Consider the following 72,089-nt stretch of genomic DNA (forward strand, 5'->3'; position numbering starts at 1 on the left):
ATTGGCTATCACTTGTCGATAATCTAACGCAATTCTTTTTTAAAAGGAGCTTGTATATTTTCTTTATTTTTTTTAAAGATTCTTTATCTTCTTCTGTATAAATGTTGTAAAAATTCAAAGCACCCAATCTAACAATTCAAATTTGCTAACATTTTTAAGAAATCGAAACTAGTTAAAATGATTTTAGGAAGTGGGTCTTATATGGGAGCTGTGACTGGTTATGGACCGATCGCAATAAAATTTGATGACATGACTTTTCTACGAGTATATCGAGCCCTTAGCGCCAAATTATCGTAAGCGACAAAACACAAATTTTACAGGAGAAGGTTTTTTCGATTATTTTGAAATTTATACATAGAATTAAAAATATTATGATGCGATATATTATAATTTCGTTCAAGCTATTTGTCTATTTTTAAAAAATATTTATAACTTTTGACAATTAAAAATTCATGGAATACTTTATTGAAAAATATGACAAAAAAAAAATTTTATTGAATTTTTGCATAGATACTAATTTTTCGAATTGAAATAAAATTTTTATTTATGAATAGTTTTTAATGAAATTTCACAGTTATGTAAAATTTTCTATTCAAAATGGAAAAATGAAAACGAATTTTGAAATTTATTATCAGCAATCCCGCAATTCTCAAAAAAGTGTTGAAAAATCCCAAAAATGGAAATTTTTAGTTTTTTGGCTATAATATCCATACCAGGGTCGGAGTTATCGGAATCCTTTACAAAATAATTAAAAGCATATTGGGCCATCTAAAATCGGTTACTATATTTTGATATCGAGTATGCGATTTGAGAATTTTTACCCTAAAGTTTAATTTTACATAAAAATAGGTGTTTTTTGAATGGACCTAGTCCCTTCGGTAACAACAACTTTTATCTTTTTTTTCATTTAAAATATTTTATGAAAACTTAGCTTTCAGAAACTATAAATTCCTTGTACATCCTCTTAGACATTTTTTGTGATAACTTAAAAAGAAAAACAGTTCTTTTTTCCGAAAAAATTAGCGAAAATCGGCTTTTTAAAATTTTTTAAATTCAAATGTATATAACTTTGGACTTAGTCATTATTTTTAAACAGTTCTTTTTTATTTGACACATACATATGTTGTTAGTCCAACGAAGGAAAACTGCAGAAAATCGGAAAATATTTGGATATGCTGTTATCAAAAACCTGGAGTAGGTTGGGTAAAAATATTGAAAATTTAATTTTCAAATGCGAATATCTCCTAAGCTATAAGAGGTAATTGGTGGCTACGACTAGGTCTTTTATAGCACTCGATGAAAAGATTTTATATGTGTAATTTTTTTGAAATCGGAACACAAACAAAGAAATAGGATCGTTTTAAAAATGTAACATACCCGAGGTGTCCTACTTTGAAGACCCTAGGTCGTGCCCCAGGTGGGCCCATGAGGTCCACATTCAGAAGTTAAACTCGACAGCACTTCTTCTTTGCGTATGTGAAATTTCATTCAAACCAATCTAACCATTTAGAAGTAACAGATTTATTTCCTTCTTTTTTTTCTATACCACTATGTGTCGCTTACGATAAAATTCGTTTACTGTAAAATGTAAACATTGACTTACGATAAAATCTTACCCCCTATAATTTTGAAGTTATTAACAGTTTTGATATTCTGAAAACGCTAAAACATCAGTCGGTCCATAAAATTTTAATTTTTGAAATAAAAAAAAAAAATTAGAAAATGTCGCTTACGATAATTTGGCGCTAAGGGCTCGATATAATTTATTTCTATTGAATTTTTTTTAAATACCAACATTTTTAAGATATTCATGCTAGTTAAAGTGATTTCCAGAAGAGAACCTTATATGAGAATTGTTGAAGTTCAGTGTTTTTCTTAGACTTAAACAAACACAAATAACACACTATTATGAAATTTGAATTTTATCCAAGGTCTATAAAACAAAATTGGTATGGAAATATTTTTTATAAACATTTGATAAAATAACAATTCCTTAATGAATAACAGCTTAGGATTATATCTTATTGCTTGCCTCAAAATTAAAAATATTTATATAATAGATACATATAGCGTAAAACTAGTCATGACATGGTGCGAAATTATGAAAGGATTAAATAAGGCAAATTCGAAAACAAATTTTGTTGTGACATTTATCATGGATTCTCCCTAAAAATTGTATTATAAATTTAATATGTTGTTCATTCACGTTATAATTGTTAAAATAACAATGTATATAATAATTTATAGAACTATTGTTATACCCTACACCACCATAGTGGAGAGGGTATATTGGGTTAATGCTAATGTTTGTAACGAACAAAAAAATCTGCTTTCAGGATCACTTTCTGAGTCGATTAATTTGAATTTACGATTGTCCTATACGATTGTCTTATATAAAAATATATAAGCTCTCATAAATATCTTAGTTAAATAGATATCCAAACCAAATTCAGCACAAATAAGTTTTATATAAGCCAAAGCTACCAAATTGTATGACGATAGGTGCATAATTAGTCATAGCTCCCATATAAGGCTCACTTCTGAAAATCATTTTAACTAGTTTTAACTAGATTCGGTTTATAATCATCTTCTGGGTGTTGGGTAAATCTCTAAAAATGTTGGTAACATAAGTACATAAAATTTAATAAAAATAAATTATATACTCGTATATAAACATAAATATCATAAAATTTTATTACAATCGACCCATAACCAGCCACAGCTCCCATATAAGCCCCACTTCCTAAAATCATTTTAACTAGTTTTAACTAGATTCGGTTTATAATCATCTTCTGGGTGTTGGGTATCATATGGTCGTGCCTGAACGACTATACTTTCTTACTTGTTATACCCTACACCACCATAGTGGAAAGGGTATATTGAGTGTGTGCAGATTTTTGTAAGGTGAAAAATAATTGTCCAAACACCCACCTTAAAGAATACCGATCGAATCACTTTCTGAATCGATTAAACTTTATCGGTCGTAAATGTTAAATTTATATAGGTATCTACACAAGTTTTACTCCAAATATGTTCTATATATACGGAATTAATGTCACCTAATTTTATGATGATTGGTCCATAATTAGTCATAGCTCCCATATAAGGCCGGCTTGGCCAATTGCTATACACATAAAATTCCACAAAAATAACTTTCATATAGACATAAATCACACAACCTAATTTCATGGCGATCGGTCCATAATTAGTCATAGCTCCCATATAAGGCCCTCTTCGGAAAATCACTCAAGAAAATAAATTACTGAAATTTTAAAAATATTTTTAAATATTTACATATTGTAAGGTATTACATGGTCGGGCTTGACCGACCATACTTTATTACTTGTTTTTATTTTTAAAACCACATCACATGTCTGGCCCCTCCTCTGTGAACAATGTGTTTACACTGGATATTGCTAGCGTATGTTAAATGTTGATTTTTTGACATTTAATTTACAAATTGTTTAGAACAATTAATAGGTTCAGAATAATAAAATGCAATATTAAAATGTGTCTATGAGAACCAACTTACACATAAAAAAAAACTGTTTTTAGTATACAGACATTTTGCAGCAACAATTAATTGGCAAATTATTAAACCGCATTTATCGGCTTTATAATTTACAATAAATATACAATTTTAGTGCAAAAAGAAATATTGATGGCATAGAAAACAAAGGTGCTAAGTTAACTTTTCATGAAAATTGAGTTTTGAAAACAAAAATAACAAAAACTTAATTAATTGTAATTCACACTTAGTTAGGACTATTCTCTAAAATATGTAAAAATAAACTTAGCAGTTTTATACCCTAAGCTATTGTATATACAAAATATTTATTTATTTAAAAATTTAATTATGTGACTATTATTAATTAATTACAAATTATAGAAAAATTGATCATTGCAAGGAGGTGGCAATAAATAGCATGGAAATATAATTTAACCGATTCTCGGACGTTGTGCCAATTTGGGAACACTTAATTATTATGGCTATATAAAGAAATTGTTTGCACTGGTTAATTTAATTTTGCATTATTAAGTAGTGGAAAGTGCTCTGATTAAATATTAACTCAAGGAAGATAAGCCGCTGGAGTTCAAAAAAACACTCTTAATTGACAAAACTTGTTTAGCAAAATTACAGTCAGAAGTGGCCATTGTGCCAATTTTTGTACACCCCTCTAATGTCCTCATTTTAAATTTTATTTTACTATTCTGTTTTTTGTAATGTTGAAAATAAATATACATTGAAATTTCAAAAATTTTCCCTGTTGTTTTTGTTTGGATGTAAATGGGTTAAATTATTTTAAATACTTAAAAAAAATTATATACTAGAATAAAATTGACAAAACTAATTAACATTTTTCACTAAACATATTTATACACCACAAAACATGTTTAAACAAAATTTATTAAGAGAATATACATATTTATAATTGGAGGTAATAACTCCTTTTCGAAACGTATAAAAAGAACTGATTTTATAAATAAATTTTTCCTTGTTTTTCATTGATAAATATTACAAAAAACTTTGTAACAAACATTCAAAAATAAATATTAAAAAGAGATTGAAATCATCCAAAACTAACCTGCGTATATAGTTTAATGAAGCTATATTACAAAATTTGGGAATTTCTTTAAAAAATAATGAAAGCCTATACATTACTCTGTAGGCACAAAACGAAAAATTTCAATATCAAATATTAATTTTGAATCCTTAACTCTTCTGAATATACCCTCCATATTCAGAGGGTATTGAAATTGTGTTTTAAACCATTACTAGCATATCCCGGTGCACTTCGCTACCCCTATTCTAGTAAAATTAAGAAATTTCTGATGCAACCTAACTACGTACAATGATATGAAAATAACACATGCAAAATATTGAGAATCTCTCAATTACAGTTTACTTGATATTCAAACAATAACTAATGTAAAAAATATCAAGCTTCACTTAAACTTTCCTTTTTATGGGAGGGATCATTCCTACTAATCCGATCACGTTTAGCTAAACTTTGTAAAAAGGATCAGGAATAAATTCGTTTTTAGCTACACTCCGTAGAATGGTAATAAATTGATTGATACACTTTTAAAATACTTTTAGAATTATAGTTCTCCAGATATTCGAAATTAATTATTTACTTTGTATGGGAATTGCCACGACCACTAATGAAATCCCGACCATTTTCATCCAATCTCTGTAAAATGGTAATAGATCTATGCGGACAAAGTTTGCAGAATCTTGTAATTATTACTTTGTATGGGAGGTGACTCACCTCCTTTACCGACCATCCATTTTGGTTCTCCAGACTTTCGAAATAAATACTTTGTATAGGGTGTGCCACGACCACTATTCCAATCCCGAAAATTTTCAGCGAAACTATGCAAAATGATAAAAGATAATTTTGGAATTATAGCTCACAAAATATTTAAAAATAACTATTTACTTTGTATGGGAGGTGACTCGCCACCTGTTCCTATCCGTCCCATTTTTGCTTAAACTTCATGCAGTGATAAGAAATTGATTCGTATAAAGTTTAAAGACCGTCACAATTATAGTTCTGCAGATATTATACAATAACTATTTACTTACTATTTACATATTGAGAAAATAAAAAAAAAGACCTGCAAAATATTTCTTTCAAGCGACTTTAAATTATTAAAATCTTCTTCTTCATTGTTTTCTATAACAACTCTCACTTAAAACAGAGCGAAATCAATCAACTGTTTAATTGTTTCTCTTTTTTATTTACAACAACAAATTGGACAAACACGCATTGCTTTGTTTACTTTTTAGCTTAAGGTTCACATGTACACGTTTTTGCATATGTGTTAGTAACATCTTTAAACGATTATAACTCCTAAAAAACTGAACCGATTTCAATAAAATATGTATTCTGCACTTCTGTGAATAAATCCCTTTAAAATGGTATATTTCTTGCCCAAATTGAATGTATAATGTGAGCATAAAAGGGGTCTAAAGAAATCGACTTGCCTATTAATATTATGATGATGATGATCTAGAAGTCGGATTTTATGGATTTGTTAAGCAATACGAAGGTAAATATATCATTATTATATCGACCCCTTTGCGCGAAGTTATCGTATGTTACAAAAACCAAATTTTACAATTTTAAATTTCTTCTTTTATTAACAAATTTTAAATGCGATACAATAACAGATTTAGTAAATTAAATTCCACATACGATAAAATTAATTTAGTAATATTTAGTATTATAAAGCGTTTGTGCAGATGTTTGTAACGTCCTAAAATATTAGTATAACACCTACCTTAAAGTATACCGATCGACCTATAATCACTGAGTCGAGTAAACGATGTCCGTCCGTCTGGTTGGTTGTCCACTTAAACCTTGTGCGCAAAGTCCTCCCGAAATTGGACTTTATCGGTCATAAATGTTTATTTTATATATGCCCGCTCCAAATAAGTTTTATATATATTCGAAATTCATATCACCCAATTTTGTTACGATCGGTTCATAACTATTCATAGCTCCCATATAAGACCCGCTTCCGAAAATCACTTTAACGTTCATAAATCTCTTAAAAATGTTGGTATACACACAAAATTCAACGTAAATAAGTTTGATGTAGACATAATTCAAACGACCTAATTTCATGGTGATCGGTCCATAATTCGTCATAATTTAAATATGTATAAGGCCCACTTCCGAATATCACTCACGAATATAAATTACACTGTGCAGCAAGAAAAACCAGCCTCAACAATTGCAATGAGAAATGAAAGTAGACCATTAAGTTAACAGTTCTGCCAAAGGATTCTGAAAAGTTAGCTCGAATTTACTTTTTATGGACTCTTGAAATTGAGCCATTTTTTATAATTTTTTACAGTATGAGTCAGGCGAACAAGGTGAACGCAACCACCAAATTGCTATACCATTTGAAATAAGGTAGAATTATTTATTTATATTGATGACATACATATATTTGAGAAACAAATTACAGATACCGAGGGAAAAAGTGGCGAGACTTCGTTCTAGCGGAAATTTGTTGGTGGAGTAAAAACTTATTTATAGACCCTGAAGAAATAAATGAAGATGATAATGGAGCTAATTTAGAGAGTGAAGCAGAAATGGATTCGGCCTCGAAAGATGAGAGTGGCGATATCCAGAATTTACAGCTTCCTTCAATATCAAAAAGACTTCGAACCATATAGTTTAAAATATTTATATTGGTTCCAGTGAACAAAATGGCAAACACATTTTTTTAATAAAACAAAAAAATTTTAAAAAATTATTCTTTTTCAAAATATTCAGATCACATTCTGAAAATAAATTGTAGTATTCAATAGAATCAGATTGATTTGATCTAGAATAGTTTTAAATTTTTCTAAAAAAAATTATCAAAAATGGCCCAACTTCAAGAGGCCTTAAAATAGAAATTCGAGCTAACTTTTTTAAACCCTTTGGCAGTTTTGTTAAGACAATGGTGAACTTTCATTTCCCATTGGAGTTGTTGAGGCTGGCGGCGATGACCCGAAATTTGTTGCATAGTATTATTGATATTTAAAAAGAAAAATGTTTTTGCTCATTTAGTTACTGTCGGGGTTGAGCGATCTCAACATTAGGTTCTATTATTAAAGTAATAATGTACACAACTTTAAATTTACTCTGAAAATTAAAGTTATTGCGATTTATATAAAACTAATTTTATAAAAATATTCGAAATATTGGGAAATTGTTACTAAATGTTTATTATTTCGAGATCCCCTCATGAACCAACTCGGGTATATCAAAAATTAAAAGTGATGCCAAATTTTTGTTTGCGATCCGATTTGAAAGATTTTTATATATATGGAATGTACTAGATGAGATCTACAAAAAACATTGCTTTAGCCATATATTATCTCTTATAGTTTACGAGTTATTCGCATTTGAAAAGTAAAATTTTATTTTTTTGCCTACCTTGGTCTGCCATTTTGCTAATAACGGCTAAATATCTTTTTTAAATTAACAACAAATTTATTAATAATCTTAAGAAAGAATTGTTAAAAAATATCTACTGAGTCAAAAGTTATGTGCATTCAAACTTAAAAAAAATAAAAAAATTGTTTTTTCGACATTTTTTTTTTCGAAAAAAGTACCTACATTAATTTTAAATTATACAGAAAATGGGAAAAAAATTAATAATGTGTTTATATTTTTCTGAAAGATAACATTTCGGGAAATATTATAAAAGCAAAATAATATCAAAATTCGTATTATTGCGTGGTCCAGAGCCTTCCGAAGTAGACCTATTTTTTATGTAAATTTCAACTTTAGACAACATATTCTAAAATCGCATAACTGCTTTCAAAAAACTAAGACCAGTTTTGTATGTCCCAATCTGTTCTTCAATATCATGCAAAGGGATTTCATAGCCATAGAGCTTGGTACCTTCAATAGAACCAAAAATCAAAAAAATCCCAATTTTTGAAAGTTTTTTGTGAATTGTGGGATTCTCAATAACAAATCTAAATCCAAATTTTCACTTTTGCATTCCGACAAAAAATGTCTATATAATTGTAAAATTTAATTAAAAAATATTCATAAACCAAAAAGTTATAGCAGTTTAAAAATTTAAATTTTCAACAAAAAATAAATTATCTTTTTTTTTTGCAAAAACTTTTCTATGAAGTTTTTAATTTTCAATATATTTAAACATTTTTGAGAAGAAGATGCAATTTCCAAAATATTGATGTATAATATGTCTACCTTATTTTGTCCACGTGTCACAGTAATACTTAACAACTTCAATGTTAGGTACTTATATAATACATAAGTACAAACATTAAGCGATTGCAACTCTTTTTTAACAATGAATCCCAGGTATAATATGAAATACCTGGGATATCCCTAAAACATATTTTACATAATACTATTTTTTTACTACAGGTAATAGAACAGGTAGATTTCATAGCATACATTTCAGTGAAAATTTGGATTTAGATTTGTTATTGAGAATCCCACAATTCACAAAAAACTTTTCAAAAATCCCAAAATTGGGATTTTTTTTATTTTTGGATCTATTGAAGGTACCAAGCTCGGGGCTATGAAATCCCTTTGCATGATATTGAAGAACAGATTGGGACATACAAAACTTGTCTTAGTTTTTTGAAAGCAGCTATGCGATTTTAGAATATGTTGTCTAAAGTTGAAATTTGGCATCATTTTTAATTTTTGATATACCCGAGGTGCCCCACTTTGGGGCATTGTGGCTCGGCCCCCCTTGGTTGTTTAAGCCCAAATTCAAAACTTAAACTTATCGACACCTCCTCTATAGCCATTTATTAAAATCGGGCTATTCGTTTAGAAGTTACAGATTTATTTCCACTTTTTTTTTCAGATCCCCCACTGTGATGTCGTTCTCGGATAGTGCAAAATATTTGGGCAGGAAATTATCCTGGAGACTCAACATTGCTGCAAGAGCATCTAAGGCACCAGATGAGGTATTAATCCCTGGAAAGAGAACTGGCTAGTGGAAACGGTTACTCTGTCTGGTGGTGGAAGGCAATGGATAGATAACCTAACCGTATACTCTTTGAAAGGCTATGTCAATCCAGATAACAGGGACATTACATATTACAGCGACAAAGCGACTACTGAACAGGTTACCAGCATAATTAATGGCCAAGAAGTTGAACACAGCATTTAGGCTCAATGCCTGTTACGCATGGAATTAAAGATCCTGCGTTATATCAAGTATTCAAAATCTTCATGATCATACTGATTACTGCAATCATTGAACCTTTTTCCTGAGGAAATTCATATTTAAACTTTTTTAAATATTTGCATTTATTATACTAATGACCATAATTAAGTATGTATATGTATTATTAAGTATTATTTGCAATACTAATGTATTGTATATAATTTATTTTTTCTCAAATTAATAACGTGAGTAAAATTATTTCGTTTATTACTCGTATTATTATTTATTTTTTGCTTGCGATGTCATTAAATGAAATTTTATATTTTAATAACTAAATTGCATGTGTACAAGATGTAATGATTATACGTATTTTAGTTTCAGTTTATAACTGTGAAATAAACATTAGGGTATAACCAAATTTTAATACAAATAGATTTTTAAAGTTTTATAAACATTTTTGCAGCATAAAACTTAAATTCTCAAATTAGCGCTGTTGCAACATTTGCAATTTGATTGTAAAAGTAAAGTATAAATTTAATACGTTCTGTATAATGATATAAAACATAACCTCCCTTATAAATAAATGTACGTATTATACATATATTTTTCAATTTTATTATTATGTTAATGATTATGGTAGATCAATAATTTAAAATAGTAATCATTATGATTTTATGTTTATAAAATTATTTATTTAAATGACTTTACAGTAACTAATAAAAGTAATTGAAGATTTGGGAAATTTTGTATGTACTTTAATATGTCCTTAAATCATACAAATCATTATGAAATGGTCCTTATATGGGAGCTATATTATGAAAATAGGCCCATAATTGGGACATATTTTCATAATATTCAGTACATTGATTTCTATTTATATGAGTCGAATTTTAGCATGATGAAGATATTTATAAGAGATTTGTGAGTACTTAACTGATTTTAGGAAGTGGATATTATATGGGAGCTATGGTCAAATATGAACCGATATTCACAAAATCCTGTAGTATGATTTCTAAATATAAATTTCTAAATCTGTGTACAATTTTGGTTTGATATTTATGCCGGTTAATGTATTGGTCCTTATATGAAAGCTATAAACAATTATCATCCGATCTTCATAAAATTCGACTTTTGTGTATATGTATTTGGATTATTTATGTCAAATTTCAACTCAATAGCGATATTTATAAGTGATTTTAAGGGTTAATTTCCATTTTTGTGCTGTTATTGTAAATACTAGACTTCATTTTATATTTTTCTTAAGTTTCATTAAAATCGGCCCAAAAATATGTAATATTTCGCTATCTTTCCATTAGAAATTCCAAATATTGAAAAATTCCAAATATTGAAAAATTTGACATTTGACCTTCACGTTTCAAGGTTAACGTCTTCCGATTTTAGGAAAACTTTCAGACCATATTTGGAATTACCAGATTTTACTTGGGCTCATTCGCCAAAAAAAGACCAACAAATTTGTCATACGGAAAACCTATAGGAGGTATTGACATACTTTTTTCAAATGTTTATTTCCTATTATGTTGTCAATAAATCCCCATGTGATGATCAAAAAATTCTGAAATTTGTTTAACAAAATTTTTAAAAATATTAATTGGAGTTTTGAAACTGCCGTTAAAAAAATATTTTATTTGGTTTTACCTTCGAATAGGTTAACTGTATCCTATGAAGATAAAAACTCATATACAAGTAAATATGGATCAGATTTAAGTAAGAATAAACCTTTGTTTTAATATTACTCAAAATATGTTAATTTTGTTCCTACATTTCTTGTTCTAGTAGCCTGAGATACGTTAATGGTCTGGCGATTTTTTAATAACTTTAACATGTTTTAACCAATTTTTGTCTTATTAGAACGACAATTATGTACACATTTCGATTGTTTTAAAAAAGTAATTATTTAATGGCAAAAATTAAAAAAAAAAAAAAAACTGAAAAAAATCATTTCTTCCCCTTTTAAATGCACCTCAAAACTAAATAGAAAGTCGGCAGTGGTGGCTCTTCTTAGAACAAGCTAAAAATTTGTATAGTGGTATTTTAGGTCATAACGAAAGTTAATTCTAAGGGACACTCAATCGACTTAGAATTTCATAAGGATCAATAATCATCTAAGAACTTGTTGGGTCTTAGCTGATTATTTATCAATGTTACAAAAGGTACGACAAACTTATATATATCCTCATTTACTACTTATGGTGGTGGAGGGTATAAAAATAAACAAGTAAGCGTACTATATTCGGCCGTGCCGAATCTTAAATACCCTCCACCTAAATATGATGGTATAACAACTGAAATAATATAACAATTGTTAGAAACACTAGTTTATGCAAAAGATATTTTATTTCAAATGTACAAAAAATTGTATCTAAATCAGGAATTTATAATTTAAATTCCTATTAGAACGTATTAAATTTAACAATTTATATATATAATAATTAGTTAGTTAGGAGCTATGACCTATTATGATTTGATTGTCATAAAATATTTTAACGTGATTTGTATGGACTTATATGGGTGCTGTGGCCAATTGTGTACCGATATTCACAAAATTCAGTATTATGATTTTTGAATACAAATTACTGATCTGTGTACTATTTTGGTTCAATATATGGAAGCTATGACCTATTATAGTCCTAAGTATTTGAGGGCTATTTTTGTAGAATTTCGTATAAACAACGCTATTAACAAAATTGGACCTTATATGGGAGCTATGCCGAATTATGGAGGAATATTTAAAAAATCTTGTAGCTCGATTCTTGGATACAAATTACTGATCGGTGTAAAATTTTCGTTCAGTACAGATTTTTTTGGATATTTCTGCAGGTTAATGAGTTTTCCTGAAGTGGTTTTTATATGGAGGCTATGACCAATAATGGGCCTACCATCATAAAATTTTGTACATCGATTTTTGTATATATTGTATAAATTTGTTTCGAATTCCAACCTGATAACTATATTTGTAACAAATTTATGAAGATTTTAGTGATTCTCGGGAGTGGACCTTATATGGGAGCTATGGCTAAATATGGACCGATATTCAAAAAATTCAGAAGTATGATTACTTACAAATTACTGACCTGTGCGCTATTTCATTTTGATATCGATATGTTTTAAATAGTTTTTAAGGTTAATATCTTTTTCGGAAATGGGCCTTATAGGGGAGCTATGACCAATTATCGGCCAATCTGCGTAAAATTTAGTACAGTGATTTCTATGTATATGAGTATTATTTTTGTCGAATTTTAGCATGATAAAGATATTTATAAAAGATTTATGAGTACTTAACTGATTTTCGGAAGTGGACCTTATATGGGAGCTATAGTCAAATATGGACCGATATTCACAACATCCTGTAGTATGATTTCTAAGTATAAATTATGGATCTATGTAAAATTTTGTTTTGATATTGATAATTTTTAGATATTTATGTAGGTTATTGTGTTTTTCGGAAGTGGTCCTTATATGGGAGCTATAACCAATTATCGGCCGATCTTCATAGAATTAGGTACACCGATTTTGGTATATATGGGGACTGTTTATGATGAATTTCAACTTAAAGCGATATTTATAAGACATTTATGCTTATTTAAGTGATTTTCGGAAATGAACTTTATATGGGGGCTACGGTCAAATATGGGCCGATCCACAAAAAATTTGGGGTTGTAATTTTTTTAAGCACGAAACTTATATCTCCTGAATTTTGTGTGGATACTGCAATTTTGTAGGCATTTACAGACCTAATAACCATATTTCGGGAAGAAATTTGTATGGGGGCTAGGAGAAATCATGGACCGATTCTTATAATTTTCGCCAGACTTAGTCCCTTTAACATAAAAATAACGTGTATGCAATTTTATGGTATTATCTGCAATATATTTGCACAAATAAGGAAAACAATTTTAATATTATCATGTTTTTTTAGGTTGTCTCACATTTTGGTTCATAACTCTGGTTTCACTGAACGGATTTAGCTGATTTTCAATACCAAACTGCTTAGGAGAACAATAAACAGTTTTCTTGCAAGTTTACCAATTTTGTTAGTCTATTTTGGACGTGAGCGTGTTTTACACAGACAGACAGATGGACATAGCTCAATCGACTTAGAATTTCATAAGGATCAATAATATATATACTTTGTTGGGTCTCAGATGAATATTTCTCAATGTTACCCACGGAATGACAAACTTATATATACCCTCATTTACCACTTATGGTGGTGGAAGGTATAAAAAGAAATTGTGATTTGTAAAACCCAAATTGTTCGTTTAAAAATTCGTCAATTGTATAAATTTATTCCCGAAAAACTTCCAAACATAACAATAGTATTAAGAATTAGTGTACTATTTTAGTAGGAATCAAATGTCAAACAATAACTAATAAAAAAAAAGAAATATTTTCTCTTTTAGTAAAAAATATTATGCAAACGCACAAACTTTATAATTTTATTTTATAAGTATTTATCTTACTTATCCCTGTATCGTACTTGATTGTAAACAATAATGGTCAGACATTTAAATAATCATAAATATATTCGCATGCATAGAAAAAAGATGACAACAACAGGTAAGATAAATTGTGGGTCAAAGCTGAACATATGATACCTTAAACCAGAACTTTTTGAAATTTTTTCAAAATAAACTAGTCAGAATAATATATTTAACTATGAGAACATATTGGAACGAAATGAAAAAATTCGATCCAAAAAATAATTTGTTTTATATTTACCCTTCTGATTTGAATAATATTTGGGATACATGTTTTCCATGGCCATAAAAAAAATTTGAAGTTCTCCAGAATTTCGATATTAAGTTTGGTTTGGTTTTAATATAGGCTCGAAGTTCATATTATAAAACTGTAAATAATTTTAGAACTGGTAGTAAGCTTAGACAATTTTCGATTTATGTGTCGTTTTTATAATACAAGCGAGTACTTTGAGTGGAAATTTTACATGTATTTTGTTTTCGTTACAATAACAAAACACATGTAAAATTTCCACTCAATTTAATCACATGTAATATAAAAACAGCACACATTTTGTGATGAATATCGTTTCATTTCACTTAATTCCAAGTCAAATGAAGTACCGCATATGCCTTTACTTTTATTATATACATGCGAAAATTAGTACATTTTAAATTTAAAAATAATAAATTTTAATGTTTCAATGCAAAATTTTTAAAAAAAAAACCTATCATGCAATTATTTATGAAAACATTAAAATAATTCTATTGTTAAATATTTAACAAATATTAAATAGCAGCTGAAATTTTTGCACAATAGTGAAAATTAATAATTATGATAATTTTCGTTTATAACAATGAATACTTATAAATGCCTACGCATATTGGTTGCATATATGTATATAAATGCATTGAATAGAAAATTAATAAATACAATAAAATAATTATCAATTAAATTTTAAAATTTTCCAACATATAAAAAAACAAATAAAGAATGCACGTTTCAATTACGCTACAAGTGATAGCCAATGTGCAAATAATCGATTATAATGTTTTACAATCTATAGCACAAAAGAGGTGGAGAAGGTGTTATATTTTACTGCTAATATTTTCCTTGATATCAAATAATGAACAAGGAAATAGAATCCCATTCTTATTGTTTTAAAGATGTCTGTCCGTCTGTCTGTCTGCCTATAAACCTTCAGTGTAACTAAGCACTCGCCAAGGGGTTACCAACCTCCACTTTTTTTAAACATGACCATAAACTATCTGCTCAGGAATTCCTTGAATTACAAAACTGTCGCCTATGAGGATTATTAAACTGGGCATAATATCAAAACGAAAGGAGATGGCAAAACCGAAATTGTACAAGAATCCTATTTTCTCGCTACACCGATTAATGGCCATTGAACTGACGCTATCGGACAGCGCAAAAGACTTGGACATAATTCTAGACAGAAGACTGTCTTGGAAGTTCAACACTGTGGCAAGAACACCAAAGACTATGCCAGCTATGCATGTCTATAAGAAGGCCATAGCTACGAGATGGAGTATTAGACCCATTCTCGTGAACTGGCTGGTTGATACGGTTACTAAACCGATATTATTCGACGGGTTTTTCAATTCTGGTCAGTATGGAATTAGAAGAGGGTCTTTCCACTTACACATATGGCTGCAAAAAGGGATGGAGTTGGCGGAGAGATCTATATACATAAACCCAAATGGTTGTAGTATCCGACTAACTGGCTTAGCCTTTCTTTCAAAAAAAAAACATTTCTAAACTGTGCGCTGGTGAATCATCGGAACTTATTTCTTCAAAAATTAAGCCAGAGCTTGCGTTTCTGTCAATTGAGATCGTTACCGCACCATGATCAATGATTTTTTGTTTGAAAATATGGATGACATTGGTCCGTAGTTTCAACAGGATGGTCCTAATTGCCATGCGGCGACCGCAACCATCGATTTATTGAAATCTAAATTTGGCGATAACTTGATTTAGAGAAATGGACCTGTCAAGGTCGTGCGACTAGAAACTGTGCTAGCAAGTAAGCACCATGACTTATCGTGACTGACTTCGGTGAGCACGCAGTATCATTGGTTTAAAACCAAAAGCGTGTAGAAGATCGCTGGTTAAATGATTGATGTTTGTCCTATTGGCCAACTTCGGGCAATCAAATTCACCTTACAAAGTGCTATTGCTGACTCAACAGAGTCATTTATTAATAGTGATGGCAGTTGGCTGAGCTTGAGAAATGTATTGGAGTGGGCTGGGCCCTCAGTCGTGGTAGGATACCACATCTATATCGGCTTGGAGGTTATAGGCCGCTGACCACATGCTGGATTAGTTTACCAGCATGCGATTTTATAATTCTGTTGAGCTTTCCTGATTGAATATGCTAGGATGGCAGATTCAGCAAGCTTGTACGTAGATTTTCCAATTGTGTGTTACTTGCAAGTTCACACAATGGCGGTTATACACGCTCTTTTTTATATCAGGTCCCGATAATCTTGAACAAAGCTGACCGCGTTGTACTAATTCTATAAGCAAAATCTGTAAGCATAAAATGATTGATATATTAGATGTTTGGTTTATCTATCATATGTTAAAATTTAATCAAGTAGTAGAAAACAATATTGCACAATTTTAAATTCTTATAGGAAAACTTAATAAAAATTTTTTTACTCTAACTATTCTGAGTCTTTCAGATAATAAAAAAAATGTTAAGTGTTAATAAATATGTTGTACATGTTTTTCACTTACAATTGTAAGTATTTTTGTCTGAGTATGCAAATATATGCATTCGAATACGTATTTGTATGCATACATACACAATACTTTAACACATATTTATATGATAACTAGGGTTGTTAAAATTTGTAAGAAAAATATTTAAAAAAAAAAACTAAACAATTGTTGGCAAATAAATGGAAAATAAGAAATAAAAATATTTAAAAAATGCAAAATACGTAAAAACAATAAACACAGAACACGTACAATACACAAATAGAAAAATACAAACATTTATTGTTAGAAATATTCATACACAAAAATACATTCATATGTACTAGGGCATTCAAATTATTCGATTTTTCTCTTGTTCGAATAAAACGAATAATTCGAATATGAGATTTTAACTTGTTCGAATAATTCGATCACACGTTTAAAATTAATCGAATTATTCGAATAATTTATTTTTTTTTTTAAAAAGTAAAGAATGCAGTTTTGATGTTGGTTTTTTAATATTTTATTGTAATAAAAAATACGTTAAAGTTAACAATTCAAATATTGTTAACGTTAAAAATTTATCATTAAATTTTTATCAGAAATATTCTGATCAGATTCCCTCCCCAACAATCTACAAACCAATTGACTAGCAAACTCTTTAGTTCCCGTTTTGGAGATATGCTTTAAAAAACAAGTAAGAGTAATATATTCGGCCGTGCCGAATCTTAAATACCCTCCACCTAAATATGATGGTATAAAAACTGAAATAATATAACAATTGTTAGAAAGACTAGTTTACGCAGTAGACATTTTATTTCAAATGTACAAAAAATTGTATCTAATTCAGCACTTTATAACTGAAATTCCTATTAGAACGTATGAAATTTAACAATTTATATACTTAATAATAAGTTGATAAGTTAAGTTTAGATCAATATTTTTCCTTTTTTACCTCAAGTGAAGAAACAGAGTATAAAAAAGGGTATACAAATATATTTAGACAAATTTCAAAATATTTGGTTGTGGGACTTATGCGGGAGCTATGACCTATTATGATTCGATTGTCATAAAATATTTTTACGTGATTTTTATGTATTAATATGAGAGCTGTGGCCAATTATGGACCAATATTCACAAAATTCAGTATTATGATTTTTGAATACAAATTACTGATCTGTGTACTATTTTGGTTTAATATATGGATGCTATGACCTATTATGGTTCTAACTATTTAAGGATTATTTTTGTAGAATTTCATATAAACAACGCTATTAACAAGAGTGGACCTTATATGGGAGCTATGCCGAATTATGGACCAATATTTAAAAAATCTTGTAGTACGATTCTTGGATACAAATTACTGATCGGTGTAAAATTTTGGTTGAGTATTGCTTTTTATGGATATTTGTGCAGGATAATGTATTTTCCTGAAGTAGTTCTTATATGGAGGTTATGGGCCTATTATCATAAAATTTGGTACATCGATTTTTGTATATATTGAATAAATTTGTTTCGAACTTGATAACTGTATTTGTAAGAAATTTATGAGGATTTTAGTGATTTTCGGGAGTGGAGCTTATATGGGAGCCATGATTAAATATGGATCGATATTCACAAAATCCATAAGTATGATTACTGTATTCAAATTACTGATCTGTGCGTAATTTCAATTTGATATCGATATGTTTTTAATACTTTTTAAGGTTAATATCTTTTTTCGGAAATGGGCCTTATAGGGGAGCTATGACCAATTATCGGCCAATCTGCATAAAATTTGGTACAGTGATATCTATATATATGAGTATAAGTCTTGTCGAATTTTAGCATGATAAATGTATTTATAAGAGATTTATGAGTACTTAACTGATTTTTGGAAGTGGACCTTATATGGGAGCTATGGTCAAATATGGACCGATATTCACAAAATCCAGTAGTAAGATTTCTAAATATAAACAAGATGTGTGTGAAATTTTGTTTTGATATTGATATTTTTTAGATATTTGTGTAGGTTATTGTGTTTTTCGGAAGTGGTCCTTATAAGGGAGCTATAACCAATTATCGGCCGATCTTCATAGAAGTAGGTACAGCGATTTTGGTATATATGGGGATTATTTATGTCGAATTTCAACTTGATAGCGATATTTATAAGACATTTATGCTTATTTAAGAGATCTTCGGAAGTGTACTTTATATGGGGGCTATGGTCAAATATGGGCCGATCCACGAAAAATTTTGTAATATAATTTCTATTACCACAAAACTTATTTTTGCTGAATTTTATGTGGATATTCCTATTCTGTAGGCATTTATTTCGGGAAGAAATTTGTATGGGGGCTAGGAGAAATCATGGACCGATTCTTATAATTTTCACCACAGTTACTCTTTTTATCATAAAAGTAATTTTATGATATTAGCTGCAATATATTTACAAAAAATGTCCAAAAATATGTGAAACATTTTAATTCATAACTTTGGTTCCATTGTACCGCTTTCGCTGATTTTCAATACCAAGCTGCTTAGGACAATAATAAACATTTTTCTTGCAACTCTACTAAGTTTGTTTGCGTATTTTGGACGTGAGCGTGTTTTACACAGACGGACAGACGGTCAGACAGACGGACATGGCTCAATCGACTTAAAATTTCATAAGGATCAATAATATATATACTTTGCTGGGTCTCAGATGAATATTTCTCAATGTTACACACGGAATGATAAACTTATATATACCCTCATTCACCACTTATGGTGGTGGAGGGTATAATTAGAGCTAGTGGACATGTTCCTGAATATAAATATATGAAGAACTTTTTTATGTCTTTCATTAATGAGTAACTAATTCTTTAGTAAATTAATTATTATTATTATACCCTCAAGCTCTATCAATGTTGCCGAATCTTTGCGTAATGAAATGGTCTTACCATGTTAGATAAAGATTTCCAACAATATTTAATATCATATGTAAGACGAACTCCATGTTTTTCTTGCAACAAAACGTAAGTTTGCAATATTTTGTATTTATCATTAGATTTATTAAATATTTTGCAACATTTACTTACGCAGAAGTATATTTTAAGATCATGGCCTTCGTCTATTTCGACGTAATCATTATAAATATCATCCTCAATATCACTTTCGACGATCGTTTCAAAATCACATTCGCCATCACTTTCAAAACCACTTTAATCTAAGTTAGTATTTAGATTATTAATTGCGATTCTGTTAATATTTCGCCAGCATATGTTCATTAGGGTGGCCCTTAATACACGAAAGTTGGATTTTTGCAAGTCTCACCTGCCAGTTTGGTGAACATTGGTAAAAAAAATCATCCTGGGAAAATTTAAAAAATACTTTTGCAATTTAATTTAAAAGAATTGAAATGTATACATAATTTTCATTCTAATGAGACATAAAAAACATAAATTGGTCAAAAAATTTTAAAGTTATTAAAAATTCCCCAGGCCATTAACGTGTCTCAGGCCACTAGAACAAGAGATGTGGGAACAAAATTAACATATTTTGAGATAATAGGGAATAAAAATAAGGAAAATTATGAAAATATCTCCTATAGTTTTTCCGTACCTGTGATTTAAGTTTTTGAAATTTTCGATAAAAATTATTTGGACATTTTTTGGCGAATGAGCTCAAATTCCTTACTGTTATGAATTTCAGTTAGAACCTATTTAGAATATTATACTCCAGATAATTTTGAATAAATCGTGAAGGTAAAATTTTTCAATATTTGAATTTCTAATTTAAAGATAGCGAAATGTTATTTATTTTTGGCCGATTTTAATAAAACTTAAGAAAAATATAACATAAAGTCTAGTATTTGTAAAATTTAAAAAATAACTTGAATGATTCAGTTTATTTAATTATAAAAAAAACACCATTCATATTGACTTTATTTTTCGTGATTTTAAAATTTGTGTGTCATTAAGGGTTAATTTCCATTTTTGTGCTGTTATTATAAGTACTAGACTTTATATTATATTTTTCGTAAGTTTAATCAAAATCAGCCCAAAAATATATAACATTTCGCTATCTATTCTTTAGAAATTCCAAATATTGAAAAATATAACATTTGACATTCACGATTTAAGGTTTAAAGTTCTCAAATTTTAGTAAAACTTTCAGAGTATATTTAGAATTATCTGGACTATAATAGTCTGAATAGGTTTTACTTAAAATGCATAACAGTAAGGAAATTTGGCTCATTTGACAAAATATGGGCAAAAAAATAGTTTTCTCGAAATTCGCAGAATTTAAATCGCAGATACGGAAAAACTATAGGAGATACTGTCATACTGTTTTCATATTTTTATTCCCTATTATATTCCCAATAAATCCCAATGAGATGATAAAAAAATTCTGAAATTTGTTTAACAAAATTTTTAAAAACTTGAAAATGCCGTTAAAAAAAATTTATTTTTTGGTCATAGCTGCGAATAGGTTAACGACATCCTACGACGACAAAAACTCATATACAAGTAAACATGGAAATATTTTAAGTAAAAATGAGATTTTATTTTAATATGTCTCAAAATGTGTTTTGATATTTTGTTCTTACATTTTGTTCTTACATTTCTTGTTCTAGTGGCCTGAGCCACGTTAATGGCCTGGGGAATTTTTAATAACTTTGACGTTTTTTGACGAATTTGATTTTTGCCTCATTAGAACGAAGATTACGTGCAAATTTCTATTCTTTTAGAATAAGTTGCAAAAGTAATTTTTTAATGGCAAAATTTTTACAAAAAATTAAAAAATTGCATTTTTTCCCCTTGTAAATGCATCTCAAAACTTCAGAGGGCTTGCGGCACGTCTGAACACCAACCGATTTTCCAAAATTTCTTTCATGATGATTTGTTTAACAATGTTCAGCAAACTGACGGGTGAAACTTGGGCCACCCTAATGTTCATGTTTAGACGCTAAATTTCTGTTTCGGAGTCAATTCTAAATTCATTCAAAATTTTTTGCTAAATATCTTATTCCGTACCTTTAATTTTCATTGGTTCAAGTCCTAAATTAAACATATTTAAAGACTTGTTTTTAGAATTCCAACTTCTTGCAGTAATATTTATGTATATATTTATAGAAGGAGCTATCGGACCACTCATCTACAGTGATCGAAAGACTCCATTTTTAATATATATGTACATTTATTCATTTTATTCGATTATTCTACATAAAATTGTTCGAATATTCGTTATTCGAAAATGGTATGTTCTAAATTGTTCGAATAATTATTCGTAAGAAATTATTCGATTAATCTAACGATCATTACTCAAATGTATACCCTAATATGTACATATGAATGTGAATATGCAAATGTTGAAATTGTAATTCTCTTATGTTTAAGTTTTATTTTTATTTATATTGTTTTAAAAATGGGTTAGATTACATACTTACAACAAATAAGAAACTTTAGTTGAGAAAACCTGACCACATAATACATATGTATGTACCTTACATCGTATACTTGCTAAAATATTTACATCTGGACAGTAGAATGCCCCTTATTTATCATTTTTTGAATATTCGATGATCCCAAGTTCTACAAATGTTCCTTGACAAAAGTAAAAAAAAGGAAGATTAATATATTCGGCCGTGTCGTATCTTAAATACCATCCACCTAAATAACAATTGTTAGAAAGACTAGTTTATGCAGAAGATATTTTATTTCAAATGTAAAAATAATTGTATCTAATTCAGCAATTTATAATTGAAATAAATTCAGATTCTTACCATTTTCAACAGAGTTTGTCATTTATTTCTATACATAACATATGACATTTAACAATTTATAAACTTAATAATTGGTTAACATTGAAACTAATTTCTGCTGAATGCGTTAATCTATTTTTGGGTTGTGGGACTTATATGGAAGCTATGACCTACTACAAGTCGATATTCATAAAATATTTTAACTCTTTCAGCCACGCTTTCTATACCCTCCACCACCATAAGTGAATGAGGGTATATAAAAGTTTGTCATTCCGTGTGTAACATTATATATTATTGATCCTTATGAAATTCTAAGACGATTGAGCCATGTCCGTTTGTCTGTCCGTCTGTGTAAAACACGCTCATGTCCAAAATAGGCAAACAAAATTGGTAAACTTCCAAAAAAAATGTTAATTGTTTTCCTAGGCAGTTTGGTATTGAAAATCAGCAAAATCGGTTCAGTGGAACAAGCGTTATGAACCAAAATGTGAGTCAACCTAAAACAAAACTTGATAATTTTAACATAGTTTTCGTTATTTGTGCAAATATATTGCAGATAATACCATAAAATTGTATACACGTTATTTTTATGTTAAAGGGACTAACTCTGGCGAAAATTATAAGAATCCGTCCATGATTTCTCCTAGCCCCATACAAATTTCTTCCCGAAATATGGCTATATGGTCTGTAAATGCCTACAAAATTGCAGTATCCACACAAAATTCAGGAAAAATAAGTTTCGTGCTTAAAAAAATTACAACCCCAAATTTTTTGTGGATCGGCCCATATTTGACCGTAGCCCCCATATAAAGTACATTTCCGAAAATCACTTAAATAAGCATAAATGTCTTATAAATATCGCTATTAAGTTGAAATTAGTCATAAATAGTCCCCATATACTATACCAAAATCGCAGCACCTAATTCTATGAAGATCGGCCGATAATTGGTTATAGCTCCCATATAAGGACCACTTCCAAAAAATATATTAACCTACATAAATATCTAAAAAATATCAATATCAACACAAAATTTTACATAGATCCATAATTTATACTCCCATATAAGGTCCATTTCCGAAAATAAGTTAAGTACTCATAAATCTCTTATAAATATCTTTATCATGCTAAAATTCTACAAAAATAATACTCATATACATAGAAATCACTATACTAAATTGTATGCAGATTGGAGGATAATTGGTCATAGCTCCCCTATAAGGCCCATTTCCGAAAAAGATAATAAACTTAATAAATATTTAAATCAAATCGATATAAAAATGAAATTACGCACAGATCAGTAATTTGTATCCAGCAATCATACTACTGGATTTTGTGAATATCGGTCCAAATTTAGCCATAACTCCCATATAAGGTCCACTCCCGAAAATCACTAAAATCCTCATAAATTTCTTACAAATATAGTTATCAGGTTAAAATTCCAAACAAATTTCTTCAATATATACAAAACTCAATGAACCAGATGTTACGATGATAGCCCTATAATTGCTCATAGCCTCCATATAAGAATCACTTCAGGAAAACACATTAACCTGCACAAATATCCAAAAAAATCTGTACTGAACCAAAATTTTACACCGATCAGTAATTTGTATCCAAGAATCGTGCTAAAAGATTTTTTAAATATTTGTCCATAATTCGGCATAGCTCCCATATAAGGTCCATAGCGTTGTTTATATGAAATTCTATAAAAATAGCCCTCAAATACTTAGGACCATAATAGGTCATAGCTTCCATATATTGAACCAAAATAGTACACAAATCAGTTTTGTATTCAAAAATCATAATACTGAATTTTGTGAATATCGGTACACAATTGGCCACAGCACCCATATAAGTCCATAAAAATCACGTTAAAATATTTTATGACAATCAAATCATAATAGGTCATAGCTCATATATAAGTCCCATAACCAAGTATTTTGAAATTTGACAAAATATATTTGTATACCCTTTTTATACTCTGTTTCTTCACTTGAGGTTAAAATGGAAAAATGTTGATCCAAACGTATTAACTAATTATTATGTATATAAATTGTTAAATTTCATACGTTCTAATAGGCATTTAAATTATAAATTGCTGATTTAAATACAATTTTTTGTACATTTTAAATAAAATATCTTCGGCGTAAACTAGTCTTTCTAACAATTGTTATATTATTTAAGTTGTTATACCATCATATTTAGGTGGAGGGTATTTAGAATTCGGCACGGTCGAATATAGTACTCTTACTTGTTTGTGTATAAGTTTAAAATCAAAACAATTGCATTTTTACTATAATCCAGGTTAGTTTATTGTAAAAAGTAAGACAAAATTAATCAAAACATGAAAAAACCACCCCATTCCAAGGTTTTTGTGGAGTGGAGTGGTTAGTTTACTAACCACCGTGGCGGTTGGCATTAAAAATAACTATGATAAAAATTTTTCATAGATAGTTATATAGTTTCCTATATACAGGCTTTCAAGGTCAGTGATTTGATGTAAATAAAAGATTATTTATATCATTTTCAATATAATCCGACGTTTCGTTGGTATTATTTCCAACTTCTTCAGGGATTGAATTTTATTTTAATATATAATCTTTTTTGTCAACTTTACATCATTTATTAAATATATCACAGTTTTTTGTATAAGTGGATAACACAAAACTTAAAAATATTAAAATAAATGTATGCAAAAATAAATAAAATATCACAGTAAATTTGTCTTATACGATCACAGTTGTTGTTATTACTGTTTCGTATAAATATTTTTGAAATCGAATATTTTTGACTAAATTTTCTGACCAATAACACTGAATCCGATGAACAATAAACACTCTGTGCTTTGTTTTATTGAATGCGTAAAAGTTTCATAAAAAAAACTAGGTGCTATGGCGAATTATGGACCAATATAAAAAAATATTGGATACAAATTACTGATCGGTGTAAAGTTTTGGTTCATCTGATTCATTTATCATTCAGCATAGATTTTTTTGGATATTTGTGTAGGTTAAAGTGATTTCCGGAAGTGGTTCCGGATTTGTTTCTATTCTATTTTGATTCGACATCACTGTGTAGTGATAATGAAAATACAATCAGACTACAAATATGTGAAAGCTAGGCTGAGTAACATAAAACCGGTCTTAAGTGTTCCTTTATAGAGTAAAACGAGTTTAATCATTGAAGTAAATAAACTTTAACCAAATTTTTATACCAGCTCATAACTTTTAGTTTATTTTAATAATGATAAAAGGATTTTGATTAAAATTTATAAGAAATAAAATAATCGTCTTGTATTTAAACGTGTATGTATGAGATTTGTATTTTTTTTAACACACTCTCATACACTGCGTGTCACAACTATAAACGCATTTATTATTCGCTTTATTCAAACTTAAGGACATTAAGGGTCAATCTTTTTATAGAATATTAATTCGTTATAACACAGTTTTGAAAAAAATATTGTTTAAAATTCTCGCTTGTGATTTGCGGCAAATACAGCAGAGAGTTTCATAACTAAAAATGTGCTCTAAGTTTATTATTTAGTTAATTAATACAATAAATATTTGCTCAAAGAAACTCAAAACGATAATTTTTTATGAAAAAATATAAAATATAAAAAGATATCTGCTGAAGGAAACTAGGTTTTCTTTAATGATAATATAGTGCACGAATTTGGCAATTTTTCTCCCAAGCGGGTCAAGGAGGGTTAATATAATTCGGATACGCTGAATCCAGTGGCGCTAACCGTGGTTTTAGGTTAGCTCTTGTTTTCGAGATACATATTCCGTTATTTCGCTGAACCGATTAGCTTATTGAATAGACTAAAAAAAACGGAATTTCAAATAAAATTAAATACATTTTAGTAAGACTGATACTTGTTTTCGCATTCGTTTTAGAATATAAATTATTTTTGGCAAAAAAAATATAATTTTTTAACAAAATTTCGTAATTTTTGTTTTTTAAAACGGCATAAAAAAATGCAAAATGCTGCTATGCTGTTAAATTTTTCTACGCGCATAGAAAACAAAGTTATAACAAAACAAGCCCTAAACAAAATCTGCCCACAACTTTTGATTTTATTCACAAAATGTTTCAAATTCGAGTACAGGGGGGATCCATATGAAAATGGACAGCAGTCGGATTTACCATCTCCGACTTTAATGAAATTTACCACATACTTAATACATCCAATATGTTCCCCATATCAGTGACTTTTTCAATGGAAACTCATTCCGATGTAAAAATATCGCGATTTGAAAATTGAAAAATTTTTTTAAATTGTCTAAAATTATATACACATAATTGAACATAACTTTGAAACTACTCAAAGACCAGCACAATTTTTAATTCAAATTTAAAGCCAATGACATTGTCTTTAAAATGGTGTGAATAAAATTGTTTACTTTCAAAAGGTTAAAGGTCAATTTTCGGATTATATATATATTTTTTTTCATATTTTATTTATTGAATCTTCACATTTCATTTTTCACCAGGGAGACACATACCAAGGCGCTGCTGTTATCATTCGTAATATTTTATTTTGAAATCTTTGAATTTTTTCAATATTAGAAGCTGAGGCCGTGCCCCATAATTGAATTCCATAGCACCATATGGGTTTTATTATTGAGCTGTACAGCAAAAGTTTGCAATCTAAACTCAATCTCGAGTTTTTACCAATTAGCCAGTAAATTTGTACTCCATTTGTTGAGATATTATATTATTATTTATTAGGATTGGAGGCCACGATTCTCTACGCAATGTGAATGTAAGATGCGATCAAAGATCGCGGTGTTAAAAATTAATAAAGAATATTGTCTAAAATTATATACACATAATTGACCATAACATTGAAACTAGTCAAAGTCTAACATAATTTTTTATTCCATTTTAAAAGCAAATATATTGTCCTATAGCTTAAATGACTACTTTTTCTGTGCTAAATTAATAACGACTACAAAATCATGGTATTCAAACCAAAACCTTAACGAATTTCGAAAGTAAGAATAATTCTATTAAAAAAATTTAAAAATTGACTAACGACCAAAAATTAACCCATTTACAATCATTAATGCCAACTTAATACATTAATTTATTTTAATTACACACAGAAAACAAATTGGTTGGAATACGGTTGCTATTACGAAAATTTTATAAAAGTAACCAAAATATTATTATCATTACTAAAAATCCATAAATTCAACAGATTTTCCGTAATTATAGCTGTAAAAACATAGCTATAACGGAATTGTGGTTACTACAATAGCAACATTAGTTACAGTAATCAATTTGTATTTGGTTAAAATAAATTCAACGAAATCGGCAGACACAACCTAATTTAATTCAAATAAGTAGAACTTTAACCATATTTTCAGTTGTAGTAATAAATAAATTCAAGTATTCTACATTCCCAACCGACAAAATAGTACGTAAACCCAAAATTAAATTTTGTTTGACTTTTTTCAAAAATAAATAAATATTAATTAAAATAAAAGTTATTTACATCGGAAATTGTTTACATAAAAAATTTAAATAAATTAATGTGAATTTACTCAAGAAAGCGGTAGGACTTCTTTAGAATAATCAATACATATTCATTCCTTCATTATGTATTTCAACAGATATATATCTTGTAAACAGAATGGAAAATGGTCAACAAATATACTGCTTATATCAAGAAATATGGGCCAGTGTGAATTTTTATTAAACACCTTCTTAAAATTCTTCACAACCTCTTGCTGGCATTTCTGATATTATTCGGTATATTGGTTGCAATGGAGTGGAAAGATTACAGAATTATATGGCCTTTGTAGTAGATTGGTGACAAAAGATAATGGGAATCTTAATGACTCATAGTAAATGAAGTGACTTACTCCCTGATTAAGAATGTATGGAATAAAGGTAAATTGTAAGATATTCCTTGAAAATCATTGATTAAACTGTTTTGGAAATTCTCCTCAGCAATTCTACAAATGTTGAACCACATGAGGATCGTTTTGAAAATCTACATAGTTAAGTGGTTACATATGCATCTGTACCCAAGCAAGAAATGCTGCCTTCAGAAACATCGCGCTTCATTTTCATCTGTGTTATAAAAGGGTAACGATTATATTGTTAAGAGAAATGTGCATTTATGTGCTTATTGTATTTCATTGTTTCATTTGTCTAGATCAAGAAGCTATAGTCATGCTGTAATTCTAATACCTTCTTGAAATATAACCACAACCTTCTTTCTGATGATTTCCGTTATTTATCGTAAAATTGGCTGTTTGTTTACCGATACCTGTTGGCTACACATTACCTTACAAGATTATAAGTTCATTGTAGAAGGTCGTTTTGCTGACTATCGATTCTGGAAAGTTTTTGATTGTAAATAGTTTGACTTAGTTCCTGGTCATGAAGGTCCGAAATGAAGATAAACTAATTTATGACTTATAGTATTTTCTTTAAAAAATAGTCATTGTCTTTATTATTCTCGCTAGGAACACCACGTGAAGATTATAATTTTGCGATCGATATGTAACCTATGTATCGAGTCAACTACACACAGAATAAGGATTTGTTGGAAATCGGTTGCGATTATAAAAATTTAAAAATGTGAAGCGAAAAATTGTTATAGTTAATAAAAAACTATAAATTTAATAGAATTTCTGTGTTTACAATTGTAAAAGCATAATTGTAAGTGAAATACGGTTCCAACAACTCTATAATTGTGGTTTTTGTCTTAACTAAATTTAATTCAATTAATTCGGAAAAGCCAATCGAATTAAATTCAGCATATTAATAGCTGTACTAGAAAAATTCGATTATGAAAGCCAAATGTACATTTTTTGACATTCGATGAAATGAAATATTAAATTACAATAAAATAAATTTTAAAAGACCAAAAACATAAAATACAAAAATATAAACGAAAATATATGTACATATGTAAATCAAAGTTATTAACCGAAGCTGGAGGATATAAAAGGGTAAGTTTATCTTTATTTCAAGATATTTATAGATACATTTGCTTTTGTAGCTTTTCTAAAATTTATGTTTATATCAATATTTTTTTAATATTGTATTATTGCAGATTAAGGAATACGCAAGTTGATATCCATCCAGAAAACATACTCTGAAACGTGTCGTCATTAATGGGTCTTTAACTAAAAGCTATGAATAGTTCGATGTTCAATGAAACGATTTTCATATGGACCTTTAGTGGTGGACGGGTTCTTATTCCTGAAACGTAGAGATTAGGATTGTTCATTGCATTGTCTTTGTTGCATATTTTGCTGCAGAAATTAAGAAACAAACCATACAAAATACTCAAACTCTTCTCAATAGCAAAAAAATATCTTCGTAAATCCCAAGAGCATCTGTGAATGAATATAATCTTATGAAAACTATGAAGCTTATTTAAAATTACACGATTTCTTGTATTTGTTGGTGCTTTTTTGTACATAAATATAATAAAAATAACGAAAAAATAAAATAGTTTTAATTTAAAAAAAAACAAGTATTTTAGTACCCCTAATCATACATTCGGTACTTTTCACCAAATTATTTTTAGATATCAGTTATGTGTATCATAAATTCAGCAACATAAGTATGTATGTACCATATATTCAGTCAGTTCAATCGAATTATGTGATAGTACATGCAACCGACAAAATTCGATTGGCGCCAAATTCGGTTGTGAACACGAATCTGTTTTCTGTGTGTAAGTTATGAGTTTGTTGTGTGCCGATGTATAAAGCTGCCATAAAATACCTGTTTGGCTGACAAATTTTTCAATTCTGCTAAAAGCGGCTTTTTTGATTATCTAAATGATCTTTACGTGTTCATATGTTTAGAAATGTACATTTATTTATAATTTGTTTAGCTACTAAACGTTAATAAAACATAAATAATAAAAAAAATAATATTTTCTTAATTGAACTAGCCTAATAAAAGTATATTAAATTAGTATATATTCCAACCGAATAATTTTTTTTTAGCAGTTGTGACTATCAATATATTCAGCAACTACAACCGAACTATGCGATAGTACATGCAACCGACAAAATTCGATTGGCGACAAATTCGGTTGTGACAATGAATCTGTTTTCTCTGTGTATACTAAAACTTTTAGTAATTGCTTAAATCTAATTCATTTTGTAAATTTAAATCAAAAACGTCCTCTTCGCTTTCATTAATTTCATTGTCTTGGTGGCTAAAGTGAAATTCTTCCATGGGTTCACTGCAACATAACAGTTGAATTACTTCTGGTAGAAGTGTGGAACGTTTCCGGTTATGTAAGCGCCTATCTAAAAAATTATGTGAAATTAATGGATCTGAGGTAAAGCTTAATATTAATATTAATTCGGAGCTTAAAAAATATGTCTTCTCCGCTTCCAATACAGCATCTTTTTGCATCTCAAAAATTTTTCAGCAGTATGAAGTAAAATAGATTGCAAAGAAACCTTTGCAAGAGTCTCATTTGCTTTTAAAATTTCAATAATTTATATTCGTGAGTGATTTTCGGAAGTGGGTTATATGAGAGCTATGACCAATTATGGACCGCTCGTCATGAAATTAGGTCGTGTGATTATTTTCTTTATTAGAGTTGAATTTTCTGTTGAATTTTATGTGTATACCAAAATTTTTAAGAGATTTATGCACGTTAAAGTTATTTTCGGAAACGGTTATCATAAAATTAGCTGACATGAATTTTGTATATATAAAATTTATTTGGAGCAAAACTTGTGTAGATACCTATATAAATTAAACATTTATGACCGATAAAGTCCAGTTACGGGAGGAAATTTGTATGTTGGCTAGGTGGTATAATGGACCGATTTCACCCAATTTAAATAGGCTTCGTCCTTGGGCCGAAACAATTATACATATGTACCATATTAAGGTGGGTGTTAGACTAATATTCTTGGACATTACAAACATCTGCACAAACGCATTATACCCTCCCCACTATGGTGCTGTAGGGTATAACAAATTTATTTTTTTCGTTATATGCTTATCCACTTCATCTGAAAATATGTTTACTTCAATTTTGTCAACAACATGTTTGAAAACGGCATAAAATTTTCGTTAAGCCAAATTTTAAACAATAACCTAAAAAAGATAGTATTAGTCGAAAACGGCTAAAAATGGCTATTATATGTAAATGAAAATTGGTTTATAACATTTCAATATATTCATTTCTGATTTCATTTAATCTGTCGAACTTTGCCGAAATTTTAAAAGCTTCCACGAAGTTACATTTTGAAAACAATCGCAGCATTTTTAAGGTTATGTTAAAAAAGTGGATTTATTTCAAGCAATTTTATCACATTTTTTAACAAAAAAAATTATTTACTTACTTAGTTTATTGTTCTCCATTTTCACTTCCTTGTTTATAACTCAAATGGTTGTCAAATGGAATTTAATATTTACCAAAAACAAAAAGCTGACTTAGTTAATTTGGAGTATTGGTTACAAAATGGCATTAAAAAAGTGCAATATTTGCATTTGAAAAATTGGACTTTAGCACAGTTTTGGTAGCCGTTTAACCTATAGTGCAATAGTGTTAATAAAATTGTTTACTTCCAAAAGTTTAAAGTTCAATTTTAGGAGTATATATTTCTATGTAAAAAATATCAAAGATCGCGGTGTTAAAAATTCAAAAAGAATATAGCATGAGGACACCTATACTCTCTACTATATTGGTGCAAAATAATTTCGATGGAGACTGGATTAGTTCAGGAGTTATAAAGAAAAACGTTATTAAAAGTACGTTTTTTCATACAAATTCATATAAAAATTTCCTATGAAAATGTCATTGATTTGAGGAGTCCTTTGGAAAGGTAATATGTGTGGTAAATTTCATTAAAATCGAAGATGTCAAATCTGAAAATAGCTGTTTTCTGTTCGTTTTGATATGAATTCTGCCTACAGTGTTATTATTCACATAATAGACATATTTTGTGTAAGCAAATAAAAATATTTGGTTTTGTGATATCCAAGGCTAAGAAGAAAAGGATTCAGATAAAACTGAATCCTTTCAAAACACTACATTGTTATATATTACCTATATATTACCCTATAAGCTTTATCAATAGTGCGTTTACAGTTATGACACGCAGTATATGTTTAGTAGATCCTTATGTATATGTGTATTAGTTTTTATTGTACTTTTTTTTCTAACACATTAATATTAGTAAAGTTGCAAAAACACTCATTCATACATATATACATTGTACACAAACATTTATTCTACATACAAACACAGTTGCTATATGAGGAAATATGTATGTTTACGTTACAACAGTAATACGAGCAGCAAGTAGCACTCTAATATGATTAAGCACGTTTCCGTTTCTCTTTTTTTTTGGCTGTAGTGTATGTATGATGTTTTTCTATTCTTTGTTTAGCAGTTAAATAATAAATCAAGTGGAAAACATTATAACATTTTTACGCTATTTTATTTTTGCACCAGGGGAACATTTCGAATACATGCAGTTGGTTACATTCAATGAACATTAGTCGTATTATAAGCACTAAAGGGAAAAATTTGCTTTTACAATAAAATACGATGCGAGTACGTACATACTATTTATTCGTACTGGTAGTGACAATAATAACAATATATTTTATATACATATATAGGTATATTAACTTACATGGTGATGAAAAAATTAAAAAAAACAACAACAAAAAATTATGATTACACTAAACACACACATACCAAATCAGTGTTGTGAATGAATTTAATATTTTGAAGAAGTTGGATTTTAAGTTTCCTAAAGTATTGTTAGTTTTTTACCTTTTAAAAAACTGTGGTTTATTTCCATTAAATAAACAGGATACTTTTGAATACAAATAAAAAGCAGTTTAGTAGTTTTAAGTTGTAACAACTTTTTATTTATTCAAATTTATACAACAACAGTTTAAATAGTCACTCAGTGTTTTTATACACGTTTATAAATTCGCAGAATTACACACTTTATAATTTACAGAATATACAGCACACTTACAGGCAGTTAATTTGTCTTTACTTAACGATGCTTCAAATTAGACTTACTAATTTGGTGTTCTCACTGCCAATTTATATACACTACATTACCATCTAGATGGTTCTTGAAAGCTCTACTTCTACAATGATCTTCAAACTATTATATTCAAATCCTAGAGCTTTCGATGTTAATGTTAGCAGCGTAATGGACCGAATGGACTTTTGTCAGTTAGATAACTAAATTATCAATAATATACAAAAGATTACAGATCAATATCTATTATGCATCCACAACTAAACTATTTTCAATTTAAATATTAAAAAATAGTTGATTTTTGCTGTTTTTTTGGGAAAAAGATGACTTAACTCTTTTTTTATTACAAAAAAATTTCTTTAACCCTTTGACGACCACGGGAACACCGGTGTCCCGAAATGAATATATTGAATACTAACCAACGAAAAAAAGAATGGGTGCCATTTCAATTTTAATTAGTTCGTAAAAGTGTCGCTTATTAATGTGTTTAGATTAAAACAAGTTCGGTTATAGCATTTAATTATACCCTTCACCTTCGTGAGAAGGGTATATATAAGTTTGTCATTCCGTTTGTAATTTCTACATTTTTCATTTCCGACCCTATAAAGTATATATATTCTGGATCCTTATAGATAGCGGAGTCGATTAAGCCATGCCCGTCTGTCTGTCTGTCTGTTGAAATCAATTCTTTTAAGACCCCAGATATCTTCGGGATCCAAATCTTCAATAATTCTGTCAGACATGCTTTCGAGAAGTTTGCTATTTAAAATCAGCAAAATCGGTCCATAAATAACGGAGATATGAGCAAAAAACCGGGACAACCTCGATTTTTGATCTATATCTGGATTACAAAGTTATTAATATAGACAATATGGATATCTAATGATAGATATTTCCAAGTCCATTGCAACGATGTAGATAAGGCTATATATATGTAGTAAGTTGGACCTACAATGGGTCAAAATCGGGAAAAATATTTTTTAAACCGAATTTTTTTTTCATCAAAATTTTTTTTTTGTCATACATTTTTTTTCAAAAAAAAAAAATATAAAAAAAAAAATTTAAAAAAATTTGGAAAAAACTTTTTTTAAAAAAAATTAAAAAACAATTAAAAAAAATTTAAATTTGTTTACCTTAAAATATTTAAAAAAAATGTATTTGAAATTATAATTTGGTGAAGGGTATATAAAATAAGGCACAGCCGAATATAGCTCTCTTACTTGTTTTTATTGTCTTTGAAAATTTACAGTTTTATTTTGGTACTGTGTTAAAGAATGGTGCAAAAATGTTTTTAAATGCAATCCTGATTTTTTAAGTTTTATATTGCGATATATATATATTTGGCCTGGTAAGTTAATTTTTGTTACAAAAAGTTATAAAATCATTATTCATGTTGCGTGCATTGATATATAGTCAATAAACATGAGAATGGGGAACGAAAATTTCCCCTTTACGATAAAAAATCCAGTAAATCCGTTAAAACATTTTTTGTTTTTATTTCAAAATATGTAACTGATTCACATTAAATAGTCAAAATGATTACTTTTATCCAAATAGTCTTATGGTCGTGAAAGGGTTAAGAACATATATTATATTTATGGTTTTCTGTAAGGTAACATAAACATTTGGTTTCAAAAACATGTCTTATTTTTCGTAAATATCGCCCCTACGCTTTTCGGAATTTGACCTATATTTTTTATCAATATTTCAACTTTGGGCCACATATTCTAATATCTCAAAGCCGGGATCAGAAAACGGAGCTTTGGAAACCTTGATAATGTGGACTCTATAGGCAAAACTTTAAAAAATACCATGTTTGCGATTTTCGCTTAAATTTTTAGGAACTAGGATTCCCTTTGACATTTTATTAAGTTTTTTTACACTTTGTTATTTAGAATTACAAATTTAAAAAACGTTGAAAATTTCATAGAGTTTTATTAATAAATAAAGAATTTATTAAATATTACATATTCATTGAGTTTCTAAAACTAACATTTGTATCAACATTTTAATAGGATTGCAAATATTAGAAACAATTTAATCCACATTTATTCCGAACTAATAAAAATTTCAAGTCAATATCTCAATTAGATTCAAAAATATGTCACTTTAAAACTCCGTAATTCAAAAATATTGCAATAAAATTAAGTTTCCTGGTAAGTAGAGTTTTTTATGGGTAATTAAAAACTTATTAGAAAATATCTTAGTTTGCTAATGTGACCATAATTGCATAACGTATTTAGAATCCCATTTCCCAATAGTACTTATAAACAATTTTTTATATAAAATCAAAATACAAAAATTAAATACATGAATTTCGACATATCCTTCTTCAAAAGACTCTATTAATAATAATTATCCTCCTTCTGATAAACACAATTTTTTTTTAAGAAATAAATTAAAATAAACAAGTAAGAGTGTTATATTCGGGGTATTTTTTTTTAATGACAATAAAATATTTTTCTGATATTGGGGTTCACCACAAAAGATTGTAGAAAGATTTAAGTCAATATACAACTTGTTTATGCCCAATTTTATCACGATATTAATTATTTTAAGACAATTAGGAATGCTCAACTCATTTACTGAAGGGGACCTTGTATGGGGACTAGGGACAAATGTTGCCCGATTTTCACCATAATTTCACAATACTTAGAATTAATTTGTGCAAAATTTTCTCAGTATTGTTTCATAATCAATATATTTATGATTGCACCCCAACCACAAACTTAGAGCCGTCGGTATAGATTACAGACATATCCCTAGAAGAAGGTAACTCACCCACCAACGATACAGAGAAGCGTCTGTCGATAAAGGTTAAGGGAGTGCAGTATTCAATCTAGACAGATAAGGTACACTTCCCAAAATAGACGCATGCCCGGTACCAGACCTCCATACTCATACAGTGCTTAGCCTAACCGCCAAATTTATGGTCAATTGTTTGGCCATGAGATCAGCCGGTACCCAAAATATCATGAACAATTTAGCTGCTTTTTTCCACTTAGCAATCACGAGTGGATATGCCCATACAATTTGAAAATTTTTTTTACCTTACCTGCTGAAAAAAAGCTTCTTACATGTCAAATCGCGTATTGACAATGACTTTTTTAATAAAAATAACTATTTAACACTTTCGTCGTATTTTCATTATTAACCTCTCACTTTTTACAAAAGTAGAAATATACTTGCCTGAATTGAAACTGAAATTAATATGTCAGATTTTGAATTTCAAAAAATCCATTTTCGAATTAGCAAGGAAAACTTATCCAGGATCCATTATGATTCCAAAAGTGTTGCACTATGAGTAATTTACCCGTTTTAGAACATGTTTTGTCCCTCTGTAGAAAAAACATATTTCTTTATTATACCCTTCACCATAAGTGGCAAGGGTATATATAAGATTGTCATTCCGTTTGTAATTTCTACATTTTTCATTTGCGACCCCACAAAGTATATTCTGGATCGTTATAGATAACGAAGTCGATATAACCATGTCCGTCTATCCGTCTGTTTGTCTATATGTTGAAATCAACTTTTCGTAGCCCCCAAATAAGTTACTACATGCATCATTCATATATATCATACATCAGTATATCGGAAATTCTTCCGGCTCGGTTGCTATTTAAAATCGACAAAATCGGCCCACAAATGGCTGAGATATAAGGAAAAAACCGGGACAACCTCGATTTTTTACCTATATCTGGATTATTAAGTCATTAATATAGACAATATGGATATATAATGATAGATATTTCAAAGTCCATTGCAGCGATGTATATAAGGCTACAGTAAGTTGGACCTACAATGGGTCAAAATAGAGAAAAATATTTTTTAACCCGAATTTTGTCATAAATTCTTTTTTCAAAAAAAAACAGTTTTAAAAATTTAAAAAAAAATTTGGAAAAATTTAAAAGAAATTTGAAAAAAATTTAAAAAAAATTATAAAACAATTTTGAAAAAAAAAATAAATTAATTATGTTTACCTAAAAATATTTTAAAGTATAATTTGGTGAAGGGTATATTCGAGAGCCGAATATAGCTCTCTTACTTGTTTTTATAATAAACTTTTTTTTCGTTAAAAATATTTTTTAAAAAACTACCAAAAAGAGGGATCGATTAAATCATTGATCCATTTGACATTTATTTAAGAATACCATTTTAATATAATTTCTGAGATTTAGGATACAAAAAATCCCCTTAAAAGTACAACCGTCAAAAAGTACCACACTTCTGATTTGCATAAATTCAGATTACGTTGGAGCTTGCTTTATTAGTTCCAGAGATGTAGAGATACAGATTTTAATGCTCTGGTTTTTGAGATGTGACCTTGAACCTAAGACGGCAGATTAATTTCCAAAATATATTAATTATGTGCTACTGTAGAGTTTAAAGTAGCTTAAACACTGATTTCTAATTATTTGAAGATTTAGTGAAAGATTTAAATCCTTCAAGTAAAGCTAACTCTTATAATAAAGAAATTCTCATATAATAATGGCTGGCAGTAATTTAGGTGTTTTTTTTTGACAAATAAATAAAAACTGCTAAAAAAAAAGTACAAAAATTGTGTTTCTCAAATAAAGTATATTTTATGCTCGTACATTTAAACTTTTGCACTTTCTAGTTCATTATGTATGAAAATGTTTGGAAAAACTAGTGAAATACGTGTCTTTTGTGCCAACATACGTTTACATGCACCAACCAACAGACACACACTCCATAAAACAAATCTAAAATATATAAACTGGGGTCAACTAAAAAATGCTTTGAGTTAAGGATACAACAATAACGAGGAATACAATACAGTGTTTTTGGAAGAAGAACAATTGAGAATAAAAAAAATGTCACAGGTGTTTTAGAAATACACCAGACCACCCTCGTAGTAATAGTGGCGTAACACATGTACACTTACACCAGGATATTCATTCATATGGTTACTATAGTTAGTTAGTAACAGCATGTGTTCGTGAAAGTATTTATTTGTATCTGTGTGCAAGAGTGTATTTAAGCAAACAAAAAAGAAAAAAAATACAGGTAACATATTTTAGTCAAGTTATAGCATGTCATACGTTACTCTACCCTGCAACATTATCTTTTCTTTTTCACATTTTTTCTCTAGTTTTTACTACAGACAGCTTTTGCATTAAATCGAACAAGAAACTGCCAAAAAAAAGTTGTACAGGAGACAAAAGTTAAAAACATAAAAGAATTATCAAGCTGCCATTATACACACACACTCACCTACATATGTACGTTTATTCTTAAAATACAGTTTTCCTTTAGAAAATCTAAAACAAAATGAAAAATAAAATTTAGAAAATATTACGTTTGGGGGAGTGTTTGCCAAATGGCAGTAAATCTTTTCTTGGCACTAACATTTGATTTAGTTCTTTTATTTCTCAGGTACTTGTACTCTTCCCTACTTTTTACAGTATTTATATTTTTGTTTAAAATTTATACTTCCGCACATGCATGCAGGATCATCTTGAGTTCATTTTAGGGTTTATTATTTTATTTTCAATTAAATTTATAACAATATTTTATATATAGTAATAAAGTAATGGTAATTACAATGCGCTCCACAGTTGAAAATTTTGGATCAACAATCTGGAACTTTTGAATGGATGAGTATTTTTGTAATATTTTTTTTTATTGAATATGTGGAACTTAGGCTTTAATTTGTATTTTCAATCATAAAAACTGTATCGTAATAAAAACAAGTAAGAGTACTATATTCGGCCGTGCCGAATCTCAAATACCCTCCACCTTAATATGATGGTATAACAACTGAAATAATATAACAATTGTTAGTAAGACTAGTTTACGCAGAAGATATTTTATTTCAAATGTACAAAAAATTTTATCTAATTCAGCAATTTATAATTAAAATTCCTATTAGAACATATGAAATTTAAGAATTTATATACTTAATAATTAGTTAATACGTTTGGAACAACATTTTTCCTTTTTAACCTCAAGTGAAGAAACAGAGTATAAGAAAGGGTATAAAAATATATTTTTAGACAAATTTCAAAATATTGGGTTGCGTATTTAAGTGATTTTCGGAAGTGAACTTTACATGGGGGCTATGGTCAAATATGGTCCGTTCCACAAAAAATTTTGTGTTCTGATTTTTTTAAGCACGAATCTTATTTTTTCTGAATTTTGTGTGGATACTGCAATTTTGTAGGCATTTACAGATAATAGAACCATATTTCGGGTAGAAATTTGTATGGGGGCTAGGTGAAATCATGGACTGATTCTTATAATTTTTACCAAAGTTAGTCCTTTTAACATAAAAATTACGTGTGTAAAATTTTATGGTATTATCTGCAATATACTTGCACAAATAACAAAAACTATTTTAAAATTATCAAGTTTTTTTTAGGTTGTTTCACATTTTGGTTCATAACTCTGGTTCCACTAAACCGATATTGCTGATTTTCAATAGCAAACTGTATAGGAGAACAATAAACATTTTTCTTGCAAGTTTACCAATTTTTTTTGTATATTTTGGACGTGAGCGTGTTTTACACAGACAGACAGACGGACATAGCTCAATCGACTTAGAATTTCATAAGGATCAATAATATATATACTTTGTTGGGTCTCAGATGAATATTTCTCAATGTTACACACGGAATGACAAACTTATATATACCCTCATTCATCACTTATGGTGGTGGAGGGTATAAAAAAGCCATCTATTTTTAATTTTTAATTTTAAACAAAGGAAGTAAAAACCTGTAACACAACAGCGAAAAATAAGTAAGACAAAATTTGTTTTTGATAAAGTCAAAATATGCTATTAAACAGTAAAATATGTTCTAATAACGCAAAAATATGACATAAATATGCTCCTAAAACAAATATATGCAAAAATTGTATTTAAGGTTAAAATATGCACTAACAAATCGATGCCAAAATTCTTAAATAGTTCTGAAACGTGTAAATATCTTATCCATGTGCTCATTAGATTCACCAGAAAAAACATGCATTTGCATATTTTGGTTTCCCTGGTAATTACAATACTCTCCACAGTGGAAAATTTTGGGCATTTTCGGATCAAAAATCTGGAACTTTTGAATGAATGAGTATTTTTTTTGAATAGTTGGAACTTAGGCTTTAATTTGTATTTTTAATCATAACACCTGTTTCGTAATAAAAAGTTTTTGAGTTTTTGTATAAAAGTTATATGTTAAGACAAGTAAAAGTATTTATGTATATATGTTTTCTCATTAGTTTTAATTGTATTAAATATTTGTTTATAGCTTTTTAGCCAGTAGATTTTTAAGCCCCAATATTTACAAGGGCCAAAGGCTGCATTTTTTTAAAAACATGTTCAGCTGCAGTAGATTTAAAATATAATTTCATTGGTAACAAATTTAAGATATTAAAACAAATTCATTCGAAGTTTAAAGTTTAAACCAGTTTTCAAAGATTTCGAAACAGCCTCAAAATATGGAGTTATTTTTAAAAAAACTGTTTCAGGGTAGGTCGCACATTGGTTGAAGAGTGGCCGAAATTCATTTTTTTCATGTTCGCCGATTTGGATAATTTTTTGGTATTTTGTTGTCAGATATCTGAATATTATGATTCCGTAATATTAGGCTGATATATTTATAATTTGCTTGGACAGACACAATCGAAGTTCATATATGTTCGCTTGTTTAAAATGGCATGCAAATTTGCTGTATATTCAATCTTTTGGTACAATCACATTAAACTTATCATTTAACTTTGTTGTATATTTTCGTAAATGACAATTGCCATAGAGATTTACATTAAAAAAGATTGGAAAAAGTGCCATATAAAAAATTTCGTAGAACAAAATATAAACAACATCAAAATTTCAATGTTCATCAACTTCAGTGGACTGCATCTTTTTAACGCTGTGGAGCGCTGTTTAACGAAAGATGTCAAATTACAGCTTGAAGTCTCAGCTAAAAGCTAAAAAAAATTCAGCTGCTCCTACCTGCTCCTTTCTAAAAAAAACAATAAAAACTATAAAGTGATATAGTGATAAAGTAACAAAACATGAATTTTAGTTCATGCATGTTGTTGTTGCCATAATTCTTTAGTTGTAGGAAGGAGAAATTTACCTCCTTTCCTGGGTGTTTTGTTAATTTATTATTTTTTATACTTAAATTATTAAGTAAACGCAAGCCAGTCGATCAACGTCAAAGCTGGGTAATACTTTTTATTTATTTGTTTAAAGGGACAAATCGAACTATAAAAGTCTTAATCTGTCCTCTTTAGTATAATTTTTTATTATTTATTTTGGTCAACTTTACCAGTGGACAGTTCATAAGGGAATGAATTTTATTTCAAAAATTATTTATAGCTAAACTTCAAAATAAATCAATAAAATAATACAGGATTAACGGTATTTTAAGAAGTAAATGAGAGTTGAGAGTTTACGAAAGTAAAATCATTCGAGAAGAATTGGACGTGTAGCCACTAATGAAGACGTAATGCATAATCTTTTATTGTCTTCAGACCCAATTATAAATAGATTTCGCTCAAAGCTGCAAATCAAAAAATTGGAGTACGATAATGATGTTAAAAAATTATTAAAAGACTACACAGATAAAACAGATTCATGATAGCAACCGAATTTGTTGCCAATCGAATGATTCTATCTTAGTGACCGAATTTTACAGTTGTGAATACAATATTTTGTAAGTGATAACAAAAGTTTGGTTTCCTCAACTGAAATTCTTCTTTATCAACTTACTTTCTGTTGTTAGAACTTAAAAATTCTATGTGTGCAACCGAATCATTCGATTGGCAACAAATTCGGTTGCTATCACGAATCTGTTTTCTCTGTGTATGCTTAAATTACTTATTCATGTATTTTCTATGGGAGATGGGCGTAAAAGTGGGCGGATCAGGTATATATTTTCAGGAGCCCATTCTACAATTATAATATTTATTTTTTGAGAAAATTGAGTTGATGCATTAAAAATCAAGGGAGTTATGAAACTTTTTCAATACAAGTTGTATGGGAAGTGGGCGGATATTTTTCATATTTCACACAAATGATTCTGAGTGTTTAAAAATGCTATGTGGCAAAAATCAATGCCGTAGGTCAAATTTTAATTTTCACTTTGTATGGGAGGTGGGCGGATCATTTTGATTTTTCAATTTTTTCTTGATTCAAACAAAAAATGCCTATGGGCCAAGTTTCATTGTCCTTGGACAACTTCTTCTATTTTTAGCCGCTCGTTGTATGAACTTCAACCAATGTGGGTCGTAGTTCTTTAGCACCTCTAACTCACACATTTTTAGACCGATTGTAATGGCATCATTCAAAAAAAATGTTTCATTCTAGATGTAATGGATGGATTATGTGGCTGCACGTTCACATAAGCTAGGACTCGTCGGTTTGGGGTGGGGTTCTTGTCACTTAAATCCATCAAAGAAATCACTACCATATACAAAATAATCTGAACGTGCGAAATAACAATTATACACTGACGGACTGAGAAAAAAAAACCTTTAATTTTAAACTGAAACTACTTTATTTTGGATATCATTAAGCTGTGAGAGATTATTAGATGACTTAATCCCTTGCCCACACCAACCATTGTTCCTCTTATACCGTATTAATTTAAAGGGAACCCCTACACTTAGTTTTTGTTTGACTCTCCTAAATTATATTCACATTTAATTCATCATAGCTATTTAATTTGATCAATTCACAACTATTTATTTAATATTCAAAAAAAAAAGAAATATAAAAACAATAAAGAAATAAGTTTATAAAATAAGTGGTTAAGGTACATATTGTACATAAATAAATGAAAGTAAGAAACAATAATAATGCTTAAGGAGAATAAAACTTACTCTTATCAATCCCACGTTGCATAGGCCTGTGCATTCGTAGTGATGAGCTAGATTTAGGTTAGTAATCTCTTAACGTACTAATTATGAAATTTCAAAATGGGATTAGTAAATTTAAGTACAAGCGTATTTAAGAGAACTCGAAAATTGATTTAGGAATTAATGTTCAAAAAAAAATTACTGATATTAAGGAATGAAATGGTATCTTGGGGTTAGATTTGAAAATTATTATAATTTGTACTAAAAACGAATGTAATAATTTTAAATTGAAATATTTTAGTTTTGAAAACAACAAATTGGAAAACCGATTCGGAATAGACTTAAAAAAAAATCGAAAGGTATTAAAACTTAATTAAATTAGAAAATCTAGAATGTTAAATTTGGAAAATTGGTATTGTAAGACTAAATTTGTTAATGTTTAGGATTATAAAAAGAAAATGAAATTAATAGTTGTAGATCTGGCAGGTGATTTATGTGTTCTGGCCGAGTGTCTTGTCAAAGCTGAGGGTATATTTAAAGCTGGTAAATTTTCGGTATAGCCGGTAGATGTTGGTTATAGCAGGTGGGTATGACTTGGCGAAAAGTTTAGCTGGTAAAATGCAGTAATTTCCTGGTGAGGCAAATGGTAGTGCATCGAAAACTATAAGTTCGATCCCAGGAAAAGACGATAAAAGTAGTTCTAGTTTGGAACAATAAAGTATAATGAAACTTTACACGTGGATCCAAAAATAATAATTTGCACCGTTATGTAACAGTCCTGTGGTTACACGTGGGGTTTTGGGGAACAACTAGCCCCCACGGCTATGATATAACCGTAACCTTCTTTAAACACTTATTAAATTATTTTAAAAATTTTAAATAAATTTAAAAATATTTATTATTTAAATATTTTCTTTTATTTCAGAAAAAACTAGAACTTTTATACTTTTATACTTGTGTTACTTTTTAAAAAAAATATTTCAATTGCAACATTCGATGTTGATCATTCAAAATGCACTGTTACTTGACTTTAGAAGTAACAAGCTTTCAATTCATTAAATAACCTAACGGGATTTATTCTCTTTAAACTCTTCCCAGTCGAAAACATAAATGAAAAGAAATATCAATACAAAAAGAGTAACCAACCAAAATTGTGTTCAGTGATGATCATTCATTGATCTCAGTGTTGGTCAATAGTATAAATAATGGGAAAAAATATCAAAATATTTTTCCCAAAGAAATTTCAAAGTATCAACCGTCACACGATTTAAAACTTTTAAACAATTATGGAAAGACAATGAATTACTTTTTAATAAAATGTATGCATTAAATACATATCTCCAGAAATTATGCAAGTTTTTATAAAAAGTTTCGCATTTTTTTGATTTTTTTTTTTGTAATTCTTCAAATCCAACAATAGTTATTATAATTTTTTTCTATGAAAACGAATGTTATTAAACTTTTTCCAAAAAAATTTGAATAAATTTATCATGTAAATTAAAAACTGTACAAATATTTTTGAGGGAGAAAATACTATAAAAAGGTGTTAATGAAAAGTTGAATAACTTTTACAATTTTAATCCGATTTGAAAAATTAAAACATTTTTTTGTTAAAAACAAATTTGATAATTATACCCTTTACCTTCGTGAGAAGGGTATAAAGAAGTTTGTCACCCTATAAAGTATATATATTCTTGATCCTTATAGATAGCGGAGTCGATTAAGCCATGCCCGTCTGTCTGTTGAAATCAACTTTCCGAAGGAATTCTTCCGGCTCATTACCTAAATATTCAAACAAACCAACTAAACTGTGCTGCTTTTTAAATTACAATTTCGCACAAATTAGACTTTGTATTAAACATTTCTGTGCAACAAAGTTTTAAATGGCTCGGCTTAAACTATTTAGTATAATGCTTTATATGATTTCTATATGTTATACTATTAAAATTAAAGTGATTCTATTTATATTTTACTGAAATGTTCTTTACGAATTTGCACTCAGAAATATTTATATGCATAGAAACAGATTTATGCATTTATATGGAATAGTTATTAACAAGGCTGAGATTTTCATGCAATTACACAGTGAAACGAACCCTATGGACTCCAATAAAAAAGAATTGCTATGTGAAAACCCCTGAGTATTTATGGTGTAGCATAATGGTATATACATATATTTTTTACTGTGAGTCTTGTAAAGATATGACTTATTTATTTGTCCGATTCAGACAATTTAATAAGTTTTGTCATTTAATAAGATTTGCATGTTTTGGTTTTTATAACATGCTATTGCATATTTTACTCATAATTGCATATTTTCTTTTTTTTCATTAATTTTGTTTCTTTCTCAAAGGAATTTGTTACAAATTTGTTTTTTTTTAAATCACAAACATTTTTTTTATTTTTTATGTTAAAATTTCAAATGTTCAAAGAATTTTGTATGAATATTATTAAAATCTTTTAATAAAGTCGTAAACTAAATTTCTTTCGTAACATTGACGAATTGAATGAGCTAAAAGGTTTTATAAAAATATGGGGAGTTTCTGTAGAGGCCAATTATTGATTTATTTTCATTAATATTAAAAAGTTATAAACTTAGTTTTTCCCAAATATGTATACTGTTCAAAGTAAATTTAAACGAAATTAAAAAAAAAACAAGCAAGAGTACTATATTCGGCCGTGCCGAATCTTAAATACCCTCCACCTTAATATGATGGTATAACAACTGAAATAATATAACAATTGTAAGAAAGACTAGTTTACTCAGAAAATATTTTATTTCAAATGTACGAAAAATTTTATGTAATTCAGCAATTTACAATTGAAGTTCCTATTAGAACGTATGAAATTTAACAATTTATATACTTAATAATTAGTTAATACGTTTGGATCAACATTTTTCCCTGTTAACCTAAAGTGAACAAACAGAGTTTAAACAAGTAAGAGTACTATATTCGGCCGTGCCGAATCTTAAATACCCTCCACCTAAATATGATGGTATAACAACTGAAATAATATAACAATTGTTAGTGAGTCTAGTTTACGCATATCTAATTCAGCAATTTATAATTGAAATTCCTATTAGAACATATGAAATTTAACAATTTATATACTTAATAATAAGTTAATACGTTTGGATCAACATTTTTCCTTTTTAACCTCAAGTGAAGATTCTTCACTGAAGAAACAGATTATAAAAAAGGGTATATATATTTAGACAAATTTCAAGATATTTGGGAGATATGACCTATTATGAGTCGATTGTCATAAAATATTTTAACGTAATTTTTATGTATTTATATGGGAGCTGTTGCCAAATATGGACCGATATTCACAAAATTCAGTAGTATGATTTTAAAAATTACTGATCTGTGTACTATTTTGATTCAATATATGGAACCTATGACCTATTATGGGCCTAAGTATTTGAGTGCTATTTTTATACAATTTCATATAAACAACGCCATTAACAAGAATGGACTTTATATGGGAGCTATGACGAATTATGGACCAATATTTAAAAAATCTTGTAGTACGATTCTTGGATACAAATTACTGATCGGTGTAAAATTTTGGTTCAGTACATATTATTTTGGATATTTGTGAAGGTTAATGTGTTTTCCGGAAGTGGTTCTTATATGGAGGCTATGGCCAATTATGGGCCTATCATCGTAACATTTGGTACATCGATTTTTGTATATATTGAAAAAATTTGTTTCGAATTTCAACCGGATAAATATATTTGTAAGAAATTTATGACGAGTTTAGTGATTTTCGAGAGTGGACCTTATATGGGAGCTATGGTTAAATATGGACCGATATTCACAGTAGTATGATTGCTGGATACAAATTACTGATCTGTGCGTAATTTCATTTTGATATCGATTTGTTTTAAATATTTATTTAGGTTAATATCTTTTTCGGAAATGGGCCTTATAGGGGAGGTATGACCAGTTGTCGGCCAATCTGCATAAAATTTGGTACAGTGATATCTATATATATGCCTCTCCATAATTGTTTAGAATTTTGAAATCGGTCTAAAAATATGTGAGTTAGAGGTACTATAGTACCATTACTTTTATACAAAAACTCAAAAAAAAAAAAATAAAAAATGTATTTTTAAACGCTCATAACTTTTTTATAATAATTCGATTTTTATGATTAAAAATAAATATTGTAGCTTAAAGTTCCACCTCTTCAACAATAAAAAAATCTTACAAAAATCCTCATCCATTCAAATGTTACAGATTTTTGATACGAAAAGGACGAAAATTTTCCACTGTGCAGCGGTGTCAATTTACATAAAATGGACTTTAATTTCTAACGGGAAAAATAAAACTCCTCAAATTTCTTATGCCGGAAAAAATAAAAGTCTTCAAATGAGTTTTTTTTCTGACGGGAAAAATAAAACTTATCAAATGAGTTTTTTTATGAGGGTTATTTAAAACTCTTTTTATAAGAGTTTTATGCGAACTTTGAATAATATCTGTCACAAAATAACTGTTATAAAACAACTTTTTTGATATCACTTATAACCGTTACGGTTCCTGTCTTAAACTTGTACCAAAATTTAAATATTTTGTGTTTTTTCATTAAATTAATGTATAATATCGCTTTTTTAGTGCATGAAAATCGCAGCCCTGGTTATTAACATTACATGTATACATTGTAATTTAATACTTATAGAAGTTTGTATTTCTGCTTTCATTTAGCTTTCGTATAATACATATAGACTTGTATTTTCCAGAATAATAGTTGAAATTGTTTTCTATTATTTAAGTATTCACGTTTCAGATTTGAGCAACTATAACAATTAAATTATATGTTTGTCTGTCTGTAAATTATTATCATATACAAATAAAATTGCCCAAACTATAATATGTACATTTTGTACATAATTTGCATGAGTTAACCACACAGTATACCTTCCATATAAGTTTGTATGCATCTAATTGAGAAATATTCAATTTTGTGATAAATATCTGAAAATATTAATTTATGCTCTTGTTTGTAAAGTAATGATTTTATAAGAATTTTTATAATATGAATTTCCTATCATTTTGCTTAGTTTATATTATAGAAAGCATTTAATTGAAAAATGTTATAATGGTAATGTGATGCTGAAATACCCATGTTAGGATGCAACTGAACTCATACGTCAATTTTCGCTAATAATTTATTCGTCTAGTTTGTAAACCACTCACTCCAAATCAAATTACATCTCATACACATATGAGATGAGATGAAACTAATAGAAGGATTATAATGATTAGCACGTTACTTGTAGTTTCATGTCTTTATTTAAACTATGATTCAAATAGTGGCAATAAATCAGTATGAACAACTAAGAGTGTTATCAGATTTGTCCAATTTGGTTAATTATATATTTTGTATTACTATAATATATCAGTGGATAATTGCACATGCTAAATGCATGCATTTAAATATTCTAGAAATCAAAATATGTGCAGTTTTAGGTCCGAAAAAAGTTCATCATAAATTTTCACATACAACTTCTTACCACTTCAGCCTTTTTTTATAAAAACGTTTTCTCTTAACAGTAACTATTTGTGCCAATGTTCAGGTTTCTAGGTCTCTCGTATTTTCATTATTTTTAAACTTCAAACGCACACATTGTTCTAATGACCAAATCCATAAACCCCCAAATTTTTGTTTGAGAATAATTTATTTTCCCGAGTGTGTCTTATAGATGAGCTATCTATAATTATGGATCGTGAGCCCCAAAATCCAGTAATAAGATGTATGCCTACTTTAAACTAATTTGTGTTAATTCTTTTCGTATGTATTTTTCGGAAGTTTGCCTTATATGGGAGCTATGACGTAGAATATTGTGCGTTAATATTTATGCAATTTATGATTATTTCGGTTCTCGTAATTCGATGTTATATTGGAGCTATGGCCAATTATAGACTGATCGCAACCAAATCCAGTAGTATGATTTGCGCATACATACAACTAATCTGTGTTAACTATTTCTACGATATCAGGACTATGTGACCAATTATGTGACGTTAGTCTTCAAATAATTAGGTACGCCGATGTTTGTGTACAATAAGTTATTTTCGGATCAAAAAACTCAATTTCAATGGTAAAAAGAGGTTTACTGAATTTCGTTGAGGACGTACAAGCACGGAAGATGCCGAACGTTCTGAATGCCTAGTAGAGATCTCTACACCCGAAACAATTGAAAAATTTCACTATGGGCGATCGGAGATTGAAAGTGCGAGAGATTGAGGATGCCATAGGCATCTCACATGACTCAGTGGTTTCAATTTGGAGGAGCTTTTGCAGTTTCATAACATTGGACGAAACGTGGATCCACCACAACACACGAATTGCTTCGGATTTTTCTCCTAGGGACTATTTATTGTTTCCAAACCAGAAGAAATGGCTCGACGCAATGAGATTTGACTGCAAATCATCTCACCAACAAATACCTATTTGGATGAACTCATCAAATCTAATTTTTTGGTAGCGATAAACAGACAGGAGAAAAAATTGGATCAGATTCTAAGACGATATAGCTGTGTCCGTACATCTGCCTGTGTGGTGAAAACACAGTAATTTTGCTGACTATCAATACTAAAACCTTCTTTAACAATTTGTATACGTGGATAAGTTTGTTATATTTGATGTTTTAATGTAAAAATTTAGGTCGATAAATACTTATCGGTTAGAAATCTAAATACATCTAGTTTTTAAGTTTTAACTATGTTGAAATAGTTATAGTCTTAATATCCCAGCAAAAACTTTGCTTACAAATAAGCCGAAAAATAAGGGGAATTTGACGATTAGACTGCTTATTTTTCGGCGGAATAAGTATTTATTTTTGTTTGCGATGTCCCAAAAGTAAGTTATATTTTTTGGCCGGAAATAAGTTGTTTTGTTAGTAGAGTTATTTATAGAATTTTGTATTTGCAAACAAAAAATAAAAAAAAAATAAGTCGCAGCCAAGAGTCTAACCAAGAACTAGTCCGTGTGCTAGTCTGCTGTTCTACTCACTACACCACTGCTTAGTTATTTTCTCAACAAAAACTTCGCTTACAAAGCTACAATGTCTTTTTAATAATTATATATTTCATATATTTATAGTCTTTGATTATAGCGAGCAATCCATATAAATTCCAGAAAAAAGAAATGTTATTCTGTCAAATTTGTTATATTCGAAATTTTAATCACATTATGCAAATGTAGGTCGATAAATACTTATCGGTTAGAAATCTAAATATGTACAGCTAGTTATTTAAGCTCTAACTATGTTGAAATAGTTATAGTCTAAACATGCTACACATTTAATAACAAGTCGCACAAACGAAATCCCTTTGTATGATTATTGCGAGCCATCCATATAAATTCCAGAAAAAAGAAATGTTATTCTGTTTTAGCAAAATTCGAATAAGCCAAATTTATCTTGCTGATTTATTATTCTTCAGCAAAAAAAAAAAAACAACAATATTTTTGTGCAACATCATCACTATCATACAAAACTAGTGGCAATTTAACGGAAAATATTGTAAAATATTCCGTCATACAACAGAAGTTTATGTACGAAACTTTGCATTCAATATCTATCTCTGGCTGTGTGAACATGGAATACAGTTGACCACATCTGCTGACAATATGTCATCTTTTCAAAACCAAACAATTACATGAATGTTTTGAATTAAACCGTTTGTAAATTCACTTTAAAAATTTCGAATATGCCTGTGCTGTGCTGTGCCTGTATGTATGGCTGTTTAATATGAAAGTATGTGTTTGTGTAGAATTTTTTTTCATTTCACATTCAACAGAGCATTGAACCACACATTTGGACTTTCACACTTAAAACAAACCACCAGAACAACCATTTCATTAACTTTAAACGTTTTTAGTGATTTTTCGATTTGTTTAAAAAATATTTTGTTTTGGTTTAGAACAGATGTGGGATTTGTTTATTACTATAATGGTATTCACTAAATAAATGAATCCCAAACAATTAAAGGGCGAATGAAATGTTAATTTAATAGTTTAAAAGATACATAAAATGATTAACGAAATAAATAACTATAGAGGATTTGTACAAGTTAAACTTGTGCACAAATAAGGGCTGGAAACAAATAAAACTATTTTAAATTAAAGCAAATTTTAATCTGCACACAGTGTTGTTGGAATACACCCAGCTAAAAAAATGAACACATCCGTGTACGATTTGACACCATTCAGTGTCAATAGTGTATCAACCCCGTATGTGTACAAATTGTACACGAACGGTGTAAATTTGACAAGGAAAAACTTACATCATTCCGTTGCTGAATTAACACCATCCGTTGTCAATTTGACATCGTACGTGTACGATTTTATAACAGACCGCTAACAATTCGTCACCGTTCGTGTACGATTTGACAACAGACCATTGTCAATTTGATTCCATAATAATTTTTTTATGTTTTAGTCAAAAAACTTTTTAAGGGTAATTTACGAATTTTTTAGAAATGAGAGAATAATTTTAGAACAAGGTACATATTTACAAAAAAAAAAACAAAATAAAATTCTAGTAAAAAATAAATCAAAATTTAAACTTAAATAATTTTTTAAACTATAAGATAATATAGTGAAATAAATAAGAATTTCTTTGGCTTGCCACTTGTTGAAATCTGACAATATTTGTACAGGTTACAAGCTGTACAAAGTGGTCGACTTTGACACCCTGTATCTCACCTTGTATTTTTATTTAATTTTCTTAAGGTCCTCCTCTTCTATACAGATATTTAATACCACATTTTTTTCGATCGACCATAGAATACTAAGTAAATAAGAAATAAAATGTCTTTTTAAATTTCAATATTATATATTCGTGAGTGATTTTCGGAAGTGGACCTTATATGGGAGCTATGACCAATTATGGACAGATCACAACTAAATTAGGTCGTGTGATTTATGTCTATGTGAAAGTTATTTATGTTGAATTGTATGTGTATACCAACTGTTTTAGGAGATTTATATACGCTAAAGTGATTATCAGCAGCAGGCCTTATATGGGAGCTATGACTAATTATGGACCGATCATAATAAAATTCTGTGAAATGAATTCTGAATATATAGAACTTATTTGGAGCAAAATTTGTGTAGATACCTATATAGATTAAACATTTATGACCGATAAAGTCCAATTTCGGGAGGACCTTTGTATGGGAGCTAGGAGAAATAATTGACAGTTTTCAGGCTTCGTCCTTAGGCCAAACAATTTATATGTACCAAATTTTATTGAAATATCTTCAAAATTACGACCTGTACTTTGTGCACAAGGTTTACATGGACAGTACGGATAGTATACCCTACCCCACTATGGGTAGGGTATACTTAAGGGACTTCTAAAGCCTTAATCCGATTTGAATGAAATTTGATACGCGCAAAGTGGAAGTATTGCAAAATTTATGTTTTGAATACGGACCTCAGGGGCGCGGCCAGGTATCCCCAAAAAAGGACACCTAGGGTATGTTAAATTTTTAAAACCATTCTATTTGCTCTATTGGGTTCTGATTTCAAAAAAATTACATACAATGAATCTCTTCGTCAAGCACTACAAAAGTTAAAAATTCAATTTTTAAAATTTTTACCCACCCTGCTCCAGTTTTTTTATATTACAGGGTCCAAATATTTCCCTACTTTCTCCATTTTTATTTTATGACACAAGTATTCCAGTAGATCAAGGAAGCGTTGTCGCTTAAACTCGACTTTACTTAAGAGTGGACTTTAGGTCTATCATAGTCAGCGTCAGTCGACTTCTGACGCTGAAGTCGACTCTAAATATAAAACTTGCTGAAGTTGTTTTTAACTCGTTTAACAACAGCATCATCTGTACTTCGCCGAGTAAAAAAGTTCGTCACAAAGTAAAAAATGTTTAAGTTACAAGATATTGGTAGAGATTTTGCAATTATTGAACAGTTATCAATAAAATTAGTACCAAAATATCGTAATTATTATTAATTAATCTTATCTTTTCCATTTTTCCACAACAAGCCACTTTCTTTCTTTAGATGTCCCGGTTACTTTTATTGTTTATGTTTTTTGTTTGTTTGTTGTATATTGTATGAAAACATTTTCTACATTTGCGGTGGCACCCAGTTAAAGTCGGTTCAATTTAAAACATACTTTAATTTTGACTATGGTTGCAAATTAATAAAAAGCAGGTTTTTATTTTAGAGCTGATTTTAATAAGAACCGACTTTAGTGTTTGACTATGATTATGGGCCAATATGTTTTGTCTGCAACAACGCTTTTTGTTACAAGTGTTTTGAACTATTCCACAAATTAAATCCCTAATTACATTTCTAAAATGCTAGAAATAAGCATATAAATGTGTACTTTCATCTAGGTTTAATAATACTCTATTCATTTTTATACCCTCCACCACCATAAGTGGTGAATGAGGGTATTTATAAGTTTGTCATTCCGTGTGTAACATTGAGAAATATCCATCTGAGACCCAACAAAGTATATATAATATTGATCCTTATGAAATTCTATGTCGATTGAGCCATGTCCTTCTGTCTGTATGTCTGTAGAGTTGCAAGAAAAATGTTTATTATTGTCCTAAGCAGTTTGGTATTGAAAATTAGCGAAATAGGTACAGTGGAACCAAAGATATGAATTAAAATGTGGGACAACCTCAAAAAAAAAATTGATAATTTTCACATATTTTTGGTAATTTTTGTAAATATATTGCAGCTAATATCATAAATATTTGCACTCGTTACTTTTATGATAAAAGGATTAACTCTGGTGAAAATTATAAGAAGCGGTCCATGATTTCTCCTAGCTCCCATACAAATTTCTTCCCCAAATATGGTTCTATGATCTATAAATGCCTACAGAATAGGAATTTCCATAGAAAATCCAGCAAGAATAAGTTTCATGGTAAAAAAAACTATATTACAAAATTTTTCGTGGATAGGCCATATTCGCTCATAGCTCCCATATAAAGTACACTTCCGAAAATCTCTTAAATAAGCATAAATGTCTTATAAATGTCGCTATCAAGTTGAAATTCGACATAAATAATCTTCATATATACTGAAATCGTTGTACCTAATTCTATGAAGATCGGCCGATAATTGGCTATAGCTCCCATATAAGGACCATTTCCGAAAAACACAATAACCTACAAAAATATCTAAAAAAATATCAATATCAAAACAAACTTTCACACAGATCCGTAATTTATATTTAGAAATCATACTACAGGATTTTGTGAATATCGGTCAATATTTGACCATAGCTCCCATATAAGGTCCACTTCCGAAAATCAGTTAAGAACTCATAAATCTCTTATAAATACCTTTATCATGCTAAAATTCGACACAAATAATACTCATATACATAGAAATCACGGTACCAAATTTTATGCAGATTGGCCGATAATTGGTCATAGCTCCCCTATAAGGCCCATTTCCGAAAACCTTTATAAATATTTAAAACAAATCGATATCAAAATGAAATTACCCACAGATCAGTAATTTTTATCCATCAATCATACTACTGGATTTTGAGAATATCGGTTCACATTTAATCATAGCTCCCATATAAGGTCCACTCCCGAACATCACTAAAATCCTCATAAATTTCATACAAATATAGTTATCAGGTTGAAATTCGAAACAAATTTTTTCAATATATACAAAAATCGATGTACCAAATGTTACGATGATAGCCTCATAATTGGTCATAGCCTCCATATAAGAACCACTTCAGGAAAACACATTAACCTGTACAAATATCCAAAATAATCTGTACTGAAACAAAATTTTACACCGATCACTAATTTGTATCCAAGAATCGTACTACAAGATTTTTAAATATTAGTCCATAATTCGGCATATCTCACATACAAGGTCCACTCTTGTAAATAGGGTTGTTTATATGAAATTCTACAAAAATAGCCCTCAAATACTTAGGACCATAATAGGTCATAGCGTCCATATATTAAACCAAAATAGCACACAGATCAGTAATTTGTATTCAAAAATCATAATACTGAATATTCACAAAATATATGCTTATGGACCAATATTCAAAAAATTGGTCCATAATTGGGCAGAGCTCTCATATAAATACATACAAATCACGTTAAAATATTTTATGACAATCGAATCATAACATAAAACATAATTCCCACAACCAAATATTTTGAAATTTGTCTAAATATATTTGTATACCCTTTTTATACTCTGTTTCATCACTTGAGGTTAAAAGGGAAAATGCTGATCCAAACGTATTAACTAATTATTATGTATATAAATTGTTAAATTTCATACGTTCTAATAGGAATTTCAGTTATAAATTTCTGAATTAGATACAATTTTTTGTACATTTGAAATAAAATATCTTCTGCGTAAACTAGTCTTTCTAACAATTGTTATATTATTTCAGTTGTTATACCATCATATTTAGGTGGAGGGTATTTAAGATTCGGCACGGCCGAATATAGTACTCTTACTAGTTTTTTAATTCGAATCTCCCATTAAGAACACTGCTTGGGATAAAAGAGAGAATGTAGAACTTATCTCAGTCCTTATTTACTACTGTAATTTACATTCCAATTTTACATACTCCCATTTCTGTTGAAACAGAGGTGTACACAAACGAATACGAATTGTTCACTGTATTGCACTTAAAGTATATAGTAGGGTATTCACTTAGTCGGGTTTCTGGTTTAATCGGTTAATGCAGCAAATAATTAATCGGGGATTAGATTTAATCGGTTAACAATCGGTTAATTTTAAATTCCATTAACCGAATAAATTCTATTCTAAATCAAAATAAAACAATGAATTTTGTGTATTTTATAAATAAAAAGAACAAAAACTTAAACACAAAAAAACATAGCAATTTAAACAAAAAATAAATAATTTTCTTTAGTTTTAATAAAACTTGACTTGCAAAAAAACTCTCTCTTTCTCTGCTGGAGAAATCGAAAGTAAGGGATGGTAAATAAATATCCAGATCTCAGATCTTGTTTAGTTTTTTCTAAGCCTATAAAATCCTCCATTATACAATCGTTGTTTTTTTTTAGATTTTGAATACTTTTAATAATTTCTGATAAAATAGTCGTTTCAGTTATGTCTCCAGTTTGGTCTATTATCATGTCCTCCTCCGACAAATACATCTAAAATAAATATGTCAGTTGTTATACTCACTAAACATGTTTCTTGGATGTTCGAAAAATATGTAATTTTACTTAGACATTTGTATTTGCATTTGAATTACAAAAAAATATGTTAAAGTGCTAAAAAAAATAGAAATTTCGGTTAATCGGGTTATTTGATATTTGAAAATCTTCAATTTTTAATTATTCGAACAGTTAACCGACCAAAATTAATCGTTTAACCGATTGACGATTAATCAATTGAATACCCTAGTACATATACAGTATACTACGTACGTATATTGTACTCGTATGTAGTATTCTGTCAATTTTACCATGTCATTTACAAATATGTGCACAATTGTGGTTGATATGTTAACGTACCCGAAGCAACATCGCATGCCATGACATTTTAACCACAAAAATAAAACCATTGTGTGGCAATTGCAGCACATCATAATTAGCAGTTAATAAAACAGTTTTCATTTCTCTTCCTTCGTCCTTTATCTGTGTAATGAGTTCAAATACACGCACTCACTCATTCAAACATACACACATATACATATGTATGTAGGTATACACATACCTAGTTAATTTAAATGAAACCATCATGAAGATATACAAAAGACATTAATCGGCAACTTTGTATTTATTTACTTAGTCAATATTTATCCACAATTATGTGACATAAATACGAAAATATTTGTTTAATTTAAATTAAGGATTTCACAGTTTCATTTATTATGGTTGAGTGATAATTGATATACATACTTTACGCTCTTATAGTCAGGAAAATTTGCTTAGAATTCAGTGTAGACAGAATATCAAAGGGTGGGATTTGGAGATTTTAACAAATGTTGGGGATAATTTAGCAGTTTATCTTATTTTTGGGGATTATTAGTTTAATAAAAAATTTTATATTTGAGAGGAAACACAATTTTTCTCATACATATAACGACCCCTAAATAAAACAATAGTGTATAAGCATATGCACCATTATTTTCTTATTATATAATAAGAATCTTCATAACTGATTCTATATGTGGTCAAAATTTGGTGAAATTCTACTTCCACAAAGTGGGTCAAAAGATCAATTGAAATATTACTTTTGTTCTAGATGTCTACTAACACAAAAATTTTAAACTCAATTATTTCGAAATGGCAAAAAACTTATACACTATTGTTTTGTTAAGCTTATACACTATTGTTTTGAACACAGAATATTAAGCTAAAAAGTTGTCCTTGAACAAATGATATCTCACAACAACCATTTTCCATTTTCTATAGATATTCCTCAATTATAAGCCATTGTTTACAAACCAATAAAAAATTCAGAGTGAAATCATAAAGGAATCACGAAATCATAAACATTGAGTAAGAATTTTCTACTATTTCGAAGAATAATCAAAAAACTTCAGCAAATATCATATTACTTTTAATGTCTATATAGATTTTTTTCTTATTATACCCTCCACCACCATAAGTGGTGAATGAGGGTATATATAAGTTTGTCATTCCGTGTGTAACATTGAGAAATATTCATCTGAGACCCAACAAAGTATATATATTATTGATCCTTATGAAATTCTAAGTCGATTGAGCCATGTCCGTCTATCTGTCCGTCTGTCTGTCTGTGTAAAACATGCTCACGTTCAAAATAGGCAAACAAATTGCATAAAAAGTGTTTATTGTTCTCCTAAGCAGTTTGGTATTGAAAATCAGCAAAATCGGTTCAGTGGAACCAGAGTTATGAACCAAAATGTGAGACAACCTAAAAAAAACTTGATAATTTTAACATAGTTTTCGTTATTTGTGCAAATATATTGCAGATAATACCATAAAATTGTACACACGTTATTTTTATGTTAAAGGGACTAACTCTGGCGAAAATTATAAGAATCGGTCCATGATTTCTCCTAGCCCCCATACAAATTTCTTCCCGAAATATGGTTATATGGTCTGTAAATGCCTACAAAATTGCATTATCCACACAAAATTCAGGAAAAATAAGTTTCGTGCTTAAAAAAATTACAACCCCAAATTTTTTGTGGATCGGCCCATATTTGACCTTAGCCCCCATAAAAAGTTCACTTCCGAAAATCACTTAAATAAGCATAAATGTCTTATAAATATCGCTATTAAGTTTAAATTCGTAATAAATAGTCCCCATATATACCAAAATCGCTGTACCTGATTCTATGAAGATCGTCCGATAATTGGTTATAGCTCCCATATAAGGACCACTTCCGAAAAACACATTAACCTCCATAGATATCTAAAAAATATCAATATCAAAACAAAATTTTTCACAGATCCATAATTTATATTTGGAAATCATACTACAGGATTTTGTGAATATCGGTCCATATTTGACCATAGCTCCTATATAAGGTTCACTTTCGAAAATAAGTTAGGTACTCATAAATCTCTTATAAATATATTTATCATGCTAAAATTCGACAAAAATAATACGCATATACATAGAAATCACTGTACTAAATTGTATGCAGATTGGCCTTTAATTGGTCATAGCTCCCCAATAAGGCCCATTTCCGAAAAAGATATTAACCTTAATAAATATTTAAAACAAGTCGATATCAAAATGAAATTACGCACAGATCAGTAATTTGTATCCAGAAATCACACTACTGGATTTTGTGAATATCGGTCCATATTTAACCATAGCTCCCATATAAGGTCCACTCCTGAAAATCACTAAAATCCTCATAAATTTCTTACAAATATAGTTATCAGGTTAAAATTCGAAAAAAATTTGTTCAATATATACAAAAATCAATGTACCAAATGTTACGGTGATAGGCCCATAATTGGTCATAGCCTCCATATAAGAATCACTTCAGGAAACACATTAACCTGCACAAATATCCAAAAAAAATCTGTACTGAACCAAAATTTTACACCGATCAGTAATTTGTATCAAAGAGTCGTACTACAAGATTTTTTAAATATTGGTCCATAATTCGGCATAGCTCCCATATAAGGTCCACTCTTGTTAATAGCGTTGTTTATATGAAATTCAATAAAAATTGCCCTCAAATACTTAGGACCATAATAGGTCATAGCTTCCATATATTGAACCAAAATAGTATACAGATCAGTAATTTGTATTCAAAAATCATAATACTGAATTTTGTGAATATCAGTACATAATTGGCCACAGCACCCATATAAGTCCATAAAAATCACGTTAAAATATTTTATGACAATCAAATCATAATAGGTCATAGCTCCCATAAAGTCCCACAACCAAATATTTTGAAATTTGACAAAAATATATTTGTATACCCTTTTTATACTCTGTTTCTTCACTTGTGGTTAACAGGGAAAAATGTTGATCCAAACGTAGTAACTAATTATTATGTATATAAATTGTTAAATTTCATACGTTCTAATAGGAATTTAAATTATAAATTGCTGAATTAAATATAATTTTTTGTACATTTGAAATAAAATATCTTCTGCGTAAACTAGTCTTTCTAACAATTGTTATATTATTTCAGTTGTTATACCATCATATTTAGGTGGAGGGTATTTAAGATTCGGCACGGCCGAATATAGTACTCTTACTTGTTTTCTATTGAAATGGAAATATACTTCGGATTAACTGTCATTTCCGTCAAGCGAATTTCTAACATATAATTTAAAGCAGTTTTTCTCATTATGGAGAAATTTTTAACTTAGACCTATTATTGGGGATTTCGCGTCAAGTGAACCCACTTTTAAAATCGATGTCTTCCGATCGATGAAATTTACACCGAGGTTAGAACTATTGGATAGTAATTCAGACACAATCTTTCAAGAAGATCGGTCAAGAACTCTCTTTGGCCAAACATGTGATTTTTCTCATCCATGGAACTTATTACCTATTGTTCTTAGAAAAATGTGACCCAAATAGTTTAGAAAGCTCCAATCTTAGGAAAAAAAATATTTAAAATAATGTGTTTTTCGTGATTTTTAAAGTTCAGAGTCATTTGGACCCCAAGTGCTATAAAGGGTTAATTTTAATTTTTGTGCTGTTATTATAAATACAAGACTTCGTGTTATATTTTTCTTAAGTTTCATCAAAATCGGTCCAAAAATATATAACATTTCTCTACCTTTCCATTAGAAATTCCAAATATTGAAAAATTTGACATTCGACATTCACGATTTAAGGGTTAGCGATTTACGATTTTAGTAAAACTTTCAGACTATATTTATAATTACATATAATTATAATATAATATTCTGAATACCTTTTACTTAAAATTCATAACAGTTAGAAAATTCGGCTCATTAGCCCAATTTTTAGGAGATTTATGCACGTTAAAGTGATTTTCGGAAGCGGATCTTATATGGGAGCTATGACTAATATATAAAACTTATGTGGAGCAAAATTTGTGTAGATACCTATATAAATTAAACATTTAAGTCCGATAAAGTCCAATTTTGGGAAGATGGACCGATTTCAGTCAGTTTCAATAAGCTCCGTCCTTCGGCCGAACAAATTATATTTACAAAATTTTATCGAAATATCTTTAAAAATCGGACCTGTACCTTGCGCACAAGGTTTACATGGACAGCCAGCTAGCCAGACGGACGGACATGGTTTAATTGACTCAGAAAGTGATTCTGTGATTCTTTGAGCGTTATAAACATCTGCACAAACGCATAATACCCTACCCACTATGGTGGAGTAGGGTATAAATATAGTTGACATGTTTACCATAACCATTTCAACATATTTACAAGTTTTTAACTATATTATGGTTACTGTAATAATGTATTTGTATATGATTGCATAATATATCTAATTTACCATTCACATAATTGTAGCAATCATATATATGATTGTATAATGTATATATTTTGTGATTCTCAATACCTTGCATGTTATTTTGGTACCATTGTAAGTATTGTTTAATTTTAATCACAAAAAGAAAATTTGTAAACGAAATATACATATATACATACATACATACATATATTAATGTTTTATATAAAAATCTCCTCCCTTTATTAGCTGTATATTAGAAACAAATGACAATCTGATCGTTGAAAAACGTAACGAAGCGTAAAGAAAATTTTAAAAGAATTGAAGAGCATGAATTGAGACAAAATGTGCAATTTTAAATCTTCTTGTCAGAAAAGCAACAAACGAAATGTTGTAAAGAGAAAATAACAATGAAATATTAAAAATTACACATTCATACATGTATGCATACATCTGCATACATCTGCATAAAGTAAAAAACAAATAAATATAAATACAGACAGACATTTACATTCATACATAAATTCATACTGACAAATGTAAATAAGTATGTTGAGAAAATTATTTAGAACTAACGAGGGATGAATTCGATACAAATTTGATGATTCTTTTTTTAATGATTACAAAACGCCGTTGGATGTAATGTTTACGCAGATATTGAGTTTCCGTTTGTCACTCATTGAATTATAATTAAATTTAAGGACAATAGAGCCATTATATACTGAATGATGTGTATTGAAATTACAATAAATTTAATTTAATCATTTATGATTAAAAAAATTTTGATACAAATAAAGATATACATATATACATATGTATGTATTTATGTATATGTATATAATAAATAGCATATCATATTTTAACATTCAAATTTATAACATACAAAAAGCCAAACATTCTTTGGGTGTCAGGAATATACAAGTCGGATCTGTATACAATTTTGAATCGTATTTATGTGCATATGTATATATATCGAAAATAAATCATGGAAAGAAACAGTTTTTTTATTTACTTTTATACTCTTATAGATATAAACATATTCTTATACATTAGGATGACCTTATTTCGATGATCATAATAATGTTTTATAATTAGCCTTCTTTCACAGACACAAAATACATACATAGATACATATATATGTACATTAGAGTGCTCCAAAAAAATAAAATTGCTAATATTGACCGTCCCCCCCTCTAGAATTGTTCTATGTATTGTAGAAACACATTGTGTAAAATATTAGGATGATAGGATAACGTTAACTGGTGGCGCAACGACGCTGAAGTTTTGAGGTGCATTTACAAGGGGAACATATGCAATTTTTTCAGTTTTTGTAAAAATTTTGCCATTAAATAATGACTTTTACAATTTAATTTAAAAGAATCGAAATATGTACGTAATTGTCGTTATAATAAGATATAAAAGACAAAAATTGGTGAAAAAATGTTAAAGTTATTAAAAAATCGCCAGGCCATTAACGTGTCTCAGGCCACTAGAACAAGAAATTTATGAACAAAATTAACATATTTTGAGAAATATTAAAATAAAAGCTTATTTTTACTTAAAATATATCCATATTTACTTGTATATGAGTTTTTGTCCTCGTAGGATACCGTTAACCTATTCGCAGGTATGACCAAAAAAATTAAATTTTTTTAACGGCAGTTTCAAAACTCCAATTTCAAATTTTTAAACATTTTGTTAAACAAATTTCAGAATTTTTTGATCATCACATGGGGATTTATTGACCACATAATAGGGAATAAAAATGTGAAAAAAGTATGTCAATACCTCCTATAGTTTTTCCGTACCTGCGATTTAAATTTTGCGATTTTCGAGAAAAACTAATTTTTTGGCCATATTTTGGGGAATGACCAGAATTTCATTACTGTAATGATTTTTGAGTAAAAGCTATTCAGAATAATATAGTCCAGGTAATTTTAAATATAGTCTGAAAGTTTTACTAAAATCGGAGAACTTTAACCCTTAAATCGTGAAGGTCAAAGGTCAATTTTTTCAATATTTGGAATTTCTCATGGAAAGATAGGGAAATATTATATATTTTTGGGCCGATTTTGATGAAACTTAAGAAAAATATAAAATGAAGTCTAGTATTCACAATAACGGTACAAAAATGGAAATTAACCCTTAATAGCACTTGGGGTCCAAATGACCCTCAACTTTTAAAATCACGAAAAACACATTCATTTTGACCCCAAGTACTCTTACTGGTTAATTTCCATCTTTGTACTGTTATTGTGAATACTAGACTTCATTTTATATTTTTCTTAAGTTTCATCAGAATCGGCCCAAAAATATATAATATTTCCCTATCTTTCCATGAGAAATTCCAAATATTGAAAAAATTTACATTTGACCTTCACGACTTAAGGGTTAAAGTTTTCTGATTTTAGTAAAACTTTCAGACTATATTTAAAATTACCTGGACTATATTATTCTGAATAGCTTTTACTCAAAAATCATTACAGTAATGAAATTCTGGTCATTCCCCAAAATATGGCCAAAAAATTAGTTTTTCTCGAAAATCGCAAAATTTATATCGCAGGTACGGAAAAACTGTAAGAGGTATTGACATAATTTCTTCATATTTTTATTCCCAATTTTGATCTCAATAAATCCCCATGTGATGATCAAAAATTTCTGAAATTTGTTTAACAAAATTTTTAAAAATTTGAAATTGGAATTTTGAAACTGCCGTTAAAAAAATTTAATTTTTTTGGTCATACCTGCGAATAGGTTAACGGTATCCTACGAAGACAAAAACTCATATACAAGTAAATATGGATATATTTTAAGTAAAAATAAGCTTTTATTTTAATATTTCTCAAAATATGTTAATTTTGTTCATAAATTTCTTGTTCTAGTGGCCTGAGACACGTTAATGGCCTGGCGATTTTTTAATAACTTTAACATTTTTTCACCAATTTTTGTCTTTTATATCTTATTATAACGACAATTACGTACACATTTCGATTCTTTTAAATTAAATTGTAAAAGTCATTATTTAATGGCAACATTTTTACAAAAACTGAAAAAATTGCATATTTTCCCCTTGTAAATGCACCTCAAAACTTCAGCGTCGTTGCGCCACCAGTTAACGTTATCCTATCATCCTAATATTTTACACAACGTGTTTCTACAATACATATAACAATTCTAGAGGGGGGGACGGCCTGTACCTAGAAAGTTTTTTTCGTCCATACAATCTTGGAGCACTCTAATGTACATATCTACATTAGGGTGGCCCTTAATAAACGAAAGTTGGATTTTGGCCATTCTCACCCTCCAGTTTGGTGAACATTAGCAAAAAAATCATCCTGAAAAAATTTTAGGTAAATCGGTTGGGGTTAAGACGTGCCGCAAGCCCTCTGAAGTTTTGAGATGCATTTACAAGGGGAAAAATGCATTTTTTTTCAGTTTTTGTAAAAATTTTGCCATTAAAAAATTACTTTTGTAATTTAATTTAAAAGAATCGAAATGTGTACGTAATTGTCGTTCTAATGAGACATAAAAAACAGAAATCGGTCAAAAAATGTTAAAGTTATTAAAAATTCGCCAGGCCATTAACGTGTCTCAGGCCACTAGAACATGAAATGTAGGAACAAAATTAACATATTTTGAGAAATATTAAAATAAAAGCTCATTTTTACTTAAAATATGTCCATATTTACTTGTATATGAGTTTTTGTCTTCGTACGATACCGTTAACCTATTCTTAGGTATGAACAAAAAAATTTAATTTTTTTAACGGCAGTTTCAAAACTCCATTTTCAAATTTTTAAAAATTTTGTTAAACAAATTTCAGAATTTTTTGATCATCTCATTGGGATTTATTAAGAGTATAATAGGGAATAAAAATGTGAAAAAATTATGAAAATATCTCTTATAGTTTTTCCGTACCTGCGATTTAAATTTTGAAATTTTCGAGAAAAACCAATTATTTGGCAATTTTTAGGCCAATGAGCTCTATTTCCTTACTCTTATGAATTTTAAGTAAAACCTATTCAGAATATTATAGTCCAGATAATTCAAAATATACTCTGAAACTTCTACTAAAATCGGAAGACTTTAACCCTTAAATCGTGAAGGTCAAAGGTAAATTCCAATATTTGGAATTTCTCTTGGAAAGATTTCGAAATGATCGAAATGTTGTATATTTTTGGGCCGATTTTGATGAAATTTAACAAAAATATAACATAAACTCTAGGGTTTATAATAACAGCACAAGAATAGAAATTAACGCTTAATGGCACTTGGGGTTAAAATGACACCAAACTTTTAAAATCATAATTTTTTATGGTTTTAGAAGTTTGGGGTCATTTTAACACCAAGTGCTATATAGGGTTAATTTTAATTTTTCTGCTGCTTTTGTAAATACTAGGCTTTGTGTTATATTTTTGTTAAATTTCATCAAAATCGGCCCAAAAATATACAACATTTCGAACATTTCAAAATCTTTCCAAGAGAAATTCCAAATACTGAAAAATTTGACCTTTGACCTTCACGATTTAAGGGTTAACGTTTTTTGATTTTAGTAAAAGTTTCAGAGTATATTTAGAATTATCTGGACTATAATATTCTAATTAAGTTTTGCTTAAAATTCATAAGAGTAAGAAAATAGAGCTCATTGGCCTAAAAATTGCCAAATAATTGGTTTTTCTCGAAAATTTCAAAATTTAAATCGCAGGTACGGAAAAACTATAAGAGATATTTTCATAATTTTTTCACGATTTAATTCCCTATTATACTCTTAATAAATCCCAATGAGATGATCAAAAAATTCTGAAATTTGTTTAACAAAATTTTTAAAAATTTGAAAATGGAGTTTTGAAACTGCCGTTAAAAAAATAAAATTTTTTTGTTCATACCTAAGAATAGGTTAACGGTATCCTACGAAGACAAAAACTCATATACAAGTAAATATGGACATATTTTAAGTAAAAATGAGCTTTTATTTTAATATTTCTCAAAATATGTTAATTTTGTTCCTACATTTCATGTTCTAGTGGCCTGAGACACGTTAATGGCCTGGCGAATTTTTAATAACTTTAACATTTTTTGACCGATTTCTGTTTTTTATGTCTCATTAGAACGACAATTACGTACACATTTCGATTCTTTTAAATTAAATTACAAAAGTAATTTTTTAATGGCAAAATTTTTACAAAAACTGAAAAAAATGCATTTTTTCCCCTTGTAAATGCATCTCAAAACTTCAGAGGGCTTGCGGCACGTCTTAACCCCAACCGATTTACCTAAAATTTTTTCAGGATGATTTTTTTGCTAATGTTCACCAAACTGGGGGGTGAGAATGGCCAAAATCCAACTTTCGTTTATTAAGGGCCACCCTAATCTACATACATACATATGTACCCTGCAGGAAGTGTCAATAGTGAAACTATACTGACTTACTATTGACACAGTCACCAGTACTAGTGACTTATTTTACCCCAGACAATGCTATTTACTATACACATTTAACATGTGCGTTTCATTGGAAGTCTACTACTGACGATATTACTATTGACTAGGTACTTATTCAATAGTACATTTTAGTAATTCTAATCTACACTTTTGGTACTTTTCTGAAGTAGATGTAAATAATGAAACTGCATATTTTGTTAACATTTGATGTTGTATTAAACAAATTAAAAAACGAAATGGTATGAATTCATAACAGATGGAAGAGTCGTCTTCGTTGACGCTTCGTTGACAATGTTGCTAAAAAGTCATCAAAATAGCCGACAAAACTGGTGACTTGGAGACACTTGTCCCCAGGTTTCCTTCAGGGTATGTAGGTATTTAAATATCAACTCAAATTTCCATTAACTTTTATTGCTCTTAAGATCATCAACAATTTGTTTTTCAATGCCATCCTAATGTACCTAAGAGAATTCATAAACATGTAGAATTATGATATTTTATGCAAAAATGTTTCTTTGTTTTGATTCAGCGACATGGAAATGTCATGAAATTTTTAAAATAAATTTAACAAAAACATACAATTTTTTACTATTAAAAGTCACATTCGTTTACTAACATTTAATAACCCAGTATACAATTAATTGTTTAATATATTATTTCTATACTGCACCGAATTTTAAATATATTCCAACTAAAAATAAAATTACAAAAAATAAGTTCGTCCCATTATTTTGATATAAATCATTAATTTTGATTTTTGAATGAAGCTCTATAGAGATAAGTTAAATAAACGGTTTCCTATAAAAGGTGCTCTTTATATATTCCAGGATAGGTATATCCTCTAATAATACTGACCAAAGTTTCATCGACATCCACACTTGTCCTACATACTACATCGGCCGAAAGATACAAATGGGACTAGTGAGGACTTCTGTCAGTCTTCTCAATGCTGGTCTACTCAAAATTATGATGCCTTCTGTTTTTTCTTGGCCGGGATCTCCCAATTTATCTTATATGCTTATTCTCTGGATTGCGGTACGGTTAACAGTTCAAAAGAATATATCCATGCTGTTACGTTTACATAGGACTACACTAAAGGAAAAACCACATTGCAAAATCGAGAACGATTGTTGCTTATATGCTTATTATCTGGATTGCGGTACGGTTAACAGTTCAAAAAGAATATATCCATGCTGGTACGTTTACATAGGACTACACTTAAGGAAAAACCACGTTGCAAAATCGACAACGATTGTTGTCATTTTGACACCATACGGTGTCACTTTTTTTCGACACCGTACTTTTACAATTTGTAAACAAATGGATATGAATCGACAACACAATGCTGTCTTATATCACCGTGTTGCTGTTCATTACGACGAACGTTATTGTATTTATCACTAAGATTTTGTTATTTAGCACGCAAAAGTACAAATTATTAAATAAGTGCTAAACAAATTAGGTTTTTTGAACAAAATAAATACAGTGCAACTAATAAGATCAATCAGGAGATGGCTGAATAAAGTGCAAGTACAACCGTTCCAGGAAACAATACCTATTGCAAATTTTTTACAACAAAAAAAAAACTAATATATTTAAATAATTGTAAAATTAATGAAATATAAGGTATCTTATGTTTTATTTTAATCGCCATAAATATTAAGGTAAATTTGGAAAGGGAAATCGACAACTTACGTGTCGAATGGTGTCAAATTGTGTTAATTTTTTCACTGGGTGTAAAGTTTCTACTTTTTCCTTACCCCACGCCCATATATTCTCATTGGATAGTATTTATCCTGCAATGAAAATTCCTTTCTTTTGTTATCCATTTTGTTAATGTAATCTTAGTACTTAGTAGTCTAGATATAGGTCAAAAAATCGAGATAGTCGTGTTTTTTTGCCATATTTCAGCCATTTGGGGTTGACTTCCCCGATTTTAAATTGCAACTAAAACAGGACTATATTTATGTTTGTTAGTTATTTGGAGGCTTCGGAATATTGAACTCAACAGACACACGGACATCCCTATATGGTCTCCGCACAGTGGTATGAGAAAAAAAAGAGGGAAATAAATCTGTAACTTCTAAACTTAGTCCGATTTAAGCGAAATTTCAATGCGCAAAGAGGAAGTGTAGCTGAGTTTAAGTTTTGTATTTGGACATCATGAGCTCACCAGGAACGGGACCAAGGGTCCCCAAAGTAGGACACCTCGGGTATATTCAATTTTAAAAATGATCCAATTTCTTCGTTTGTGTTCCGATTTCAAAAAAATTACACATATCCCCTCGCCAAACACTACATAAAACCTCGCCGTGGCTATCAATTATCTCTTATAGCTTAGAAGATATTCGCATTTAAAAATTAAATTTTCAACATTTTTACCCACCCTACTCCTGTTTTTTGATGACTGCGGTTCCTAATATTTCTCGATTTTCTCCATTTCTCCATAGGATTAACAATAGATGTATATATCACACAAAGAAAGAATTGTTTAAAAATCATGACTGAGCCCAAAAGTTACATGCATTTGAATTTAAAAAAATTATAAAAGGCTATTTTTCGCTATTTTTTTGGGAAAAAAGTACTTTTATTCTTTTTAAGTTATCTAAAAAATTGCAAAGAGGATGTATAATGAATTTGTACTTTTTGAAAAGCTAACTTTACTTCAAATATTTTAAATGAAAAAAAATCATAATTTTTTATACCGAGAGGACCAGGTATAAAAACGTCTATTTTTTATGTAAAATTAAAATTTAGGCAAAAATTCTCAATTCACAAAATTCGACACAAATAATACTCATATACATAGAAATCGCTATACCAAATTTTACGCAGATTGGCCGATAATTGGTCATAGCTCCCCTATAAGGCCCATTTCGAAAAAGGTATTAACATTAATAAATATTTAAAACAAATCAATATCAAAATAAAATTACGCAAAGATCAGTAATTTGTATCCAGCAATCATTCTACTGGATTTTGTGCATATCGGTCCATATTTAAACATAGCTCCCATATAAGGTCCACTCCCGAAAATCACTAAAATTCTAATAAATTTCTTACAAATACAGTTATCAGGTTGAAATTCAAAAAAAAATTTCAATATATACGAAAATCGATGTACCAAATGTTACAATGATCGGTCTGTAATTGGTCATAGCCTCCATATAAGAACCACTTCCGGAAAACACATTAGCCTGCACAAATGTACAAAATAATCTGTACTAAACCAACATTTTACACCGATCTGTAATTTGTATCCAAGAATCGTACTTAAATATTGGTCGATAATTCGGTATAGCTCCCATATAAGGTCCACTCTTGTTAATAGCGTTGCTTATATAAAATTCTATAAAAATAGCCCTCAAATACTTAGGCCCGTAAGACGTCATAGTTTCCATATATATAACCAAAATAGTACACAGATCAGTAATTTGTATTCAAAATTCATACTACTGAATTTTGTGAATATCGGTCTATAATTGGCCACAGCTCCCATATAAATACATAAAAATCACGTTAAAATATTTTATGATAATCGAATCATAATAGGTCATAGCTCCCATATAAGTCCCACAACTAGGGTTTTTATCCCGGGAATTCCCGGGACAAATTTCCCGGGAATTTTGCTAATTCTTCAATTCACGATTCCCGGCATTTTTAGTCGGGATTCCCGGGAATTAAAAACTGATAAAACTACAAAGAAAACAAGTTCTATTGAAAACAATAGTTCTTTTTTTTTTTTTTTTTTTAAAAAATTTAAAAGTTTTTTTTACATTTTTTTTTTTTATATCTCGGCAATAATAGACCGCTTATTATTATTTTTTATTTGGGGTTTTACGAACGAACATTTAAAAAAGCATATTGAAAACTTCACGATCTAGAAATAAAGGTGAATAATCTTCAATGCCAAGATTGACCGGTGCGAATTATTCCAGAAAACACTAGAAGAACAAAGGCCCCTACTTTTGATGGCGGCACAAAATTTGGTATTTTCAAGTATATAATTGATTTTGACCTTGAAAGGAAACACAGCAATAGTCCTTGGTAACCATGACTGCATTATAATGATTGTGTTTGCAGATGTTGTATTATTAAAATTCACCTTTGAATCCAATAGTTTGGAAATTTTCGAGATCAACATAAATTGTATCTCTTAAAAAACTTTAAGAAATTTTCTTTCAATTCATTTTGAAAATGATTAAAAGCTAAATAAAACTGAATGAAGAAAAAACATTTTAACTCAATTTGTAGTAGATTGGAATCAACAAAAATTTAATCATTAAAAGTTTGAATAATTTCTGTTATTAATTAACAGGGCAACCAAAAATATGCAATATCATATTTTTTGCTGTGCGTCGTATAAACATATGAGTTAGTATTTATCCGTTTCAGACAATTTTAAGAATTTTGGCATCGATTTGTTAGCGCATATTTTTGCATATTTTGCCCTTTACTGCATATTTTGGCATATTTTGCGTTTTATAGCATATTTTTGCATATTTAACTCATAACTGCATATTTTTGTTGGATATTTTCTTTTATTTTTCAATATTTTATTTTCCTTATATAATTTTATTGTTTGTATTGTAATTTTTCATTTCTATATTTTACTATTTTGTTAAGGTCCAATGATAATTGGCCTAAGTTACTTAAATAAAAAATAGAGTACCCATAATCGCTTATATTCACAGAGTTTTCATTGATTTAAGGGAGCTTAGTTTTCATATATTTCAATTAAATTAAAAATATATACACAAATATTAAAATTTAACAAATAGTAAAAATACGTAAAAAATTAAAAGAAAATTCCAAAATTGTATGTTATTATGGGCAACTTCTTAAAAAATTGTTGGATACATTTAAAATAAGGAATTTTAGTCAGCTTGAGACAGTTTGGGCATTAATAGTTTACCACTAATGTAAAAAAAACAAGTATTCAACAGACGTTGAGAATATTAAGATCTATCGAAAATCTCGCGTTCAAAACCCGTTGATATATTTACACAACTTGTAAAAAAAATTATTAAGAAATCGTTAAAAAAGAATATGTGGATATCGATAAACGATGCAATGGATGAGAAAGGAAGAAACATAGGAAATGTCACGGTATTTTGAGTCCCAGTGATAAAACTTGAACAAAAAGTTTTTTTAATTGCCGCAGTGTTAAAAAGAATTAATCATTCCACTATTGTAAGGCTCTTTTATAAGTCTATTTAAATTTTAGAAGCCGAATTCAGATGTTAATCTAGATACATGATGAATGCTCCAAAATCCTTTGCAATTTTTTATCAAAAAATTACACG

This window comes from Calliphora vicina, chromosome 1 (assembly GCF_958450345.1).
Source record: "Calliphora vicina chromosome 1, idCalVici1.1, whole genome shotgun sequence".
NCBI lineage: Eukaryota > Metazoa > Arthropoda > Insecta > Diptera > Calliphoridae > Calliphora > Calliphora vicina.